Consider the following 70837-nt stretch of genomic DNA (forward strand, 5'->3'; position numbering starts at 1 on the left):
GGGAAGATCAGGAAAGGCTGCAGAAGCCTTTGGGACCTCCACCCTGCCCCAGCCTCCTACCACACACTCACTCACCTTCCCCAGCCACTGCTCGTAGGCCAGTCCTGGAAGAGGCCACACGTAGACTGCCTGCCACACAGTCTGTCACACTCCAAGACCCAAGCTTTCCAGCTGTTTCTCCAGTTGGCCTCTTCCTCTGGTCATCTTCCAAAGGCTCTGGGCCTGGCAGACAGCCAGGGCTTGGAGCCAGCCAGTGCTTCCCCACTTCAAAGCTGTAGGAAGTTAAGCCTCAGTTTGCTCATCTGCCAAATGGGGATAATTTCCACCTTAGGGATTGCCATGAAGATTACATTAGAAATGGTGCCTGTCACTTCCCTCTGGTGCCCTGTGTGTAGGTGACCACACAGTCTGGTTTATTCAGGTCAGTCCCAGTTGATGCCTGTTGTCCTAAATGTGTTTAGTGCCCCTTTTTACTCTCAGAAGTGCTCACTTTGGATGACAAATACATCTTCAGCCTACCTGCATGTCTTTCTATTTCCAGATCAGGCCCAGCCCATGTGAGCAGCACCACCCACCTCTACTCTCCCATGAGAGTACTCTCCAAGAGGCCATGTCTTGGGGTTTGTAGTTAGGACAACTTTTGCACCCATCTCTCTGAGCCTCGGCTTCTTTTTTTTTTTTTTTAATGTTTATTTATTTTTGAGAGAGACAGAGACAGGATGCGAGTGGGTTAGGAGCAGAGAGAGAGGGAGACACAGAATCCGAAGCAGGCTCCAGGCTCTGAGCTGTCAGCACAGAGCCCAACATGGGGCTTGAACTCACGAGCTGTGAGATCATGACCTGAGCCAAAGTCGGACGCCCAACCGACTGAGCCACCCAGGCATCCCTCGGCTTCTTTATTTTAATGGGATAACAATGCCTACGTTGAAGGATGGTTAGGAGGATTAAATGAGATAAGGTATACAAAGCACATGCCAGGTGCCAGAGAAGCAAGATTTCCCTTCCATGGTCTCTCCCTCGTTCCCATCATGCCAACTTTCCCACAAGAGTGGAGCTCCAGAGCTCAACTTCTCCCATCAAGAGAGTGATTGTTAGGGACACCTGGGGGCCTCAGTCGGTTGAGCCTTCAACTTCGGCTCAGGTCATGATCTCACGGTTCTGGGTTTGAGCCCCACATCGGGCTCTCTGCTTGTCAACTCAGAGCTCACTTCAGATCATCTGTTCCCCTCTCTCTCTCTGCCCCCTCCCACTTGCGTGCTCTCTCTCTCTCAAAAACAAATAAAACATTAAAAAGAGAGAGTGACTGGGACGCCTGGGTGGCTCAGTCGGTTGAGCGTCCGACTTCGACTCAGGTCATGATCTTGCAGTTCATGAGTTCGAGCCCCTCGTCAGGCTCTGTGCTGACAGCTCAGAGCCTGGAGCCTGCTTCAGATTCTGTGTCTCCCTTTCTCTCTCTCTGCTTCTTCCCCGCTAATGCTCTGTCTCTGTCTCTCAAAAATGAATAAACGTTTAAAAAAAAAAAAAAAGGAGAGAGAGAGTGTTCAAAGTTGATGAGGGAGCTTAAGGCAAGCTGACGTGCCCCTACAAACATACCCCGCCCCCCTCAGATGGGATAAGTGTGACATTCCTAAGTCTGTCCTGGCTGCCCAAGAACAAAGGAAAGGACAGAAAACAAATGGTTAAACTGATAGAGTCTCCACCAGTTTACAAATAAATATCTTAGTCATATTAGAAGAAAAAGGCAATCTTATCGATAGCCTAATCTCCAGGAACTCCCTACCTTCTTAATCCTCTGCTAGAGGAACAAACAACCTAAGCTTGACAATAGCTAGGCCTCCAGTAACCTGTGAGTCTTCTTTAGCATATGGAAATCCCTTTAAGAAACTTCCTCTGGACTTTACCTCCCCCACCTCCATAGTATATAACCAGTCACTCTTCACAACCCCAGGTCAGCTCTTTCTGCCCACAAGTCCTGTCCCGTGCTTTAATAAGATCACCTTTTTTGCACCAGAGACGTCTCAAGAATTCTTTCTTGGCTGTTGGCTCCGGACCCCACCATCACTCTGAAACCCCATCAAAGTGACATATGAGCTCCCAAGCTGTGCTCTTTCTTGAGAGCCAGAAATGATCTTCACCCCCACCCCCACCCACGCTCCACTGCAGACTCTGAGGGGCATCCCAGCTTCCCCTTCCTGCATGCATCCATGTGTTTCTACCCACGTCGGCTGCTTCCAAGCCCGCCGCTACAGCTGGAAACCCTCAGCCCTCACCCACCTGGCCCACATGGAGTGAAGGCACCTTTGAACTCTCTCTGCTCTTCCAGGAATCCAGAGGCCCAAAAGGGAATTTGTTGGGCCTCCAATCCCCATGGACCTGCTATCTGGGCCAACAGGCAAAGGGTAACCATGTACTTTCAGCAGATAAAGCCACCATGAGACCAGCCTGTTGCAGCAAGGAAATGACATACTCTCAGATCATAGCTGGATTAGCAGCATATCCTCCAAAGGCCCCGAAGCTCAAATCTCCCATGCCTCTTGCCCTCACACCCACCCACTCCTGACATTCCTTTGCTATTAGACAACTGACAGTTCCTCCAGCCTGATCCTTGCCTTGCTCCAGGTAGCACCAAACCTGCCTTGAACGTTGTAGAATATTCGGTTCCACCAGGAAGCTCTTGGTATAAACAACCTGTCAGTCACTGGGATCTGATTCCAGGCCTCTTTGTTCAGAGGCATTTGCGTGACATTTCAGATTTTTGTGCTGCCCTAGAAACCACAATGCATGTATGAAGGAAGCCATAGGAGGACAAAGCTAATGAGGCAGCTACTAAATTGAGGCTATGAAAAACAGGTATCTGGGGGTAGTAGTGGTGTGTGGTAGAAGGAGTGTTTCAAAGGACCCCAGCGAGGTAAATGCTAATGAGGGTGGAGCTCTGGTTCTGAGGCGACAGCCAGAGTGGAGGTGGCTGTAGGGCAGAAAGAGAAACTGGGTGGGGGACCCTCACTTCCCCATCTATAAGACGGAATTAAATATATTAGTTGACTCCATCCTGAAGCTGTTGTTGTGTTAGGAGGGTGAAATGAGATCAACACATAACACATATGCACAACCTGAATATAATCCAGGGCTCCAGGTGGCTCAGTCCTGCGCAGAGTCACATTCGGAGAAGCACACACTGGCAGAGGAATTTAAGAGGAACCCCAATCCTGGGGCGCCTGGGTGCTCAGTCAGTTAAGCTTCTGACTTCAGTTCGGGTCATGATCTCATGGTTCATGGGTTCGAGCCCCACATTGGGCTCACTGCTGTCAGCACAGACTACTTTGGATCTCTGTCCCCCTCTCTGCCCCTTCCCCCACTCACATTTTTCCCTCTCGTTCTCAAAAATAAACATTAAAAAAAGAAAAGGAACCCCAATCCTCAATCCTTACATGGGTCTCTTGAAGAACCTTTAAGTGTGCCCAATGCAGGAGCGTAAGGCAAGCTCACAGGCCGCAAACACCCCCTCCCCACCCCCAGGTGGGATTTGTGTGATATTCCTCGGGCACTCCTGGCTGCCCAAGAACAAAGGAAAGGGGAAAAACAAATGGCTAACTGATAGAGATCATAGTTCTGCAAGACTTGAGTCTCCATCTATTTACAAATATCTTAGTAAATTACAAGAAAAAGGCAATCTTATCAATAGCCTAATCTTCAGAAACTTATAGACTCCGGTTCCTGGAGTCCCAACATCACCCCTCCAGAGTGATGTGGGAAATAAAGGCAGAAGGAAATGGCAGACAGAACTAAATTTCCTTATAACCTGCATTGACAAATACTTGAGGCAGGCAGAGTAAAAGGTTTCCCCAGGAACTCCCTACAGTCCTAATGCTAATGCTTTGCTAGAGGGAAAACCACCTTAGCTTGACAATAGCTAGGCCTCCAGTATCCTGGGAGTGGGAGTCTTCTCCAGCATATGGAAACCTCACTGGAAACTTCCCCTGGACTTTACTTCCCCCAACCCCATAGTATAAAACCAGTCTCTCCTCATGGTCCCAGGGCAGCTCTTTCTGCCCATGGGTCCTGTCCCGGTGCTCTAATAAAATCACCTTTTTGCACCAAAGACATCTTCAAGAATTGTTTCTTGGTCCTTGGCTCCGGACCCCATGAACCCCAGTGTCACCCCAAAAAACCTCATCACTCAGCAACATCCCTCAAAAAATCCCTTTTTTCCCCACCTCCAGGTTCTTGTGCCCCCTAGCAGCTCAAAAACTATTAAGCTAACATACAAACTGTACCCCAACTCCCGGCCAGCCTGCATGGCCTTTCACGAGAGTCTCTCTCAGCTATTTTGGAGTTACTCAAGTCTCTGCTCCTGGCTTTAATTTCTGTCCCCATTTACCCAGTACCAGAATGTACCACACAAAGGAGACACAACCCCAAAAGTAAGACTCCCTCCCTTCCCTTTCTTCCCATCTCCCCAGTTCTCTAGCTCAGTCTGCTTTTTCCAGTTCTACACACAAAATGCCCAGGAACCATGAGGGCAGACTAAATTATCCCAAAAGAAAAAACAGTGGCAGGCAAAGCAAAATTCCTTTTAGTGGGTGGCACTGGGGACTGTTAATAAATCTTACAGTAACACACACACATAATTGCAATTAAGTAACCCCCGCAGCCTCGCCACAAGGACAGTGGTTCTTATACTTTCTAATCATGCTGACTTTTCTTCACATCATCACTCACTTTTGCACTCCATTTCCTTTCCAGAACCACAGGTCTGACCAAGGCCTTCAGCACAGCCTTGCTTCCCTGGCTTTGCATCTGGCTTCTTCCCTGACTCCAGGGTCTCAGTCCTCCATTCTGTCCCATGAATCACACAGCTGATCTTTGCCACACTCCCCATTCGTCCTGCTCCCCTGCTGAAGTTCCCGATGTCCCACCACACACAAAGCCTACGTGCCTATCCAGGTACCCCACATGAAGCATATGGCAGCATGTATTCACCCTTCACATCCACTTTTTTTTTTTTTAATATTTATTTTAGAACAAGCGAGCAAAAGAGAGCGCGCGTGCACGCACAAGCTGGGGAGGGGCAGAGAGAAAGGAAGACAGGATCAGAAGCGGGCTCTGCATTGACAGCAGAGAGCCTAATGTAGGGTTGAACTCACCAAACACGAGATCGTGACCTTAGCTGAAGTTGGACGCTTAACCGACTGAGCCACCCAGGTACCCCAGTTTCACACCCACTTTTAACTTCACTGGTCCTCCAGTACACATGGGCCTGAGTTCCCCGCCCTCCAAAAGGGCCTGCCCTAACTACTTCTTGATTCTGAACATCACACTTTGTACCACACAGTCAGGTGTTTGATTCTGTCATTTGATTGTTTTAAGGCCTTAGATCTTCTTCCCATAAGCTCCTTGAGATCAGGGGCCTCAAAGGCTTGTAAGTAGCACCCAGTATTCAAAAGTTGTTGTCTATTAGCTCACGACAAGAAAAACAGATCCGTTTCTACTCCAAACGCCTTGATGGAAATCTCCAGACGCCCCTGCCAAGTCTTTTGCATTAGCTCCCTGCCAAGTCATTTTTAGGAATTTCTGGCTAAAGGACAGAAGGAACCCTTTTAAAAATGTGTGTATTTACCACTGTCTTGGTAGATAATACATTCATCTGCCTCACAACTTAGAATGAAGTCAGCCTCCCACATTTCTCAACGACCCAGCTCTGCGGCCAACAGGCAAACAATTGGGCTGGTTTCCTGTTCATTTTTCAATAGGTGTTTGATGCATCTACAAGCCAATAGAAATATATCCTCCTTCTCGCCCTTCACTTTTTTTTTAAATACACAAGCTAGCGTGCAATGACACTGTTCTGTGTCTTGCATTTTCTGCTTAGCAGTGTATCTCAGACAGCATCCCCCATCCACGCCTAGAGAGCTCCCTCACACTTACCTTGTAGCTGTGTAGTGTCCAGTGTAGGAACAATTCTAATTTATGTAACCAAAGCTCCAGTTGTTGAGATAGCGAGGGTGTTCCCAGCCTTTTACTGCCACATACAACGCTGCAATGAATAGCCTTATTCAGACATAATGTATCTGTGGGACAAATCCCTGGGAGTAGAATTGCTGGGTCGAAGGGTAAAGTACATATGTAATTTTGATAGATATTTCCAGATTGTTCTCCAACAAGGTTGTACCAAATCTGCACTCCTACTAGCAATGCAGCAGGGTGCCAGTGCCCTTGCCCTCACTGATCTACTAGAACCTCCCTTGCAGTGCAGTCTCCATTTGGTTTGCACCCCTCTCCCATGCATGTGGTTGAGCTTCTTCTTTTTTTTAATGTTTATTTATTTTTGAGAGAGACAGAGAGACAGAGAGAGAGCAGGGGAGGGGCAGAGAGACAGGGAGACACAGGATCCAGAGCAGGTTCCGGGCTCTGAGCTGTCAGCACAGAGTTTGACATGACGCTTGAACTCACAAACCGTGAGATCATGACCTGAGTGAAATCAAGAGTCTGACCTTTAACCAACTGAGCCACCCAGGCAGCCCTATGAGTAGCATTTAATATTTAAGAGCCATGTGTCGCATACACACACACGCACACACGCATACACACGTGGACTCTATTTTTTATCCTCTGCTCACTTCTTTTATATTCTTGGTCTCTTGTATGTATGTATGTATGTATGTATTTAGAGTGGAGAGAGAATCCCAAGCAGACTCCACACTGTCAGCATAGAGCCCTACACAGGGCTCAATCCCACAAACCATGAGAACATGACCTGAGCCGAAATCAGGAGTCAGATGCTTAACCGACTGAGCTACCCAGGCACCCATTCTTGGTCTTTTTCTAATCAATGTATGACTTTTTATATACTAAGGGAATTAGTCCTTTGTTATATGACCTGCAGATAATTTCCCATTTGTTTGCCTTTTGACCTTGCCTATGGGCTATTGCTAGGCGGAATTGTTTATTTTTCTGTAGGCAAATTTATCAGCCTTTGCTTTTATGGCTCCTAGGTTGCATGTCTTTCTCAGAAAGGAACAGACTCCCCCTCCCTCCCCCCCCCCCCACACCTTTTTTTATTTTGTCAGTATATGAAGCTTGGAATGACTTACCAGGCTTTGTGAGGAATAGGACAACTCCTGCCCTCCAGATCCCAATTTCAGTGGATAATAATAGGGCCTGAATAAGGACCACTTAATCTAGCCTGAGTTGGCCAAGGATGACTTTCCAAAAGAGGTGGCACCCAGGTGTATCAGAGGCATGAATAGGAGTTAGCTGGGTAAAGAATGGCCTTCCAGTAAAAGTGGCAGCAAGTGCAAAGGTAAGAAGCTACAGGGCTCAGTCAAGGCTTCCAGTCTGGCTAGAAGACAGGGAGCCTTGCATGGTGGCATGTAATAGGGGTGAAGCTGGAAAGGTAGGCAGGGGCCAGATCATGGAGGGCCAAGCTGTGTACTTCCCAGGAGTCAGTGGGGGGTGGAGGGGGAGGCATCAGAAGAGCTAGAGACAGACCACTGTAGAGGCTGGACCCTGGCCTGGAAACTTCTGCCTCTCACCCGGCAGTAGCCACAGGAGCCTAGAGAGGCTCCAGGGTGCCAAACAAGAGTGTGACTTTTAGACCCAAGTATTTTGTTCTGTCAAGCTTCCAGAATTCTATAAAAATAATCAGAGAAACTAGCGCCGTCTCTGAAAAACACTTTGAACTTAAATGCTGACAACTTTAAGAGCTTTGACTCTTGGTGGGGAAAGCTGTGGCCACTACTCTCACCTCAGCACTCCTCTGCAGCTGGGGCCAGCTAAATGCAGTCTGGATGCTAACTGCCCTCTCCTCTTAACTCCAACCTTAGGGGCTCAGGGGACACCTGGGCTCTTCAGCTCTAGCCAAGGCCCATTCATCCAGACCCTCATTCAAAATGGGCAACAGGGATCAGGACTGCAGTGATGGAAGAAGTGGACCCCAGGACAGAACCTCTTGCTGGCTGGCCCATGTCCATGGGGACATCTCTTCCCTTCCAGCCAACAAGGCTCAGTCCTGCTCTGAGGAGTCACAGCCGTTTGCAGACATATTAGGCAGAGGCCTATCAACCTCTCTGCTCCTGTGGCCTTTTAAAACAGGCGTTGTGGGGGCACCTGGGTGGCTCAGTCTGTTGAGCGTCCGACTGCTTTTTGGGGCTCAGGTCATGATCTCAGGGTTTGGGGGATCGAGCACCATTTTCATGCTCTGCACTGATGGCATGGAGCCAGCTTGGGATTCTCTCTCTCCCTCTCTCTCTCTGCCCCTCCCCTGCTCATGCATATGTGTGTGTGTGTGTGTGTGTGTGTGTGTGTGTGTGTGTGCGCGCGCGCACATGTGCACTCTCGAAATAAACTTAAAATAAAAAATAAAACAGGCATTATGTAGCAGGTCTTCCTAAAATGCCCAGCACAAAGCCTTGCACACAATAAGCACTCAGTAAATGGTAGCAGTTTCTGTTAATATTGGAGAGCCTCACCACTCATTAGCACATTGCTGAGGAAAAGACAGGGCAATGTGGACATGAGGAGGGGAGTTGGAAACCATTTAAATGGAACTTTGGGATTGTCTCTGGATTTCAATTATCTAGGCCCTCCCCATACCTCAACCTTCAAACCTGTCAAGAGGTTGGTTTGTGGTGCTACCACTTTAGTTATATTTTCTTTATTGCCGTAAGGCAATTTCATCCCAAAGGGCCACTTTGATTAAGTCAAGCACTGTAGAGATAAAGGCTCTTGGAGGCTACTGGAGGTCTTGGTCCCAGCCAGCAGGCTTCCTGGTGCCCCTCAGAGGTACCTCCCACCATCAGTGGTCCAAGAGCATGCATGGAGTGCCGACTCACCCGTGGGCTGGAAAGCAGGAATCAGACCCAACCTCAGCTCCAAACAGGCAAACAAGCCCCTCCCCACTGCAGCCACCAAACAGCAATTAGGTCAAAGACAGGGTGGTGGGGTTTTCTAGGGCAGAACATGCTTCTCTCTGGAGTCTACCTCCCATAATCACAGGTTCCACTGGGTGGGGTTGGAGGGGAGGCAGAGACACCCAGGTTCCCAGTCCTAGGTGCAGCAAAGCTGATGAGGACGTCAGGAAGCAAGGGGCCTGGATTCCAAGGTGGGTTCCGACCCTGCTGTCTGTGCCTGTTATTTGCATAAAAGGCCATCTCGGCCTAGGGCTGGGGATTTATTTTTCCCAAAATGAGAGGGTCTATTTCAGTCAATGTTAGAAAAACTCATTGGCCTGAATGCATACCTACCTTTAACTTCCCTTTGACATTTACTATGTAAGGGGGGGGGGGGGGGGAGGGTATCTTGCACACATTATCTCATTTAATCCTCTCAAAAACTTCATGAGGGTAGGATAATACAGATGAGGAAAGTGAGGGTCAGAAGGGCTGAGCCTTGAGCCAAGGTCCACTGCTAGCACATGGCAGAGCTGGGATTTGAACTAGGGTCTGTCTGGCTTCAGAGCCCTCTGCCCTTAACCACCATATGATATTGGCCAGTCAGTCGTCAGCCAAGACCCTCCCCCAGCCACCCCAAGCAATGCCCCTGATCTCCGAGGCCACAGGTAAAGGAAGGACACAGTCTCCTAAAAGTCACTCTTCTTTATTCCCCAGTACCCCCGATCTCACAGCATGGTCTGTAGAGAAACTCGGCATCTTGCCAACTTACAGGCTTCCCTGACTCTCTGTATGGCAGCTGGGCACCCCACCAAGGAGCTGAAGCGGCTCCCCTGCACGATGCAGAATCAAGGTTTCTCAGTCCTCCCTCAGTCTCCTTCCCAGAGCACAGGGCCACACAGCAACAGCTTGCTATGCCTATCCCAGGAGAAGGTGGGGAGGGGCCCAGAATGCAGCCATCTCTTAGTTGGAAAGAAGTTGGGATCTGGGCCTTTGGTCTAATTTAACCTGAGGCAAGTGAGGCCCCTGGGGAGGCTCTGGAGCAGGCCCAGGCTACACCCCTACTCAGTAAACCCAGAAGTCTTCACCGTATTTTGCCGATGTCCATCTTCTTCATAGACTTGGCCTGAAAACACGCAGGGTACAGAAGGATACAAACAACAGAAATCCCAGGTTCAGCTCTGCTGAGAGCTGCCACGACAGAAGAGGACTTCTTTCACCTTGTCCACAATGGTGCCCACCTCAGCCATGGCCCCTAGACCTAGAGAGCAAAGTTCTGCTGTGGCCTGCAGACCGAGGCAGGGCCCATCCCCCACCCACCCTGCTCAATGCCCCCCCCGAGTGTTCCACCCAAAGCCCAAAGCCTTGAAGGCCAGAGCCACCTCTACATGAGCCAGACCCATCAAATCCCTTCCAAGGCACCCCCAGGACAGGACCCAGTAACAGTTACGGGAGCATCATGACTGTATATGGGCTGCGTGCCAGGGACAACGCAGGCCCTTTACAAACACTACCTCGTTTAATCTTACCAACTCTGAGAGGAACTAGGACTTCCATTTCCCAGATGAGAAAGCTGAGCTCACAGAATGGTTTTACCCAAGGTCACAACACACTGGGGTGTGACCCCAGAGCTGAGCCCTTCTGCGACCCTGGGCTGTGAGCCTGGCCAGATGCCCACCTTCATCTCCGCACACCAACTTCTTGGCCACACAAGGAATCTCCACATAGCCGAAGGCCTTGAGCAGGCCCACCTGCTGCGCGGTGACGGGATGCTCCCACATGACGGTGTTCATCGCCGGGCAGAAGAGCAGGGGCTTTCGGCAGTCCCAGGCCCGGATGACACAGGTCTGTGAAGAAGGGCCGGAGTGGGGCAGGTGGGTGCCTGCTGCTCTGGACTCCCAAATCCTACCCACCATCCTCAGGGTCGCAGCCAGCTTGGGATGACCGGGTGACACTTGTCTGTATCCCCCTACTTCGAATCTCCTCACCCTCTCCGCCTCTCCACAGGTGCTGGCACAGGGCCTGACACACAGGAGGTCCTCCAACACTCGCAATGGCCCAGCCACCCCCACGCAGACCTCCACTCCTATGCAGAAAGGTGCCTCTGAGCCAAACCACAAGGCTTCTCCACTGTGGGACACACACCACAGACAGAAAGCAGCCAGGTGAGCAGAAGTCAAGCTTCACAGTTACCTCGCAAAGTGAAGGCTCAGACCACTCATCAGGTGTGGCTCACCTACCCCAACACAGGCTCTACTTTGAGGCTGACTAGAGTTGGGCAATGAGAACACCTGCCACGTGACAAAAACTCTCTCATATGTATTATCCCAGGCACCCTCACCACAACCCTGCAAAGAAGGTGCTGTCCTGTTTCCCAGATGGGGAAGCTGCACTCCCCACAGTCCCACGGAGACAATGATCCGGGGCATGAAGGTTTGCACGCCACCCAGTGTGATCCTCCACCGAGGCCATCCCGCCACGTGCATGCCAGAGCAGCTGTGAGAGGGACCCACCGGCTCAGTGAGTTGCAGAATCACACAGACCTTGGTTCAAATCTTGGCTGTGCTATGTACGATTACTGCTAGCCGTGAGAACCTGGATGAATAACCTCAGGAGTCTTAGCTTCCTCTCTGCAAAAGCTCACTGGATGGTTGTGAGCACAGAAGGTGAACATGCTTAAGGCTCTTCACACAGGGCCTGGCCTCAAGTACTGGCTCCAGAAACAGTAGCTCCTGTGATTACTATAGGCACAGGCTCCCTGGACCAGGTGCTGCCTGGGAGAGAAATAAGCCTTGGGGCCCGCAAGAGCGTGCTCCCCTGGGCCCTCACTGCTCCAGCACCTCCTTTCCAGCTGTGGGCCCCTTGGGGAGACAGTGGTCAACACAGCCCTTCCCCAAAGCGCAACCCATCTGGTAAAAGATGGGGGAGTCCAGAAGACAATGCCGTGAACAGGCCAGAGCTGATGCCTACCCCTCTCAGTGCCCCTGCCCCCTCCTGGGGATAGGAAGGAAGTGGGACAGCACACAGCCTCAGGATCTGGCTGCCTGTGTAGTCCCAGACACCAGTGTCTGTTTCCCACCAAGTCCTCCCAATTTGGCAACTGGGCTGAGTGGACAGTTTCAGTCACACTTCCTCTTGGCCCCGTGCCACCTGCCGCTTCTGCAAAAGTCACGAACATACCTAGAAGAGCCCCCTGAGTGTCAAGTACAGTGGGGGCTGGGCTGGGGTTTCTGAGTGTCTTCAAAGCAAAGCACACCAACAGAGAAGAAACCAGTATGTCCGTGTCTCATGCCTCTCTAGCTTTCCCACCTCACCTCGAAGCTCAGTGCTTCCTGGACAAACCACAGCTCCTCTGAACCTTCTGGCAGCAGGAGGGATGAAAGGAGGTGTCAGTTCCTACAGTCACATCTGTTTGGCCAGTGCTGTGTTCAGTACCTCAGGCTCTGCCCCTGAGAACCCACCTGGGTGGAGAGAAGGCCTAGATTCTGATCAGGAGGCCAGCTCCCAGTTGACTGGTGACCCAGGGAAGTCACCTCCTGTTTCTAGATCTGCTTAGATATTTAAAAAAAAAAATTTTTTTTAAGTAATCCCTACACCCAACGTGGGGCTCAAACTCGACCCTAAGATCAAAAGTTGCATGCTCTGCAGACTGAGCCAGCTAGGTGCCCCTCTACTGGGCTATTTAGCACACAGAAGGGGCCGGGGCCCACGCAGGTGAGAAGGCGGATGGAGAGGCACAGCACCCAGGCCAAGGGCCTAGAGGCCTGGTGCACAGGTCACAGGTCACAGGTAGCATGCTGCTCTAAAGGCCCCACAAGTTCTGGGTCCTGGAAAAGGGACAAGGTCTGAAGGAAGGGGGCAGCAGGGTGATCTTTTCAGGGATAAAAGGACAAAATATCTTCTGAGTGAGGACAGAGCCACAGAGCAAGGATGATGACAATTTAAACTTTATGAGATTTCTAATTGCCTGAAATATTTGTGTGTTCAAGTGAAACCTTTTGAGGCAAAAAAAAAAAAAAAAAAAAATTCCTGGGGGAACATATTACATTGCTCAGCCAACTCGGGAGGAGGGAACCCCCAAGACTTCAGGGAGTAGGGGCAGCTCTGATGAAAAAAAAAAAAAGGAAGCAGCACTTTGGAGAGGAAGAAAGGAGCCCTCGGAGAGCCAGCCCAGCCCAGGGCATGACTCCCAGAGGCCAGTGTGTTTCATCCCACCAGCTAGTGCTGGCCAGCCAGTGGGAAGCCCAGAGGTCACACACAGCCCAGACCCACTGAGATGAAAGTGGCCAAGAGCCTCACCTGCTCCTACTGCCTGGTCAGCCATGCACCAGCCCCACTGGGAAGCCTTCCTGATAACACTGCCCCTAGGCTCGCCCCTCTCTCTACTCCCCTACCCCTGCTCCTTGCCACACAATCTGTGTGTTGCTCTTCTTCTGGTCATCCTGTGCTCTTATTCAAATGATGCTTCAGTCACTAGCAGATTCTTCGAGAAGTGCCTTATGCACCCATCAACAAGCATACAAGGAGACTAAGTTCCTGTCTGACCACCAAAAACTTTGGCCCAGCTTATCACATTAAACTCTGAAAAACTCTTTGCTCTTTGCCAAAGTAGAATAATTACCTCGTACATACAGTATTCACTGAACACTTACTATATGCCTAGAACTGTGCAAAGTGGTGACTCCACTGTCAAAGGACCGACTGGGGTCATTTAAGGCTGTACCACACACCAGAGCACATTCCCTTCTCACCTGTACGGGTAACCAAAAACCCTCTCCTTCCAGACTGAGAGCTCCAAGTGTCCTGTGGGTCCCTCAGCACGGGCCGGCTCATGATAGGGAAAAGCTCAGTGCACAAGGGAAGTGGGTAACAATGGAGAGGGAGGAGGGGAGAGAGATCACACACCTAGCTCCTCCCAGGATGATCACATAAACAAGGCCTTTAAGGACAACAGTTCCCTGGAGGTCCCTTAGGCCTAAGACAATCCCCACTTTGTGTAGCTGGACTTCTGTTCCTCTCCTCCACCATCCACCGGCTGGCACCTCTCACCCTTGCTCCTCTCTTCCTCTCTAAGTTTTCCAGAACATACAGGAAAACCGCATTTCTGCGGCCAATGCTACAGGAGAGATAAGTGTGCACAAGAGATCCATGAGGAAGTAAACACTCTTATCAGATTGCACATGTGGATGTCCAGATCCTGGGGAGAAGGCAGAGCTAAGGGGGACAGGCAATGGGGCCAGGCAGGGAGACCAACAGACGAGCATGTGGAGGGTAGCCCGTGAACGAAGGACAAAGTGTCAAGGGGCAGGTGAGAGGTGGATGCCCTCAGAGAATACATACAAGCTGAGTCCATCCATGTGCCCACTTGCCGGAACACAGGTGAGACCAGGTGGAGGGCAGGGGGTCCAGGGGGCAAACCAGCCCACCATAAAGAATTCCAAGGCAAGAATCCCATACAAAGGCAGTCCTGCAGCTCAGCAAACTGGGAGTGAGGCCCAGGGAGGAAGAAAGCAGAATCACTCACAAGCAAGTTGTCACATATACCACTGGCCACCTTCCCCAGGGTGTTGGCATCAAGAGGAGCCACCAGCATGAGATCCGCCCACCTCCGCAGGTCAATGTGGAGAACGGGGTCGGATCGGCACTTCCACATCTGGCAGAGGGAAGGAAATGGGGTCACTGAGCTAGCTACTCTCTCAGCATGGAGGGAGGATGCCGTGGGGGAGCAACGCAGGCCAGGTGCACTAAGTCAGAAACCGAGGAAGACCACCTGAGCACCCCGGCCCGAGTCCACTGCTGTTCCTCTCATAGCTAAGCTGGTGAGCACCGGCTGTGGAGCCAACCGCCTGAGAGAAACCAGGCCTGAGGAAACAAACGCCCCTTGTCTCTCCAAGCTATTCCCTTTATGGTTTGGTTTTCAAGAGAACTGACATCTGGCAGGGAACTCCTGGCCTGTCTGCTTGAGGCGGATGCTTGGGTTGTCCAAGCCAGTGGAAGGGCTCTGGGGCGGTGAGAATGGAGGGGGTGGGGTGGAGAAGACAGGCCAGCCAGAAATGTTCTAGGCTGAGAATGTTTAAAAATGCTTGGCAGGGCACCCCTGTGAGGCCCACACTCGACGTCTGGTGAATCGGCCGGTGCCCGCCCCTCTGCGGGAGAGGAGAAGCAGAGCCCAGTGGCCGTGGGAAGTGAGGCGCTTTCGACAGGCCTGACACTGGGAGCCACGTGGACAAGAGTGGTGGGAAACAGAGCTCCTCTGTGGTTTCATCAGCCCAGATAAGTACAAGGACACTCCACCTCAGGCACAGGGCCAAAGCTGAGCTCTGCCTGGGGTGGGAGGAGACTTCAGGCCTCCCGCAGGCCAGAAGCTAGACAGATGTTTTCCTCATCGCCTCTGCCCAGAGGGCCCTGACCACTGACTTGAGCCCAGCCTGTCTGCTCTGGCCACCAGGACTATGAACTGCAAGGAGGACACTCCTGTCCCGTTGGTGGAAACACGATGGAACTCAGCCCTGGGGCCCCCAACACTGACCTCCCATTCATCAGCGTCGCTGTAGAGAGTGACAGGAATGTCCTGGGGGCTGTAGAAATGTTTGGCTCTCTCGGTGGTGACCACTGCTACTTCCAGCTGTCACCAAGAAAAAAAATAGAGGCGGGGAGAGAGAGGGAAAGAAAACTGTTACCAGAGCCACAGGCCTGGATGCCACACGGGGCCAGGCCAGGCAAGTGCTTTCTTCAGGGCCTGGCTGTGGAGACTTCTCCCTCCTCGGCAGGGAGCCCCATGTTTGCATAGCTACTTCCGCTGTCACCCAAAGGTCAGGCCCCACCAGATGTGGCTGTTTCACTTCCCTATTTGAGGGGCTGCCGAGGAATGAGTCACCAACTGCCCAGTGCATATAAAGCTGCAGGCTCCTGCCACTCAGGCAGAAAGACAGAGGCAGCCGGGAAGGAATGCAGGGCAAGAAGGCCGCAGAAGGCAGGAGGGGCCACTTCAAAGAGGCTCACAGGTCCTGAGCTCTAATCCACACCGCAACCCTGCCCTCTGCAGGCCAAGGTACCAGGGAGCTGGGGCCTGGCTTGCAGTGGCTGCATCCAAGCCCCAGAGAGAAAATAGGCGGTCGGTCCCTTCTCTACTTCTAGGAACCAGGCCTCGTGGGCGCTGGTTGCAGACAGACTCCAGGAAAACCAAACCTGGAAGTGTGCCCTTCACTCATGGGGCAAAAATGAAGTTCACCTCCACACTACTCATTCACAAGTAATTAATAAAGCAAACAAGGGGGGGGTGGCTAAGGTGCTCAGAACAAACGGTTGTGAGAAACAGCACACGTAGTGTGGACAGCGCTAGACCAGTTGCCATCATTTGTAAAATGAGATGTTAAACTAAGACGGCACAGTAAAGGGGCTCAGAAGCGGCTGGGAGGCGAAGGAGATATCTCTGGGGGACATTTATCCAGGAGAGAGAAGAGTCAAGGGTGACAAGGGCAGGATCATCAGCTGACTAGAACAGGAATCACGTATGGCATGCAGGCCAGAACCAGCCTACAGACATGCTATTTGGCCTGCATGAGGTTATAAACATTTTTGAGCCAATATATACAAATCGGGAGATTTCACATAGAAAATCCAATTTCCTGGCTTCTCTTGAAAACTAAAAGCTCTGGCACGGCCCAGCCCACATTCCTACTTGATAATGGTGGTACTGCAGGTATCGTGTAACGGCCGCCTCTCGGAATGGGACGAGCCTGTGCCAACTCCGGTCCCCCAACCCTCCCTACCGTGTCACTGAGGCCCCCCTCATGCTTCCTGCCTACCAAGCGACAGCATTCTGCATAGCATGTAAGAGCAAAGCCGGCAGCAGGCAGCAGAAGTCTCAGAGAGACAGAGTGCACAACTTCAGAAGGTCTGCCGCTCCTAGCTCTGCTGGAGAGCTCTCAGGCGTGTCCGTTCTCTCTCACTCCCCTTAGAACCTAGCATCCCCAGAACCTGCACAAAACCTCGGTGACCTTTTTAAAGGTCATTTAAGCCAAACTCCCACTGAGCATTGGAGCCTTTTCGAGGACAGCTCTGAACAAGATGGCAGTGGGGCACCTGGGTGGCTGAGTCAGTTAAGCATCTGACTCTTGACCTCAGCTCGGGTCTTGATCTCGGGGTTGTGAGTTCAAGCCCCACGCTGGGCTCCACGCTGGGCATGAAGCCTACTTAAAAAAAAAAAAAAAAAAACAATGGCAGATGAACACGGCTGCCATCTGTCCACAGAGCTCAGCCCATGGGCCCAGCACAGATAGGGAGAGCAGAGGGAGGCAGAATGGTGCTGAGACTCTCAAGACACAAGACAGTGACAAGGTAAGTTATGGGAATGGTAAGTCAGAGGTAACCAGAAGAAGAATAGGCAACTTTCAAACCAGCAGAAGAAAGCTCAATCTATATGATAAAGGAGAGGAAAGAGAAAACAAGAAGCAGAGGGCACGTGACAAGTAGAAAGTATTAAATAAGATGGCAGAAGTTTAGCCCTAATAGAATAGTAATATATAATGAGCTAAGTTCTCTGATCAAAATGCAGACTCTCATATTGGAGTTTTAAAATTAATCAATCACATCAAAAAAGACACATTTAAAACAAAAGGATATATTGGGGTGCCTGGCTGGCTCAGTTGGCAAAGCATGCCGATTTGATTTCAGCTCAGGTCATGATCTCCCAGTTCTGGAGTTCGGGCCCCATGTCGGGTTCTGCACTGACAGCACAGAGCCTGCTTGGGATTCTGTCTCTCCCTCTGCCCCTCCCTACTCGTGCTCTCTCTCAAAATAAATAAATAAAACATTTTTAAAAATTAAAAAAAGAATAGGGGCTCCTGGGTGCTTCAGTCAGTTAAGCATCCGACTCTTGATTTTGGCTCAGGTCATGATCTCATGGTTCACGAGATTGAGCCCCACATCAGGCTCTGCACTGATAGTGTGGAGACTACTTAGGATTCTCTCTTTCTCTCTCAAAATAAGTAAATAAACATTTTTTAATTAAAAAATAAAAAATAAAATCTTAAAAAAGGATACATAAATGTTAAATAAAAGAATAAACTTTCAGTTAAATAATGTGGATTCAACTTTGCTCCCTCCCAAAAGCCCAACTAAATAAAAGTAAAGGGATTTTTTTAATGATATAAACCAAGAATGAAAAGAGGACCAAAAAATAAAAAAATGAAAATGAAAACAAACAAACAGAAAAAAAAAACCCAGAAACCAGCAGTTAAGACATGTCAACACTCTGGAAGATCAGATGAGATCAGATGCTAATGTTTTTTTATGAACATTCAGGGAACAACAACAAAAAAAAGCCTTGGAAATTAAAATTATAAACAGGAAAATAAAAAACTCAATATAAGTTTAGAAGAAATCTTCCAGAAAGCTGAACAGAAAAGATTAAAAAAAGATGGGTAATGTTAGAAAAATAGATGAGAAAGTCAGAGGATCAATTCAAGAGGTCCAAAATCTGAGTTCCAGAAAGAACAGAAAAATGGAGGTGAGAAAATTATGAAAGAAATTAAAGGAAACTTTCCAGAACTGAAGAACTCAGAGGTGGGAGACAGCTCTTCTGCCTGCCCGGTGTTTGGTGAGGCTCAGGCGACCTGGAGTAAAAGTCCCTGGCACCCACTGAGTGTCTGCCTATGGAGCCTGAACCCACATCAGCTCTTCTGGAAGCAACTTCCTCCTGCTGACATATACGGAGTTTGCAATCAGCAAACTCAAAAGAGTTCTTCTCACCCCTGTTGCTGCTAAACCACAAACCCCAGCCTATAAGTGCACAGCTACTTTTCTGGTCCGTCACGCTTCCCTGGTAAATCCCACTTTCCAGAGGAGGCCCACAGAGAGTTCCTAAGATCTCAGTCCTCTTAGCACCACCATCAGGAGCCCCGCTGAGACATGAATCCAAATCCTGAACATAAGGTCAAGAGAAAAGCTCTTCCACAAGGTCCACAAGGTGGGGGTGAGAGATGATGGGAAAGAATCAAAAACGGATCCTTTCTGGGGCAACTGGGTGGCTTATTCGGTTAAGTAACCAATGCTTGATTTCGGCTCAGGTCATGATCTCATGGTTTGTGGGCTCAAGCCCCACATCAGACTCTGCACTGTGACAGTACAGAGCCTGCTTGGGATTCTCTCTCTGCCCCTCCCCTCCCCTCTCTCTCAAAATAAATAAATAAACTTAAAAAAATGTTTAAAAAAAAAGGAATATTCCAGTTCATCCTCTATCCTGAAATACAGAAAGCAGCTTCCTGAAGATCTAGTTCCCCTACTTTCCCTAACTCCCAAACTGCCTGCCAGTTCTCAAGTGAGGACTGTGCCAAAGGCCAGCCTTCAGAAACGTTCCCAATTTGGTAATGGCCCTGTTCTGGGGCTCCCTCCTCCCTCTCAGCTACGCCTACATCCCCACTCACGGTTTGAGCCCTGCCTTCCCTGGCCCCTAGGGAGTTCTGACCAGGGGGCCAGGTAAGCCTCCCACTCTGGGCCCCAGCATGAATTATTCCTCTGAGCTCCTCCCCCAGTCTCTAAATCAATTCCTTCTCTGGCTACCCTCCCAGGTTACATAGTCATTGTTAGGGAGCGTCCCGGGGTCAATGTCTTTACCTCAAATGAAGAGAATGTGATGAGCCAACCTTCTCCTTGCCCGTCCCCTGACCCCACTGAAGCAGCTACCTCTCCTTGGCAGTGACCCTGACCCCCAGGCTGTCCAGCAGGCCCAGGCCAGTTTTTCTGGTTTTAGAAGGATGTCACTTGATCTGATTCATCAACCCCATGGGCTTTGTTCTTTCATTTTCATTTACTCTGCCAAATGTCCTAGGAGCCAAAGGCTAGGTCCTGGGTTTGCACACACTTTAAAAGAAAAAAAAAAAAAGGACATGTTGGGTTACCTTCTGAAATACTAAATAACTCAGACTATTCACTCATTCACCCTGACCTTTCTCCTAGCAAATGCCAAGGAGCCCTGGAGGGGCAGGAACCCTCTTTTCTCTTACACCCTCCCTGGGTCCTGGTAGAAGTAGGGCTGGGATGAAAACAATCTCCCCCACATTAGAGAGTTCCTGAAAGGCAGCTCTGTGCTTGGTCCCCTAGTGAGACCCCTGCCAAGAGTTTTTATATCTAATATTTAAAACCTGAACTTCTTTGTGTGATGCGATTGAGGTTTGGCCAGACTTTATTATATAAGCTGTCTGCATTTTGCCTGGCATTTACAGAGTTCCTTCCTGAAACCAGTTGGCAAGTCTAGTTTCCTATTCTCTGCTGAAGGTATGTTAGCAATCCCATCTGGGGTTCCTGGAGAGTCAGAGAGGGGAAATGGAAACAGATTTTGGGATGAAACCTCCACTTTGACTTTTAGGCCCTGAGTCTGGCCCAGGCTGCCTCTGGGGCAGACTACCAAAGGATCTTGGGAAGCAGCACTGTCACGGCCATAGGTTGAGACAAATTCCATGGCCTGACTTTTCCCCTCCAATCCCATCTTTGGCCTCTACCTATAACCAGGAGCCAGCAGCACCCCCTCCCCAAGTTCAGACAACCAAAGATGTTTCCAAACCTAGTCCAATGTCCCCTGGGAGGCCAAACTGCCCCAGTTGAGAATGACCACGCTGCAGGATTATTCAACAGAACTCTGCAGCGATAGAAACATGTCATACCTGTGCTGTCCCCTATGGCAGTCTCTGGCCACATGTGGCTACTGAACATTTGAGGTGTGGCTAGAGTGACTGAGGAACTGAAGTTTTGGTTTTATTTAATTTTAATAATTTAAATTTAAATTTGAATGTGGCTAGTGGTTACTGTATTAGATAGCACAGCTCTGGCATATAGAAGTAAAGGAGAGACCCAGTGGGAACCCCCAGCTGAGTGGCCCCAAAAGAGCAGGTGTTTCTAGTAGGGCGTGTGATGATGGCTCCACAGGAGGCTCTAAGGATTCTAAAGTGGAAGCACCTGCCATGATTTAACCTGCAAGATTTGGTGGCTCAGGCCTCTGGGCTGACACACACAGCAGAGACTCTGACACTCAGCTGACCGATGTTGACACTGGCAGTGCCCAGGGCCTGGAGAGCAGCCAAAAAGCTGACCCAAACCTGAGCATGGGGGCGGGGGTGGGAGGGTATACTCTAGGAAAAAGGACCCTTGGTGCCCAGAGCAGTTAGCACATAGGGTGGGGAGCTGTGGCAGTGGCGGCCTCATTAACAAATACCCCAGAGTGTTCTGGTTGGCTGAGTGGGTGTCCCAACTTATAATGTTCCAGCTCATAATGATGCCTTGACTTGTCAAACATTTACTGAGTCTACTATATACATGGGGGCCAGGTGGGGGGAGGTGGTCTTGGGCGAATCCCCTTCCTCTCTGGCCTCGGTTTCCCCTTCTGAGCCATGAGCCATTTAAACCACATGGCCTTCAGGGGCCCATCCAGCTCACTATGCTGTCCCAGCCCTCTTGTGGCCCTTGCCCTTTCCCACCAGGCTCTGGGGGCGGGGGGGGGGGGGGGGGAGCCATTCTCTCCTGGGCCTCCCTGTGGGCCTCCTGGGGGAGCTGGTGTTCTGGTCTCACCAGCCCTTCCTGCCATTCAAGTGAGACCAGGCTGCCAATCCCTCTGTGCCCTTCCCCAACTACAGAAAATTCTCAAGAACAGAAGTTGAGAGGCAGACTGCAGAGCTGACTCCCTGGAGGAGCGGGCCAAGGACGGAAGGGGCTGGCCAAACCAGCAGAAGCCCAGATAAGCGCCTCAGACCACTGCTATTGAACACACCCCTTTCCACAACACTACCACAGAGCAGGCAGGTGGGCCCTGCCCAGAAAGAAAGGAAAACCTCAAACCAGGTCCTGTTTCTCCTGCTTCCTTTCCTCAGCGAGCATTTAAAGAAAAAAAAAAAAAAAAAAAAAAAGCATACAGTTACAAAGAATGTTCCATAATATTCCCACTAAGAGTCCCACTGACTTTAAAAATATACACAGAAGTTAGAAAATTAAGATTGAACACAATGATACCAAATGTGAGTCTCCTTTCCTGCCCCCTTTTCTGCACAAAGATAACTACCTCCAGAGGAAAATCTGTAGGCAGTAACTCAGATATGTGAACATATAAAAGGAACCAGACAATACGCCAGCGGTCAGCAAACTTTTTTCTATAAAGGGCCAGATACTATTTTCGGTTTTGCCACAACTACTCAACTCTGTAGTAGCAAGACTGCAGTCACGGGCAATACTTAAACAAATGTGTGGCTGTGTTCCAATAAAACGTTATGGACACAGAAATTTGAATTTCACGTAATTTTGTGCTCTCAAAATATTCTTTAAAAAATTTTTTAACCACTGGAAAATATAAAAACCATTCCCGGCTCACAAACCATACAAAAGCAGGTAATGAGTCCAGATTTGGCCTGTGGCCCATGGTTTGCTAACTCCTGTACCAAACTCATTTCATTTCCATCTTGAGGACAGTCCCACATCAACACAGAGATCCAGCCATTGTTCTGAAGGGCGCCTGTTATCCAGTGTGAGGCTGCACCAAAGCTCTCTCTCTCCCCTTGTATGTTTTGTTTCCACTTTTATTTTTATTTTAAAATTATAAACAATGCTACAATGAACATCCTCCTACATATGGTGAATTTTGGCACACTATAGGATTCAATCCTACAGGTGAATCAAGAGCTATGAACTCTTTTGACCTCTCCAGACACTGTCAAATGGTCCTCCAGAGAAGCAGAATTCACTTCATCCTGCACGTGAGTGGGAACTTCTTCCCCTCACCCTTGACAGCCCTGAATGTCCTGACAGGCATTCTAGAAACGTAACCTTCTCTAAGCCCAAGGCCTGCCAACTCCCCAAATGGCAGACTCTCTCCACCTTTAGAAATCCCCTGCCAGAGGTGCCTGGTGGCTCAGTCAATTGAGTGTCTGACTCTCTCAGGTCATGATCTCATGGTTCGTGAGTTCGAGCCCCGTGTTGGGCCCTGCACTGATGGTGTGGAGCCTGCTTGGGATTCTCTCTCTCCCTCTCTCTGCCCCTTCCCTGCTTGCATGTGGTCTTTCAAAATAAATAAACTTAAAAAAATACAAAAAAAAAAAATTTAGAAATCCCCTTCCGGCTCCAGCCCTGCTGACTTCTGCCCTGGCAAAAGCTAAAGAGGTGTCTGTCTTCTCCGAAGTGAGAAGAGTGCGCAGACAGAACTGCAGCCCAATTAACATGACAATTATGGAACTGCAAAAGCGCCCTGAAGCACCTGAATCCCAGGACCTTCTCCCAGGTTGCCTTCAGGTCCTATTCCTTTCTGCCCTCACATCTAGAACCTTCCACCACTAGTGCCAGAAGAGGCCTTGGAGACAGATCATTTTAGTACTCCCCCCCCAACCCCTTCATTGCAGGGCTGAGAAAAATAGGGACATATGAAGACCTAAGTTGCCCAGAATCCTTTTGCTCAGCTGCCTCTCTTGAGGTACAGCTGACCCCCACTATCCAACTTCCCCGATCATATAAAGGCTCCAAGGCTTCTTTGCAAGGACCATTCTTCCTGAATGCTGGTATATGGGTCATGAGGCCAAATCCACCCCTCTCCAGCACCCCCTCACAATCTCCCTGGTCTGGCTCTAGCCATGCCTGGGCACACTGGTGAATCAGGAGTAGAGGCATACCTTGGGATATGGTGGGTCTGGTTCCAGACCACTGCAATAAAGCAAATATCACAGTAAAACTTTCTTCGGTTTCCCAGGACATATAAAAGTCAGGTTTACACTGTAGTCTCTTACATGTGTAAGAGCATTATGTCTGAAAAAGCAACGTGCATATCTGCAGGATTGTGCTGTAGGAGTGCTGACAACACCGACTCCATATTGGACTCTCCATCTTGTTCATCCTGTGCAATGACCTCCCCGCAGATGCGTGTATGTATGCCCTGACCAGAAGGCAGGAAGGTTTGTTTGGACAGAGGGAACCACTTGAGGTAACATACATATGACAGGCACACAGAGGGCATCACTTTAAAGCTTTTTTTTTTAGTTTATTTAGAGAGAGAGAGGCAGGGAGGGGCAGAGACAGAGGGAGAAAAAGAGAATCCCAAGCAGGCTCTGCACTGTCAGCACATAGCCCAATGCGGAGCTTGAACCCACGAGCCACAAGACCATGACCTAAGCCAAAACCAAAAGTTGGACGCTTAACCCACTGAGCCACCCAGGCGCCCCAGAGGGCATCACTTTAGAAAACCACCACAGAAGATCTGCGCACAGAGGGCACCACATTAGAAAACTACTCTGACCTCACCACAATGACCTGCACTCTATAGAGGCTGTGGATTAAGGTCCAGACTTTGCAGAGAATAGCTGCATAGCCCCTCGGTCATCATCTGCCCAACCTGCCTGCCCTCCCATTCATCAGTAAGTTACCCTGAATAAATCTCTATAAACGGTATGGAGTAGCTCAAAGTGCCTTCTCAGTCTGGAGGATACTTTATTCTCTCTCACCCACTTCTAACAATACCTTAATTAAAAGTACCCTATTGCTGGGGCACCTGGGTGGCTTGGTCAGTTAAGTGTCCAACTTCGGCTCAGGTCATGATCTCACAGCTCGTGAGTCTGAGCCCCGCATCAGGCCCTGTGCTGACAGCTGAGCCTGGAACCTGCTTTGGATTCTCTGTCTCCCTCTCTCTGCCCCTCCCCCAGTCTCTCTCTCTCTCTCAAAAGTAAATTTTTAAAAAGCATCTTATTGCTAAAAAAGGCTAACTCATCTGAACCTTCAGCAAGTTGTAATCACTGATCACAGATCACCATAACAAATAATGGAAAAGTTTGAAATATTATAAGAATTACCAAAATGTGACATAAAGTGAGCAAATGCTGTTGGAAAAATGGCACCAGTAGACTTGCTCAATGCAGGGTTGGCACAAATTTTCAATTTGTAAGAAAACTCAGTTATGTACAAAGCACAATTAAATTAAGTATACCTATAATTATGAGCCATGTCTGCAGACTCACTCAGCTCCCTGCACCCCACACTTCAGCTACTTGTTTGCTGGTCAAACTCTAGCGATGCCCAGGGAGCTCAGAAAAGACCCAAGCATATGAATTCACGATGTAGGCAAAGGGCTGAGAAGGACCTTTCCAAGTGACAAAGACTGCTCCTGGGGGTGACCCAGAAAGACGGCAAAGGGGAGATCAGTACCATCAGGGAGTAAGGGGAGTGCGGGGGGTAGGACGAGGGGGAAAGCCACTGCATCGAGGCCAACACGAGGCAAGCAAGGATCCCCCTTTGGTTACCAAAACCTCACAAGGACTCCACCAAGCAAACCCAGGCTCTCTGGAGAGCTGTTCTATCTGCAGGAAGAGGTGAGAAGGTGGCAGGCCCCTCCACAGGAGCAGATGGACTGTGGCTCCCACGGCTCTTCCCACATGGGCTGTCTCTCACCAACCCAACAACCCCACCACGTGCCTGGCCCAAAGGACATGACAGCAAGGGGAAAGAAAAGGGTGAAGGAGAGGAAACACACACTGGTAAGTGCGTCCATGTGCCAGGAGCTGCACCCAGTGATTGGCACAAGATGAGAAACTTTTATTTCTATCCCTTCTTGAAGCCTTTACAAAAGCCTGAGGGGATGGGTGGCAGTAATCAGCTTTATTTTTTATTTAAAGTTTATTTTTTGAGAGAGAGAGCGAGCACCAGCAGGGGAGGGGCAGAGAGAGAGGGAGAGAAAGAATCCCGGGCAGGTTCTGCACAGTGTGGAGCTCAAACCCATGAACTTCGAGATCAAGAACTGAGCTGAAATCAAGAGTCAGATGTTTAAGAGTCAGATGCGTAACCCTTAACCAACTGAGCCACCCAGGTGCCCCACTAATCAGCTTTATTTTAATTTAATATTTATTTTTGAGAGAGAGAGAGAGAGTGCGAGCGGGGAAGGGGCAGAGAGGCAGACACAGAATCCGAAGCAGGCTCCAGACTCTAAGCAGTCAGCACAGAGCCCGATGTGGGGCTCGAACTCATGAACCACAAGATCATGACCTCAGCTGAAGTTGGGCACTTAACCGACTGAGCCACCCAGGTACCCCAATCAGCTTTATTTTAAATGAGAAAGGCAGGGGCCACCTGGGTGGCTCAATTAAGCGTCCAACTTCAGCTCAGGTCATGACCTCGAGGTCCATGAGTTCGAGCTGCACGTCGGGCTCTATGCTGACAGCTCAGAGCCTGGAGCCTGCTTCGGATTCTGCGTCTCCCTCTCTCTCTGCCCCTCCCTCACTCACACTCTGTCTCTCAAAAAGGAATAAATGTTAAAAAAAAAAACAAAACATAAATGAGAAAGGCAGGCTCCAAGAGGCCAAGTCATGGAGTCCTCTCTCCTAGGTCAGTGCCCTTCTTGCTGCCTGACTTTCAGCTTCAACTCCAGCCAGAGAGGGAGAGCAAAGTTCCTGCTCCACACAAGGCTTGTCCCCACAGTGGGCCAGGCCAGAAGGCCTGGGGTGGACTGGAGAGCCTCCCCACTTCAGGCAACCCTTTCCTCACACCCCTGTAAATGCTGGCTGTGTGGGATGACAGGAAGCTGTGGAGTTGCCATTTCCCTCCGCTCTGAGGCTGCCCATCTGTTTCCTGGGATAGGACGCCCTGCCCCCACTCACCCCCAGTCCGGAAATTCACTTGCTCTGGGGCTATGGGAAAAGGGAACTGTATGGCTCCCTCCCTCCGGAGGGGGCAGAGGCTGTCACCGCTGCAACAACCCTTTCCAGGCCCCAGGCCTCCCCCCCATTCCGGGTGTAGCTAGTCAGCTGTACCAAAGGTGCTGGGCATGTGTCTGGGTGGGGGAGGCCACAGGTGGTGCTCTGGGCAGTACCAGCACCTGGCCTCAGAGCATCCATGAGACTTACCTCCCTTCCCCCTTCTGACCTGGCTGGCATCCCTGGCTGCCTTTCACTGCTTGTTCCGCATGAGGGGTGGAGTGAGGGGGTGACTTTCTGGGTAGAAGTTTGTGGAAAGTAAGAAGAAAAAAAATGAAAGATTTCTCACCCCTGCCTTCCATGCTGACATGGTCATCTGCAGGTGAGCACTGCCCCCTGCTGGACACACTGGGTACATGCACCTGTGTCACACGTTAAGCTATGGGGCAGATACAAGGAAAAAGCACAGCCTGGGCCCCAGCAGTGTACACACAAAAGCAATGGGCAACAACATGAACAATATCAAAGGCAACCAATGATCCCATATCTTGGTCAAATATGGTCAAACTCTAGTCAGGCTCCTATGTGTCCCTTTTTTGACTAGGGCCATCCTGGGGCCTGGTCCTTAAGAGCAAGATTCCCATTAAGTGGGTTTAGCCAGAATCCCCCACCCTCAATGTCTAACCAGCCTGGACAGCTCATCAGGCTCTTCATCCCTCCCCCCCCCTCCCCCCGGTGATTCATCACCCTGGCTTGCCTGCACCAAGAATCCTGTCAGGGCAGTGTAGCCAGAACCCTCCTTATTCCTGATGTTTCCTCTTAGTAATTTCCCATCCACTGCCCTCCACCTGGCTCCTTGCCTATAAATCCCCACTCTTCCTTGTATTTGTAATCAAAACCTAGTTCTATGCTGAGGCCTCTTTTCCCGTATTGTGATAGGTTTTCTGAACAAAATCTGTTTTTACCACTCTAACTACTGCCCATCTCTGGGTTTTTAAAAAAAAATTTTTTTTTTAATGCTTATTTATTCTTGAGAGAGAGAGAAACAGAGCATGAGTGGAGGAGGGACAGAGAGAGAGGGAGACACAGAATCTGAAGCAGGCTCCAGGCTCCGAGCTGTCAGCACAGAGCCCGACGCAGGGCTCATGAGCCAAGCCAAAGTCGAACCCTTAACTGACTGAGTGACCCAGGCGCTCCATGGTTTGTTTTTTTAAGTAGGCATCACGGCTAGCATGGAGCCCAATGTGGGGCTTGAACTCACAACCCTGAGATCAAGACCTGAGCTGAGACCAAGAGTTGGATAGATGTTTAACGGATGGAGTCACCCTGGTTTTTCTTTAATGCATCAAATGAGTTTGTTTGTTTGTTTGTTTATTTTGAGAGGGAGAGAGAGCATGCAACCCAGGAAGGGGCAGAGAGAGGCAGAGACAGAATCTCAAGCAGGCTCCACACTGTCAGCATAGAGCCCAACACAGGGCTCGAACTCACGAACCATGAAATCATGACCTGAGCCAAGACCAAGAGTCGGATGCTTAACCGAGCCACCCAGGTACCCCCAGTATTTTATGTATTTTTAAGTAATTCTATGCCCAACCTGGGGCTTGAACTCACAACCTGGAGATCAAGAGTTGTGTGCTCTATCAACTGGCCATCCAGGCACCCCTCATCAAATGAGTCTGAAAAGGAACAGACCAAAGCCACATGGGTTGAGGCAGGCCAGGAAAGCTTTCTTGTGAAGTATTTGTGCAGAATTTAGAGAGGCAGAGGAGCAGGAGGGCAGCACAGCCTGGCAGGGCCAGGCCAAAGCAAAGGCCATCAGGGTGGAGTATAGGCAGTGGGCATTCAACAGACAAATGTAGGACCTTAGATACTAGACAAGGAAATGAGGTTATTACCTGCTGGCTTTCACACGGTCTAAAGCCTTGAACTTTCCCCACAGAAGAATCTGCCCCAGAAGCCCAATATATATAAAAACATAAAACTAATCAAAATTGAGGTACCCCTCCCCAGTACACTGTGGTGGCCCCTAGGCATCTCTGAACACATGAAGGAACAGTTTAAAACCAGAGCCACAGGCAATGGGGTACCCCTAAGGCTCCAGTGCATTTGGACTGACAGGACAGCCATGGTGTCTAACAAAGAGGGAGAACAGAGCTGCAGTGTTCGAGACGGAGTGGAAGCAGGGGTGGGGAGTCCAATGCAGCAAGGGGACCCGATGAATGTGCTACATTTCTGCAGCCAGCCTCCTCCCCCGCCAGAACCTCAGGGAACCAGGGTCAACATATGGGAACACAAACCCTCCACTAGCAAAGCATTCCTCCCCTCACGCTCTGTCCACACCTGCTAATCTAGCTCCGGGTTATACTGGACTGTCTCAGGGACCCCCTACACACCAATGCACACAGAGGGCTTCCACAAACACCATTAACAAAAACCCCAAGCACTGCATAAAATGGGCTGGCTCCAGGAGCAGCAGCTCTCCAAGGCCAGAGGCTGCCATGCCCGTCTAATAAGGATACTCACGCCAGGAATGTCCAAAAGCCTAGACACCAGAAGAGGCAACTTCAGGGCTGCAACACTCCCAGTGACACCCACGAGGACACGAAACTGTCTCTTCGCCAAGGGTGCAGCATCTGCTGGACATGACGCACTTGATTCCATGTGGGGTCTAATAGCTTCGAATCCTGGGAAACTGCCAGGACTGGCCTCCAGAGGGCTCTATCAGGATTTAAAATCTAAAAGCAGAACAAGGGGTACCCACTTCATTCATATATTCGACCAAAATGTACAGAGTACCTAGGGCCAGATGCTGGGGTTGCAGAGGGGTCAGCAGTCCCGGCTGCTGGGAGAACACAAGTTAACGAGGTCAGATACCCTCACCAGACACAAGTCAGTCACCATGTAACACAGCCCAGTGCTGTGAAGAACATCTATACCGGGGAGTGCCTGTCCAGGAGTAACGGTCTGAGAAAGTCAGAGACAAAAAAAATGACATTCAGGTTCAGTCCTGAAGGACGAGTACGTTTTCCAGAGACAGAAGAAAATAACTTTGCAAGAAGGAACCATCTCACAAAGGTGAAGAGGCCTAAGGAAGGCGGCAGGTTTGGGGAACAAGGAGAAGCTTAGTAATGAGGCTGAAGTGCGATGGGAGGTTGGGAGTAGCAGGAGGTAAGGTTGCAATTAGGTCAAGGGCAGTGAGGGCCAGGGTGAGTTTTCATTTTAGAAAAACAGTGCTGGCGCCGACTGTGGAGGGGGCCCAGGACGCGGAGATTGGAGGAGGCTGGGCTGACTGAAGGGAGTAGCGGGATGGGACAGGTGCAGGGATGCTTGAGAGGTGGTAAAACCCTAGGCAACAAGGGGACTTGGGTGCTCCCGGCAGTTGAGAGATTGGCCTCTCTGTCACTATCCCGGTATCTCAAACCCTACAAATCCAAGTCCAGGAAGAAACAAGCATAAAAGGGATGTTGGCCACCCCCATGAGACCAGCTGCTTAGTCTCTTCCTCTGGCCCTCAGATGTTGCCAGAAACCAGTGCCCACGATAATATGACTGATGGACACACCAAAACCTATACTCTACACGCTGGGCCAGCAAAACATACCCGCTCCATCAGGACAATCACTGAGGGACAGTGAAATCTAGCACTGGGCAAAGGAATTGTGGAAAACATGCCACTGCCTTCAGGGAAGTGAGTTGAGAAGACAGGTGTCATACCTGCAATCATCTGAGATGGGCCCTATTCTGGGAGGCACCTTTCTGGTGATCAGTGATTCAATTTGTTCATCTGTTTCCTTGCCTCTTCCTCTATACTTCTCCACCACCACTGCTGCCACCAGCAAGCTCCCTGCACCGTGACCAGGTCTAATTGTCAACCACCAGGCACCTGCTGGATGAATAATAAACTGCACCTTCTAAAGCAAGGTGGGGCACAGAAGTCTGGCTGATGAAGCAGGAGCCCTAAGCCCTGTCCATGGTTGGGCTCCCGAGCTGGTGTGTGACCTCAGTTCTGGGTACTTCCCTCTGTGGACCTGTCTCTTCATCTGAAAAATATGGAGGTAGGACCAGGTGATCTCCTTCCAGCTGAAACTTGAGTCAATGTATAAAAGACAGCAGTGAGGACTCTCTGTAGCAGAGTCCTGGCAGATGCACTCAAAATGGGCAGAATCAGCAGCAAGAGGGGACACCAAGGCCAACTCCAAGAAGAAGCATCTGTGAGTCACGCAGTGGCTACCTCAGTGACTGCACACCCAAAGGGTCTTCCTCTTCACTCCACCGACCCCTTGGCTCCCTAGGGTCTCTTTGCCCAGTATTTGCCTTCGAGACTCAAGCACACACCCACATGAGCTGAGGATCATATTTGGGTCTATTATCCCACTCCTACTGGAAAGGTCTCCCAGAGGCCCAGACCCAGGGGTTAATCAGCAGGAGGTTAAGCACAGGCCAGTTCCCGAGAGCAAGACTCCTCCAAAGTTCCATTTGCCAGTAATTTCAATCTCTGCTCTACATCAGGGCCTCAGCCAGGGCCATGCTTGCCCAGAGCAGAACTGAGTCTACTCCAGGGCTTGGGGAGCCCTGTTAGCAACTGGCAAGGTCTAGAGGGCTTATCTGCAAGCTCCTTCCCAGGTCTAATCAGCACGCTGATTAGCACCCTCAGTAGGTGATGGAAACACATTTCTTGACTCTCCAGGGAAACCTACCTTCCAGATCTCAAACCCTGACACTGTCCCGCCCCAGCCAACTGGTGCCAAACCAGAGACTGAACTTCGTTTTGGCAGACCCTTAACCTCCTCTACATCAAGCTGATGATCATTCCCAAGGAACATGTTACTGAAAGTAATCAGCTAAACTTAGGGCACAAATGCATGTTGGTGACTTCAACTACTTCCTCACAGTTAGGTGGTATAGCCCGAGATTTACTACTTAGCCTGCTGAGCAAGTTTTGCTAAGAGCCAAAGCCTACCTACCTTTCTAGAATAGTGTGTGCGTGTTGCAGGTGGGGGGGGGGGGGGGGCAGGAGTACTTGAGGAATAGAAAGTGGATAATTTAACCGTTTGAAGGCGAGGTCAAATTGGTTCAACCCAACAGTTATGTGAAGGGTGATAGCTGGCAGTTCTTTATATTTACGCTCAAAAAAGATCAAATCCCAAACCAGTAGGCCCATTACTCTAGTTAGTTCCTGCTGGAACCACCTATTTACACAGCCAAGGTAGCTGTTGACAGTGCTTGATTCTTCTGAGCTTTGCTGGACTCATAGGAACTGTTGAGCAGCAGGAAGAGTTGGCAGGCAGAGAGGTTGTAGGGCTGAAGCCTATGATTACTGAGCCTCAAGCTCCCAGGACATCAGTCATGCAGGTAAGCCACAGCCAGAAAAATGGCAGGTTCTCTATCTACCCTTTAGAAAGACAGGGCCAGAATAAAGAGCCTCAGCTTGTGGCAAGCTTGTGATGTGTAAGCCTCCTCTGTTGAGTGTAATTAGGGCAAAGTAAAGGTTTCAGGAATACCTGCCAGTCACAATAGGGGCATGTGTGGAGCCACACAGAACCAGGGCTAAAAAAAGGGCCAGAGAGTAAGAACCCTGCTCAACACAGGAACAGTGAGGGGCTGGAGCCTAGGACAAAGCAGAACCAAACATGGGGGGTTGGGGGAAAGGGAGCCAGGATGCCCTCACTGCTGGCTTCTGCTCTGGCCTTCTCCCCCACCAGTCAACACACTCTACTCTCTGTCCCCATAATAACGAACAACTTCTAGCTCCCCCAAATGTCACCCTGCTCCCAAACCCAAAGACATCAAAAGGCCACAGGGCACTTTAAATCCCTGGCTCCAACGTAAGGCAAGGAACTCAAGAGAGAGCTCAAGGGGCTGGCATTCTGCTAAGACTGCTCTTCTCGCTCACTAGAGGCAGGGATGCTTGATTCCGCAGCTTCTGAAATCCCATTTAGGCACTCCTGAAGCCCAAGTGTTGGGGATATATACATATATTATATGCTACATTGTACATATTTTATATATATTTGTATTACATTAAACCATATGTAACATATTCACACACACACACGCTAGGAGCAAGGTGGTTACAGCCACTACGAGATGTGTGGGAAAAACCCTGCTCCCCAGACATTCACCACTTCCCCTACTTAGGAATGTCTCCTACTTATCCTCTGGTACAGGCTTCTAAACACTTCTAAAGACAGTAGGAAGTTTTCTTCTGGCAAAATTTAGCCTCACTCTAATTTTTAAATACCATTCAGCAATTTTAGGAGGATCTAGGGGATATAATTCCAACATGCCAAGGCTCTGCATTTTCTATTTTACTAACTTTTAAAATAAAGGGAACTGAGAGGCGCCTGGGTGGTTCAGTCGGTTGAGCACCCAAGTTCAGCTCAGGACATGATTTCACATCTCGTGAGGTCATGATTTCACAGCTGGTAAGTTCAAGCCCCCCAACGGGCTCTGTGCTGACAGCTCGGAGCCTGGGGCCTGCTTCGGATTCTGTGTCTCCCTCTCTCTCTGCCCCTAACCCACTCACATTGTCTCCCTCTCTCTCAAAACTAATAAATAAACACTAAAAATAAAAATAAATAAAATAAAATAAAATAAAATAAAATAAAATAAAATAAAATAAGGGGAACCGATAGGGCACTAAATACATTTAGTTAAAAGGCACTAAACAATCGCAGTGCAGCAAAAAGCAGGGGTGGGAACGCACAGATACAAATCCCCCCACTCCGGACTCGAGCCAGAAAGAAGTCCCTAATGCTCCGGCCCCAGGGGCAGATAGGTAAATTCAGCCCCAAAGGTTCAACAGTCCCTACGCAGACATAGCGGCTAATCCACAGTGGCGAGCAGAGCTTCACCGGCATAGATAGGAAACTGAGGTCACACACACACACCTGCAGACCCACATCCTTCACACTCACACGCACGCGCGCAGGGACAGTAAGGTCACACACAAACAGTCGCAGATACACAATCAAGCGAAGCTCCTCGAACCTCCCTACCACCCGGCCAAGAGGACACAACCTCCAAGTACCCTGAGATTCCTCTCCAGCACCAGGCGCGTCTCGGGCAGCCCCAAATATCGCGAGATCTCAGCCGCCACTCCCGCCGTTTCCGCTTAGCAGGTAGTTTCACGAGAGCACCCGGCTGTCTACGTGCTCGCGCCGCCTTCTGGGAGTAGTAGTCTACTTCTCTGCCTTCTGGTAGTTGTAGTCCATTCGAAGGAATCCTTTCGCGGACGTCCGCTAGCTGTTTTTGATACTGCTGGTGCTAGCTGTTTTTGATACTGCTGGTGCTCTGCCCTGGGCCAAGCCTAATTGTCTGACCTCACCCCACACCCTCATACCACACATACGCACTGTTCATCCTTGTGGCACTTAATACTGAACATTTGCCGAGACTTTCCTGTGCTAGGTGTACAGGATACAAGGCTAAATCAGACCTGTCCCTGCTCCAGACAAGCAGGGACACAGGGAATTACAGAATAAGATCCTCCATGGGGAAGCATAGGGGCTAAACAACCAGAGGCAGGGAAGCCCTCTGAGGAGGTACTCTAGGTGAATCTTGAAGGATGACCAGAAGCTTCAAGTGCCAGCACAGCAACCCAAATGGAGGGCACAGCCTTGGCAAAGGGGAAGCAACATGAGAAAGCATATTGGGTACACTTCACTGCCTTCTTCATTCTCTGGCACCCAGACCCCCATAAGCCCTGTTTGTTGAGGCTGCTCAATCAGCTGCCAGTCTCCCATCAGTGAGACTTGAGGTGACCCCCTGTGTTCTATCCTTGCCCTTGTCTTGCAGCAACCATCTGGACCAAACCACCCCTCACCCGTTAATCCAGGCTTCTACTTCCTCCTCAGGCAACTCAGAACTCCTCCTTCTAACAGGCAGGAGGCCTCTGTGGTAATTTCAAGGCCTACTCAAGGCTGCCTCAGAGAAAGAACCACAAACAGATGTGTGACTTTTGGGCCCTGGGAAAGACAGGCCACAGACCCACTTGACCCACCCTACCTCCATGTCCCACAGCCCACAGTGAGGCTCCACACAGGCCCACATGAAGACACATGACACAGCAGGACACACAGGGCCAAATGTTCCCCTTTATTATGGTTCACTCAGTTACCACAGACAGACATTAGCTCAGGCAGGTCAACTGCCAGTTGGACAATGGTCTGTGTCCCCCAGAAACAAGGAGGAGCAACGGGCACCAGCAAAATGCAAAAGCAGGTCACTGGCTGGCCAGACCTGAGGATTCCCAGAACTGACCTGGGCCTTCCTCCAGCACTCCCCCAAGACAGACCATCCAGCAGAGATAAATTCGTGCCCAGCCCCCACTTCTCATACCGGTTCCCACCCTAGGAAAGTGCATAGTTGCCTGGAGACGCAGCATCCCAGGGCCTGGACAAGCTGGGCCACAACCAGGTAGCAGGCCTTCCGAAGAGCAGAGCCAGGGCATAGCCATATAGGTCTGAGCCAGGAAAGAAGAGGGGCAGGTAGGACAACAAATCGACCACAGGTGGCATCCAACAGGAATGGGAACCACCACAGCCCTCCTGGAGCTACCAGAGACCAAGAGAAAGGGAGCCAGAGGTCTAGGATAGGGGAGAGGAAAAGTGAAGAAAACCTAGACCTAGGGTCTCTTTTTAGGTACTAGAGGCTTGTGACTAGAAGGCTCTGCCTTCCAGAGAGAAAATGGTAGAGCAGAGAGCCAATCATACTCTGGCCCAAGCCTAAAGGACCATTAGGAAGAGAACTTTCCAGAGCCCTTGGCTCCCCTTACAGAAAATGAAGTACCTGGAGCTCAAAGCTCAGATGGTACCTGGAAGCCCAAGTGCTGGGTTCCAGCCCAGAGTGACCAAGCTGGGTTTGGGTTTTCAGGCTAAACAGCCCAGGCAGAAGGGAGGATGGAAAACAGGTGGCTCCTCCTTTGCGGAGAATCCACTCCCCTCCAGGCCTCAGAAAGAGCCAGGGCCTCCACCAGCAACATTTTCACGATGCTTAGAACAGAACAGCCCCACAAGACTTAAATCACCACCCTGCAAGGGAAAAGGAGTTCTGACAGGGTGAGGAAGGGCCAAAAACCAAGTCTAGTAGGCAGAAAGGAGCAAGTAATCTTGATTTGAAAAAAAAAAAAAAAAAGCCAGAGGGCTTTCCCTCCCACCCGGTCTACCCTGAAATCCCATTCCAGCCATTCATTGTGCTTGTGGATAGGACTGAGCATGTGCTTCTTCCTGGGCCCTGACTTCAAGAGCCCAGAAGTGCTCTGTGACCAAAAGCAAGCTGGGGTGGGAAGAGACACCCTCTCCTCTCACTGGGCCCTGCCTGCCTTCTCCTCCAATTTTCCGTCCAGGCTCAGCCCTCTGAGCCTGCCCCTCTACCAGACCCAAACAACAGCTATAGCTCCCAGAAAACCAATGGTCTTTCAGAGACACCTGGCACCTGCCCAATGGGCTTGGGCCAGCCAGATCTCCCTCAAAGACCAATTATTATTTGCATACCCTCTGCTCCAGCTGCACCTTTATACCCCCAAATCACCTGGACACCACCCAGCTCTTCAGAGAAGACAGTGGAATCTGCCTTCATGGGTAGCAGATGCCACCTAGCATGGGACGAGGAGAGTGACATAGGCAGAGGGGCTCAAGGGGACTCTGGAAAGAGAAGGAGGAGAAGCAGGACAGAGAAGAGAGGAGCCTTCCCCTGTAGGCCACACTCTGAGAATCAAGGAGATGACCCTGCACTTCCACTCCCTGGGAGTCAGGTTCCCAGGTGAGCTCTGCATCTCCAGCTGCGTGCCCTCCCACGTCACCACTAAAGCTCAGCTCCTGTCTACTTCCTTGATCTGGGAATGGGCTCAGTCTCAGGAGCAGACACAACTGGCACACTCAGCCTTGGGGAAGACAAAGAAAAGCCACATGGGAAAGACAGAGACCCTGGGCAAGAAAAGAAGCCACAGGGAATCTGACACCAGGAAAAGAGGAGAGGAGAAGTGGGAGGTGGAGGAGACCAGATCAGAAGGAGCAAAGGAAGATCCCTGGCCTGTCCCCACCCTCCTACCTACCACCCCCATGAGCGCTAAATACTGTTGCTTCCCAGTAAGACCAAAAGTGGAGACAGTTTCAGCTCATGACGCTGGGGAGGGGCCAGGCTTTCTGCTATGCCTCCCTGGCCCATAAGGGATCCCTGGGCCAAGGTCAGATCCCTGGTGGAGGGTGGGGGCTGGTTGAGTTCTAAACATACATCTAGCACCACAACAACAGAGACCTCCACTGTGTACTATTTCACAAGGGGACATGGACATAGCTACCACTGCACGGGACAGCTCCACGTGCAGCCCACAGCTCTCAGAGTTCTGAGAGCAAAATCCAGAGGGGTGGGGAAAGGGGGGAGACATATACATATATATATATGTATATATATATATATAACTCTGATTCTTTGTACAAAGTGGGGGAGGAGAAAAGGGAGGGGGGGGAACCCTGCTTGGTCACCACAACTGATGATGTGGCTTGAGTCCCCATCCCACTGACCCCCAGCCCTGCCCTCCTGGTAGGCGTGGCTGGCTCACATCTCATTGGAGTATGTGTAGTTGGGGGTGGCGGAATACTGAGTCTGCGGCTGATTCATGGCACCCTGGGCCGCCCCCATGGCTGCATTCTGGGCCGCCTGCTGCACGTGTGGGTTCTTCCATGCCCCCGTGGTCCACTCCTCCTGAGCTTTGCTGAAACTCCCCCCACTGCCCCGGTAGAATTTATGAACCTGTAGGAGGAGGAGCACAAGGAAGGGTTAATCAAAGGGAAGGGGCAGACCTTCCAGGAAAGACCTGGAAACCAGAGACAAGTCCCTGTAAAAACCAATCCTCCCTCCCACACCTGCCCTGTGTACTAGGAGCAAAATCCACCAAGCCGTTCTAGAGTGAGTCCCTTGGAAGACCTCTGGGTCCTCCTGTAACTTGGAGGAGGGTCGTTACAGATCGCAGCCCCTTCCCAAAGCCACCCTCTCAACCTTGAGGTGACCACATACCATGCTGAGAGCGATGAAGGAAAACACAGCCACAACCGTGAACATGATGGTGGGAATGAGCATCACCACTGCTGAGCCAACGTTTGTTCCGAAGAAGGAGATGGTGGCGATCCAGCCGCTGTAGAAAGAGGCCAGCTGTGGGGCTGCCGGCATGATGACGGGTAGCCAGGAGCCACCCCACCACAGCCAGGAGCCATCTCAATGTCACAAGGAGGGGCCATATCATTGGATGCAAAGAGACCATCCAAAGAGACCTGTGTCAGTGGTTCAGAAGAATCCTTCCCCATGGCTCAGGACACAAGCTCCTCAGGCATAAGACTTCTTTCCCTTGGGTTCTCCCATGATGCCTGACACACCTTAGCACCCCCATAAGCCACTGCGAGGTTCTCCTTCCCCCCTGATGCCATGGGTATGTCACTATGACAACTATACTACTCTGATTCCTCTCACAGGCTAGGCAGCTAACACAGAGAGGTAAACAATGGACACACCCGAAGTGCCACCCATACCAGCCCTGGGTCAATCCCAGACACCCCGGTCTCTTACCAGACTCCCCAGCCTGGGATGCCCACAGCCTGGATGATGCTGATGACCAGCTGGGCCATGAAGGTAAAGAAGAATGCCATGAAGCTGAAGGAGCTGTCAGTCCTGCACCAAAGGAGATGACTCCCATCACCTGGGAAGAGGGCCAGGGCTTCCCTGCCTTCAGGACCCCCAAGCCCTTCCAAGTTTAAATGAGTATGCAACGGACAGAAGAGACCCAAAGTCCTTAATTGAGAGGCAAAAATGGGACAGTGTTTACGAGGATCTTTGCAAGTTTCCGTGTGTAAGTTTCCGTGTGTTAATCTTGTGAGTGCAACATTACATAGGGAGAGATCTCCTCATAAATGGACCCTCACAGTACATGGATGGTTGGCCCTATTGGCATAGAAATAGATGGGTCGATTATGGTAGGAATAAGTAACCCCATCGTCAAGGGGATGGACAGCCTTACTGGCACCAAGATATCTAGCTCCACTGGCACATGGATGGACATTCCTATAAGCTCAGAGACAGAAAGTCTCGTTGGTACAAGAATGGAACCCTACTGGCACCAAATAGTAGCCTAATCGGTATACAGTCGGATGATCTGATTGGCAAAGACATCTGAGGCCCCATTAGCACTGAGATTGATACTCCACTGGCACCAAGACAGATAGCCTTGTTGGTACATAGATGAATAGTCCCATTAGCACCAAGACAGAAAGTCTGTTTTACACAAGGTAGACACCCATTGGTACCAAGAGAGTTAGCCCCACTTGTACATGAATGGGTGTTCCCTTTAGCACATTTAGCATCCAATGAGTTGGATGACATCATTAGCACATAGTGTCAGTAGTACCTGGATGACTGGTTCCATTAGCACATGGCAGATAGTCCACCGGGTGCCAAATCAGCTAGCCCCACAGGCACAAAGACGGGCAGCTTCACCAAGACAGGTGGTCCCTTTGGCAAAACTTAACATACAGCTGCCTGGGGAAGGCAAAACTAAAATAGGCTTGATATCTATGTGGTGCCCACCCAAGGAAGTGAGAAAGTAAGTAAGGGGTGGGAAAGGAAGGAACTAAGACTCTTGACTCCCAGCACTGAGCTCTCAGGAAGCCCAAGTCCTACCTGGCAGTCTGAGCTGAGGGTGCAGAAGTGAAAGTGAGTCTAGGGGGTGGTCAAAAAAAAAAGTGAGAAAATATGTAGGGAAGAGACAGGGTAGATGGGCAAAGAGACAGGGCTAGGAGCTGGGGTCAGCACCAACAACTTACTTGAAGGCCTTGTAAATGGGCCGAAACCAGCAGACGTAGGAGCAGGGTGTGAAGAGGATGAGCCAGAGAAAGGCCAGGCCAAAGTTGGTGGCTCCCCCGCCTCCGATCAGCCACGCGAGACAGCCCACCAGGTTCACGGCCAGCGTGACGCTGTTCACTGCAGACCCAGGAGTACATGCACACACAGAGACAAACACCAGACATGCACACAGACACCCAGGCCCATGCAGAGATATGTGAGCACCCAGACATGGACACACACACACATAACTCAACAGACCCACAATCGAACACATGGAAACAGCATATACACAGAGAGGTAGATACACACAAACATGCATGAAAACCACATTTACAGAGATTCACACCCACAACGCACATCAGTGAATACACACAGATACACGAGACACACATGCATACACACACAGAGGGAGTACAGACTGTAAGAAAGAAAACTGGAAGCTTAGACCAATTCCATTCCCCTCCCCACACCCACTCCTAGAGATCTGAGAAATCCGGAGAACAAAGAGTCTCCAGAGCAGGAACCCAGAGCCTCAGCCCAACAAGCCCCATTAAAGGGCCCCCAAAGCCTCCAGGTGGTAGAAATGCTCTTCTTATAAGAATGGCTTCAGCTGCTGGCCCTCCCATATTCACAGCAATCACCAAGCCCAAGGCACAGGAAACCCTTACATCTTCTTTTGCAAGGGGTCCAAAAAGTGGAAAGTGAAAGGCCTTGTGGAAACATCTCTTCAAGCCATTGTACCATCTACCCTGCTCTTAAAATGGGGCATGCATTGGGGCGCCTGGGTGGCTCAGTCGGTTAAGCCTCCGATTTCAGCTCAGGTCATGATCTCACAGTTTGTGGGTTCGAGCCCCGCATTGGGCTCTCTGCTGACAGCTCAGAGCCTGGAGCCTGCATTGGATTCTGTCTCCCTCTCTCTCTGCCCCTCCCCTGCTCATGCTCGCTCGCTCTCTCTCTCTATCTCTCTCAAATAAATAAACATTAAAAATTAAAAAAAAATAGGGCATGCAGCAGTGGCTGGGATCTCAATCTCTATCTAATTCATTTCTTAGATAACTATTATGCCACTTCCTCCAAGAAGCCTTCCTTTACTACTCCAACTTTATTCATGTCCCATCCCTCTGACCTCTTTCAGACCTGGGCTGCTCTCATGCATGGTTTCCCAAGTACAAATCCCAGCCCATCAACCACACTAGCTCTGCAAGAGCAGAATCCAGGCTCCCTCTCCTCTGTGTCCATATACTCTAGATGAACTCAGAATCACAGCATCACTGAGTCACAGCCAGCAGAAACCTCACACACAGGGCTTCTGACCTCAGGGTGCTCCCTTCCTCAAACGTTAAGTTGAGTCCCTTCAAGGCTCCACAAAGATCTGCTGAATAAACAAAAGCAGGCGGGCTCACTTGTGGCCTCAAACACGAGACATCTGGTCTTGGTTTCTGAATAGAACCCTTAAGCATCTCAAGGGTTATATACATTTCCTTGGGAGCATAGCATCTGGCAGGTGCCTGGTGAGGACTTAGGAAGATATTTATAGCCCTTAAATCCAGCCCCTGGATTTTCTCAGGGGCAGAGTTCCCAGAGCTCAGGGTCAGGTGGGGTGCTCCCCAAGTCTGCTCTGACAATGCTGTCACCTGGGCACGAAAACCCATCTCAGGGCCCCTCCTAACACCCTGGAGCATTTCTTCCTGTCCACTTCAGTTGTATTTCCTCCATCTCTGTGTATTGCCCCCCAATTCCCCACAACTTTGGTGTTCTTACTGATTTTATTTGCTCTTTACATAGAACAGATATTAACTTGTTTTTATATTGGTTTATATCTCTCTTCCCAGATCCCATCTTTCTCCAGCTCCCTGGATCTAGTGCCTCTGTTGCAATTATTCCACTACCTCTTTGGAACAGACATCCATTGACTTGGCTACTCTCTCTCCAACCATCAGCTTTTTGCTATCTCCACTTCTCTCTCTGTCAAGCTTGGATTCCATAATCCATCACACTTTTTCTAATTCCCTCCCCTGCCTGGTCTTCTGATCACAGTCACCCTTGATGAACACAATGCCCACCTGCATCTGAGCTGAATGTTGCTAGAAAAGAAGGAGCCTACGGAGAAGCCTGGTAGGACTATGAATTCACAGCGGCCAACCCCAAACAGACCCTGAGCATGGCCCAGAAGTCTTCAGGGTCATGTGTCTTTGGATAGTGTCCTCACCCTCTGCCCACAAATGCTATCATTCTAATCCCACTTTCCTCAAAACTCCCATCCTCACTTCTACATCACATTTGATGAGAAGAAATAAAAGCCATCAGAGGCAACCTCCTCATTCTCTTCCCAACATCTACAGACCTTCTCACACCTGCCCCATCTCTTCCTCCTCTCATGTTACACAGGGAAAGATTCCTTCTCTGCCCAAAGGCTAAGCCAGGGCTTGAAACTGAGTCTGTCTGTCCCCACACTCTTTCTATCACTCCATGAAGGACCTGCTGCAAAGACAGCATTCTTTACCACCTTCCTGGCACAAGCAATCACCTCCCCAAGTCAGCAGCTAAGTGCAGGCCTGACTCAAGGCAACATCACACCTGACACACCCTGCTGTGGTCACACTGCAGGTCTAAGGTACCTTGAGGCCAGTACCCAGCACAGGAAAACCAGCCTGCCCTGCGTGTACCTGCCTAAGAGGTACCTTTGACCAGCCTGGGCAGAGCAAAGTCCCATCCCCCTAAGATGACACTTTTCCACCAACCTGCCACAGCCCACCAGCAACTGGAGTCTTTAAACTCTGGATCTCGACATTGTAGAACATCAGAACTCTAGATTCTTAGAGAAGTACAGACCGCACAACACAGAACTCCTTGGAACCACGGTGATCACTGAGCCAACACCCTCTTTCTATAAGTGAGGAACCTGTGGCTTAGGAAATAGGGCAATCAGCCCCATTTGATCTTGTATCTCCCAACTTCTAGTCAGTGCTCTTTTCTCTGAGCAGTTTTCCAAAGAAAGCAAGACAAATGTGGCTTTGAGACAAGGATTCCTCTCCGAATCCAGAATCCGGAGGTCCTGGCAGCCACCTGGAGAACCACTCCAGTGGGAAGGGGAAGGGAGAGCAAAAAAAGAAATGATGCTACAGACAGAGCCCCTCGCCTAGATGCTCTGTGAATGGGAAGTGTAGGGAGAGAAGGGAGGAGAGGCCTAGATGGGGGGCAGGGAGGATGAGGGAAACCAGGGCCCAGATGGGTAGTCAACCCATGAGCAGAACCTGCTGGGAGGTGGCCCATGCAGATGCTGCAAGGGTGGACAGCCAAGCCTGCAGGCACCCCACCTTGATGTCTGGCACGCACCAGCCGTCCTCCCTCCCCCACCCCGCCCCCGTGGCCCACCCCCATCCTACAGCACTCACACATCCAGAGGTAGTAGAGGCGCTTGGTCATGCTGAGATGCTGGGGAGGAATGTCTGCCTCAAAGTCTTGGTAGAAACATGGCTTCAAGGGGATGAATTTGGGCAATGGTGGGAAGTTGTTCACTTTCTCTGTGGGTGAAGCATATCACATAGCATCACCTTGAACGTCCCCCTCCCCGATGACCCAGTGTGATCACTCTTGCCCTGGTTTCAGCTGTCCCCCGGCCCCTGTGGTCACAGGCTACTTTGCTATCCCCACACAGCCATCCCTGCTTCCTCAAGTCTGCTACAAGGTTCCCAAAATAACCAAAGGCCCTGAGGCAGTGTTGCTGTCTCTCAGAAGAGAAACAATAAATACTGTCCATCAGGGGCACAGCTGCCTCCATGGTGGGGGAGCCAGTTCCAGGCAGATGAAGCAGGATGGGTAAGCCTGGAGACAGGAGTTCCCGTGTCCACTCCAATATTCATGTTCAGGAGCAAGTTACCACCCCTCCCAGGACCTCCATTTATCCAGTCGGGTAGGGCTTGAGCTAGATAGTCTCTAAAGGTCCCTCCAGCTCTGGCACTGTGTTTGAGCCTTTGGAAACCAAACAACTCAGAAATCAGAAGGAAAGGGTCTCAGAGTATTAAAGAGCAATAGTGACAGAGGGGACAGGGACTGAGCCACCCTTGCTGCTTATCACTCAGATGGCCAGCAGGACCAAGGCATCAGGGTGCTCAATCTCTGGTCCCCAGGGTCAGAGATCTGACAGAGAGCTCAACAATGTCATGTTGAGGGTCTCAAATAGATAGTCTCAGGGGGAGACCAGGGAAAGCCTGGGGAGAACAGAAAGGAGGACAGAAACAACTTGACCTCCAAAAACTAAAAGGGATAAGGAAACTAGGAAGGGGGCCACCCACCCTGTGCTCACCTGCATATCCTATCCACATGACCCTGTCCTTACCTGCCATGATGGCACGGGTGGCACCAGCTGGCCCAGAGGCCTGCCCACGCCTCTTTGTCTTGACCTGGAAGGAAAGAAAAGCCAGAGAAGGATGAAGATCAGGCCTGGCCCAACCCAGTCCCTCTCTCAGCCCTGGTAGGGCTAGAAGCTCCTTAGGGAAGAACTGGGCTGTAACCCCCACAGTGGGATGAACCCAATGGAGACAGCTCCCACACTGAGCCACCAGCCCTCCTTCCAAGCACTCCTGCCCTTTGTTTGAAGGCATAAAGTCTATCTTCAGAAACAAACCCGGGAGGGGATTCCATGAGGGAAGGCAAATGACAGAGAAGGCCTGAGGAGACTAGAGACCTCTGAAAAAGAAAATTCTATTCCTTGACCCTGAACATGGCAGACCCGGCATCAGTCACAGGCTGGCCTCCCCACTCTCCTGCCTTTGCCTTCCATCAGTTGTTCACTTACTGGGGATTTGTAATATGTTAGGCACCAGGAGACAGCACGATGTGGTTCCTGCCCTCTGCATGAAACAGTCAATAACCTGTGGAGTACCTATGCTAAAAGGGAAGGGTGGCCACCATGAAAATATGCACAATATAGAGCAAGGTGATCTAACCCAGTGTGGGAAGTCAGGGAAATTCAATGTAAGCAGTGAGCAAAGACCTGAAGAATACAGAGGAGTTGCCCAGAGCAAGGCAGCCTTCCAGGCACAGCAGAAGGCAAGCACAGACTCTGATGCAGGAAGAAGTCTCACACTTTTATGGGAAAGAGGGCGACCTTGGCCAAAGCAAAGAGTACAAATGGGAAGCAGCAGGAGTGAGACTGGAGGGGAGGTGAAGGAAGCAGGGAATGATTCTTGAGGCCCTTAGGAGGCAAGTTTGAAGGGGCTCAGAGGTGGCTCTGGGGAGTGGGGGGAGTGACACCATCAAGAAGACTTCCTGCCAGCTTAAACCACTGATTGCATGATGGTGGGGCTATTAACTGAGATCTCCATCATGGGCAGAAACCAAAAGAACAGGCACAGGGTCCCAAGAAATACAAGAAGCTGCTGCCTTACAGACATGCTAAGTCCAGGGCTGCCTTGTGGGCACTGGGAATATTCAAAATCAGAAAATGGTCTATGACCAAGCACCAAGGTGATGCAACACTTAAAAGTTGGGTAGAGAGTTCTATAAAGCTTAAAAATAGGCAAAACAAGGGGAGGCTGGGTGTTTCAGGTGGTTGAATGTTGGACTCTTAATTTCAGCTCAGGTCATGATCTCATGGTTCATGGGATCAAGCCCCATGGAGGGCTCTGTGCTGGCAGCACGGAGCCTGCTTGGGATTCTCTCTCCCCCCGCCCTCTCTCTCTGCCCTTCCCCTGCTCTCATTCTCCTGCTCTCATGCACTCTCTCTCTCTCAAAATATATAAACAATTTTATATATATATATATGTGTGTGTGTGTGTGTGTGTGTGTGTGTGTATGTATGTGTGTGTGTATATATATATATATATATATATATATATATATATATATATAGGCAAAACGAATCTATGGTGTTAAAAGTCAAGAGGCAGGGAAACAAAAAATAAATAAATAAATAAAGTCAAGATAGTGTTACCATTGAGGGAGCAGGGAGCATAAGCTGAAGTATTGGTAATGGTCTGCTACTGGGTCTGGGAGCCGGTTACATAGTGTTGACTTTGTGCAAATTCATCAAGTATGAGATTACAATTTGTGCACTTTCCTATGTGTTAGGAAATTAAAAGTTTGCATAAAAAACAAGAACAAAAACAAAAAACAAAACCCTCGTAGAGCTCCAGTCAAATTCCTCTGGATCCAACTAAAGGTTTGGGCAGTTATAATCTTTTTTTTTTCTTAAATGTTTTTATTTATTATTTTTGAGAGACAGAGAAAGAGCATGGGGGGGCGGGGGGAGTGGAGGCAGAGAGAGAGGGAGACACAGAATCCTAAGCAGGCTCCAGGCTCTGAGCTGTCAGCACAAAGCCCAATGCGGGGCTCCAACTCACCAGTGGTGAGATCATGACCTGAGCTGCAGTCAGACGCTTAACCAACTGTGCACCTAGGCGCCCCATAATCTTTTATTTAATGCTTTTTTTTTTTTTTTTTTTTTTTTTTTTTAAGAGAGAGACAGAGTGCGAGTAGGGTAGGGGCAGAGAGGGAGACACAAAATCTGAAGCAGGCTCCAGGCTGTCAACAGAGGCTGATGCAGGGCTCAAACCCATGAACTGTAAGTTCATGACCTGAGCTAAAGTCAGAAGCTCAACCGACTGAGCCACCCAGGCGCCCCAGGCAGTTATAATCTTTAATGGCCCCTTTGTGATATTAAATCAAATACCTATATAGAAACCCAACAACACCTACTATAAAAGGGAAAAAGATAGACATGATAGAGGGCCACAAGAAATGACACCCTTATACAGATGCATTCATTGTAGCATTGTTTGTAACACCAAAAGATTGGAAACAATCTACACATCAATAGAGGACTGATTAAATAAATGGTACAGTCATACAATGGACTGTTCTGCAGTCCTCTGCAGCTATTTTTTTTTTTTTATTTTTTTTTTAATGTTCATTTATTTTGGGGAGAGAGAGATAGAGTACGAGCTGGGGAGGAGCAGAGGCGGGGCGGGGCGGGGCGGGGGTGGGGGAGCTCAGGCTCCAGGGTCTGAGCTGTTAGCACAGAGCCCAACGCAGGGCTTGAACTCAGGAGCTACGAGATCATGACCTGAGCCGAAGTCAGACACCTAACCGACTGAGCCACCCACGTGCCCCTAATGTTTATTTTTGAGAGAGAGAGAGCGTGAGTGGGGGAAGGACAGAAAGAGAGGGAGAGAGAGGATCTGAAGCGGGCTCTGCGCTGACTGCAGAGAGCCCGATGCAGGGCTCGAACTCACAAACTGAGATCATGATGTGAGCTGAAGTCAGATGCTCAGCAGACTGACCCACCCAGGCAACCCCTCTCTGCAGCTATTAAAAAAAAAATAGTGATGTAGGGGTGTCTGGGTGGTTCAGTCAGTTAAGCATCCAACTCTTGATCTCAGCTCAGGTCTTGATGTCAAGCTAGTGAGTTTAAGCTCCGCACTGGGCTCCACACCTATTTAAAAAAACAAAACAAAACATGAAGATCTTCATGATTACTAGTCATTGAAAAAATGACAGACATAAAACAGTCTAGACAATAGACAACAAAAGATATAGACATAGTCAAAACAATATGCTACCTTTCATAGTAGAAAAAAAAAGGAGGGGAGAGGAGAATAAAAATGTTTTTTCCTTTTTACCCAATAATCCTACTCTGGTTATTTACCCACAAATAAGAAACAATAAATACATATGTCATTCAATGTGACACTATTTTGCAATAGCAAAATGTTGGAAGTAACCTAAATGCAACTGTTTGAATAAACTATGGTATATCATTCAATGGAGTACTACATAGATGTAAAAAGAATGGAGATGATCTCTATTAATTGCTGTGGAATGACTTCCAGGATATACTGTTAAATGAAAAAAGCAAAATACAAACAGGTATAAATACTATGCTATCTTTTGTGCAAAAAGGGGGGGAAGGGGAAAGAATATACATACAAATTTGCTTATTTTTGCAAAAGAAGCACAGGAAAAGTAAACCAGACACTAAGGAAAAAAAAAAATGGCCACCAAAAAAATGTGATAGAAGAGCTAGGATGAGTAGTGAGACTTCCCTGGGCAAAAATTTATACATACTTTGTACATATAATATCTTACATATTCAAAAATGTACACCAGAAAGAAAAGCAATTCTAAAAGTGAAATAAAATCAAATGAAGCTAACTGTACAGGAAATTGATAACAACCACATAGAAAAAAGAACTGGCCAAGTAACTTTATCAGAGCACTCTGTGTTCTCTTAAAAGGATACATCTCAAGGACAAAAATAACTGGAAAGAAACCTAAAGTATAAGCAACTTTACTGTTACTGTTGGTATAGTGTAGCAATGCTGAAACCTTGTCACGTGTACCCTAAGAGAGGACATATGATGTCCGGGGTTGATGTCGTTGGAACCTGGGTTCTCACTGTTAAGAGTTTGGAGAGAGAATATGCAATGTGGGAAAGTAAGAGCCCAGGAAAAACAAGTTTTTTATACATGTTTCGGTATCATTACATCTTAGTATTATTATGGAAATAGTTTTTTTTAAGTTTTATTTATTTATTTTGAGAGAGAGAGAGAGAGTGTGCGAGTGCAAGCAGGGGAGGGCAGGGAGAAAGAATCCCAAAGCAGGCTCCAGGCCGTCAGCACAGAGCCCGACGTGGGGCTCGAACTCACAAATTGTGTGATCATGATCTGAGCCAAAATCAAGAGTCAGACGCTTAACCCACTGAGCCACCCAAGTGACCCCGGGACATCTTTCTGAATTAAAAATCACGTAAATGTATCATCTGTTCAAAAATATAAATGGAAAAAACAAAAAAAGGCAGAAGAGGATGAGCTGGCAAAGAATGAGAAGGAGCAGCCACTGAGGCAGGAGGAAAACCAGGAGAGCATGGGGTCTCCAAAGCCAAGAGTCTGGCATGAAAAGAGCTGAACACTGAGGTGCATATAACACTCAAAAACATCAAGTCATCTGTGATCCTGCAAGAATTGTTTTGACGGCCATGGAGATGTGTGGGGTGGGCAGTAGAAGCCAAATTACAGCTAGCTGAACAAACTAGCAAACTGAGAGTAGACACAGACAGCTCTTTGAAGAAGCCTGCCTAGGAAGAGAATAGAGATAGGTGAGATATGGGATCCAGAGAGGGCTGCAGCTGATGATTGTTCAAGATGGAAATAAGCTAGGGATGTGAAAGATCAAGGGAAAGGTTGCATTTACAACAGACACAGAGGTTAACCGGAAAAACAAGCCCCTAAAAAGGGGAGAAGCATGGGGTCAAGGAGGTAGGACAAGCCCCAAAGCTAGCAGATGGGAAGGAGAACATGATGCAAGCACATACAGGCTTGAGACCCTGGAGAGGACAGTAAGAGTCCCCTCCTTGTATCTGCCTCAATTTTGTTTATTGTATAGGAGACAGGATGGGGTTGAGAAGGAAGAGGTAAGGGTGGAGAACCCAGCTAAGTCAATGGACAATTACAACACAGCCTGAGAGATGCCCTGGAAGAACAAGTACAAAAAGCTGTGGGAACAGAGGAGCACCTCCCTGGTTTGTCCTGGAGGAGCCACAGAGGGCTTCAAAGAAGAAGCAATATCAGAGCTGAATCCTGAAGGATGAATAGGAGTCGGCCAGGAGAGGATAAGAAAGCAGGTGAAGGTCAGGAGAGCAACAGCATGCATATTCAAGGGATTGAAAGGGTAGAGCAAGAATGAAGCTCAAAGTGAAGGGAGAGAAGGAAAGGCAAAAATAGTGCTGAAAGGTAGGAGGGGCCAGGTCATCCTGGCCTTGAAGGCCACCGGCAGAATTTGGGCTTTATCCTCAAGAGCCTTGTGAGCCACTGAAATATTACATTCCTCTTCTTTTAAAATATATAGCCTTGGGGCACCTTGGTGGTTCAGTCGGTTAAGTGTCCAACTTTGGCTCATGATTCGTGAATTTGAATCCCACACTGGGCGTTCTCAGCACTGAGTCCACTTCAGATCCTCTGTCCCCCTCTCTCTCTGCCCTCCCCCACTCATGTTCTCTCTCTCTCTCTCTCTCTCTCTCTCTCTCAAAAATAATAAATAGGTTCAGTCAGTTGAGTGTCCGAATTCGGCTCAGGTTGCAATCTCATGGCTCATGAGTTTGAGCCCCGCTTCAGGTGAGCTCAGGTGCCACTTCAGGCTCTACGTGGATAGTGTGGAGCCTACATGGAATTCTCTCTCTCTCTCCCTGTGTCTCTGCCTCTCACTCACTGGAGCTCTCTCTCTCTCAAAAATAAATTAACTTAAAAAATATATAGTAAAAAATATATATGTATATAGCCTGATGGGGCACCTGGCTGGCTCAGTCAGTACAGCATGTGACTCCTAATCTCAGGGTTGTGAGTTCAAGCCCCACATTGGGCATAAAACTCACTTGAAAGAAAGAAAGAAAGAAAGAAAGAAAGAAAGAAAGAAAGAAAGAGAGAGAAAGAAAGGAAGGAAGGAAGGAAGGAAGGAAGGAAGGAAGGAAGGAAGGAAGGAAGAAAGAGAGAAAAAAACAGGGGTGGGGGTCACCTGGCTGGCTCAGTCAGCAGAGCATGCAACTCTTGATCTCACAGTTGTCCGTTCCAGCCCCATGTTGGGTGCAGTGATTACTTAAAAACAAAATCTTAGTGTCAGAGAACTAGAGACAGAGAGAGAGAGAGAGAAAGTCTCATTGTTAACTAATTGCAATTTAAATAAAAAGTAAAAATATATTTGTATAGCCTCACTGTTTTGGTTTTTTTTTTTTTATAAAATGAAAATATGTTGCTTTTTAGCTATGTATAAAAATATTTGCAAGTTATAAAAAACAAAGTGCACTCGGCGCCAGGGCGGCTCAATCAGTTGAGCATCTGGCTCTTGACTCTGGCTCAGGTCATGATGTGGGATTGAGCCCCATGCTGGGCTCTGCACTGAGCATGGAGCCTGCTCAAGATTCTCTCTCTTTCCCTCTACCCCTCTCCCCTGCTCGTGCTCTCTCACTCTCTCTCTCTTTCTCTCTCTCTCTCTCTAAAAGAAATGTTTTTAGTCTTAAAAAAACAAAGTGCATAAAGTTGAAAATAAAAGTTCTTCTAAACCCACCTTCTCAGAGGCCACCCCTTTAACAGTTTGACCTTTAGGGTTTTGTTTTTAATGTATATATTAGCATACATGACCAAAACGAGATCATTTTATACATGCTGTTTTATAACCTGTTTTTTTCCACTCAACAATATCTCTTGAAAATGTTTCATATCAATGAATACAGGTTATCTCAATATTTTTAATGACTGATCAACTGGGTTGACGCTATCACGGCCACGAAGCAGGTGTGACATGGGCTGATTTGGCAATTCAGAGGCCGCAGTTTCAGGAAGTGGTGGGTGGGGTAGAGGCCAGCTGCCAAGAAATGAAAACAGGAGGAAGAGAAAGGAACAAGTCTAGCAGACTAGTTTTTCCAAACTTTTAGCTGAAATTTAGAAAAAAAAATATTTTTATTTATTTTTGAGAGAGAGAGAGAGAGAGAGTGAGTGAGTGCTGGGAGGGGCAGAGAGAGAGGGAGACACAGAATCCGAAGCAGGCTCCAGGCTCTGAGTGGTCAGCAGAGAGCCCGACGCAGGGCTTGAACTCACGAACTGTGAGATCATGACCTGAGCCGAAGTCAGACACTTAACCAACTGAGCCACCCAGGCACCCTTGGCTGAAATTTTAAATACACACACACACACACACACACAGAATATCAGTGACAACACTGAAACACCATAAAGCAAAGAACGAACAGCCGTCATCTCTGGGTAGTGAAATTGAAGTTGTTGGTTTTCTTTCTTTTTATCTTTATTTTCTAAAATTTCCACAATGGTCTCATATCACTTTTGTAGAGGACAAAGCAACAGGTTTACAACAGCAGCAGCTGGAGGAGGACATAGGGTTAGAAAGGTTTATCCAGATAGAATACTTGAGCATATATATTTAGAAGCGGGAGGAAGGCATTATGGAAAACAGTGGAGAGGCTGAAGATACAAGAGAAGGGAAAACAGCTGATGGCCAGTGGGACCTCAGAAGACAGAAAGGGCCAGCATCCATAGCGCAGAGTAGGAGCATTAGACTAGGAGCCCTCCTTCCCCTAGGATTTGAGAAATCCAATTCAAGAAATGGGGAAACATGGTTGCGGCTTCACCTCCCACATACCTAACCAACCACCCTCTCTGTGAGTAGAGTTTTAGGAGAGTAGTCCAGTTTGGAAAACTCCTCCCATGAAATGGAATGGGGAGCTGATGGGAAGAGGGGAAGGGTTTCTACAAGTAATGGAGGGACAGCTGAGGCTGTAGACCATGCTCTGAAGTAGAACCAGACTGCTCTGGTATGTGACAGCCCCCAGAAACTTCCACATTCTGAGTGTAGAATCCAGATTTGAGGGGTCTGCTGTTAGAGTGGGACATACTAGCAAAGTTGTATGGCTGTTGAGAGCGCAGGCCAGTGGGCCATGGGGTCTTGGAAGGACATGGAAGGTGTGGGACAGAGAAAATGGAGATGTTAGAAAACTTGAGGTCTCCTTGAGGTCACAAAGCAGATAAAATAGAAGTTAAACTGTGCTTCAAGAAGACTGAAGCTTAAGATTTCAGAGGTAGTCACATGCCAATGATGACCAGACTCAAATGTGGCTGGTAGAAAGAGTAGTAGAAGGAGGCAATGGAGTGAATGACGGTGGTCCAGCACTAAAGTCCTCCACGAAAACAAAGAAGAGAGGTGTGTGTGCATAGGGGGCAGGTAATAACTCAGATTGTGGGAGACTCAAAGGAGGAGACTCTAACCCTGCTCCAGCCTGACTCCCATCCTGCTCCCAGGCTGTCACCCAAAGGTGTGCCCATGGTTACAGAGAAGTCAGTGTAGCAGATTATGGATGACTCAGTGCAGGAGAAGCCAGAGGACAGAGCAAGGCTGTTTCCTTTGTTAATCCAGAGAATTTAGGATTGGGAGGGCTGTGGAAGGTTAGGGTCACAGTAATGGAGCGCTCTAAGCTACTCTGCCCTTATTTCAGGGCTAGCCTCTGTGTGTGTGTGTGTGTGTGAGAGAGAGAGAGAGAGAGAGAGAGAGAGAGAGAGAGAGAAAGCCTGCAGTCACTGGTCTCTGCAAACCAAAATTCTTAGACTGCAAAATGGGAGAAGGAACAATCTGTTGTTCAACTGAGGGTTTCATAATATTGGATAGAGAGCTAGAGGGGTGCTACATACCTCCTAAAAATGTAGGTCTAAGGAAGCACCTCCTTAGTTATTAAGATAGCAAACACTACCTGAATTTTGTTCCAAAGAACCCAGACTGTCATTTATTCCATTTCTTACTATGAAGCTGGGAGGACAGAAAATCTTGAAGTGGAGAGAGTGAGGTCCATGGCAGAGAGAAGGGAGTCAAGCCTGGCCTCAGATCAGGCTAGAGACCTGGGGCTAGTTCGAGGGCTTCCTGCTTACCAGCCTTCCCTCCTCTCTAGCATGAGTCTCTCATCCTTGGCTTAGTAATGGTCATTTTCTTCCCGTCTGTCCAGAGCCTATCTGCTAAGATGGAAGTTCCCCCCTCTTGCTCTACCTCTGGTCCCCTTATCCCACCCCAGACCCCACATCCCCAGCCCTGAAGTCCCAGAACTATGAATCATCCTCAGAAAACAGCACTCATCTGGCATTGCTATCACTGTCGTGTGATTACTCTTCAGTACCCGTGCTGATCCCGAGCCTGACATTCAAGGCCTCGTGTCAATCAGCTACAAACTTCCCAAACCACCACCTCTGCCTCTCCACCATAGGCTGACCTGCCTCTGAACAACCTAGTTTCACGCAGAAGATCATGTCCAGCCACCTCCTTGGCCTCCAGTGCCCCGTACCCTGTCACCTCCTCTAAGTCCTACTATTTCTTCACATCCCACCTCTTCTGGGAAGACTTTCCAGACATCCCTGCTGCACATCCCACTGCTTAAATTCTGAATCTGTTATTGGGCAGCAAGTGCTCACTCATTCTCATCCAATGTCTTCCTCACTCCCTCATGGATGAGTATTCCAGGAGGGATGCAGCACAGCACAGCACAGCACAGGGATGCAGCACAGGGCAGGGCACAGAGCACAGTCAATCCCTGTTCTTGCTTAAGATTTGAGTACCCTCCCAAGGGGTGAGAGTGGAGTGCCTGCTGCCCTCCCCCCAGTCAGGCTAAGCCCACAACCTCTGTCAACCCTGCTCTACCACACTTCCTCCTGGAAACTTTCAGAGATTCCAGGCTGTCAGCAGGGAACAAAGTGGAGTCAGTAGAGGAAATGCTGTGGGGAGGGGGAAGAGGTGGGGGGAGGCAGCAGGAAAGGAAAAGTTAGAAGAACTGGGAGGGACACTCTAAACTAGAACAAGTCCCTTCCTCAAGGGAGGACAGTACTTAGTCCTGTTACTTCTTCCCCAGAGAAAAGTGCTGGCAAAGAGCTACCCAAGAGGGGAACCAACTTGTTCAGAGGTAGCCAATTAGCCAGGGAAAAAGTGAAAGAAACAGCTACAGAGCCCAAGGCCCCTATCCAGAGCTCTCCTCCCAGGATCCCACTAACTCTCCACAGGTTTGCTACACCAAAAACTTTTTCTGTGACCTATTACCAGAGACATCCTTTCTCAGCTCTAGGGACTTTGCCTTCAGGCTCTCCAAGTGAGCCCAGGTTAAATTTAAACTAACAAGATTTGTATAGCCCCAAACAAAATCTGTCAGTCATGCTCCTACAAGAATCATTTCTCTTTCAGAGCCCTGCCCCTGTGCAGGTAGAACAGGTAGGGCACAGGCTGCAAAATTCTCCAGACTTCCGCCACCCCGTGGGCACCTTCACATGGCTGGGGTCCCAGGGGAGCCTCCCCAACAGCTGTGCTTAGTTCTTACCGCTTTGCCCATACCACTCCCAAGGAATGCTCTTTCTTCACTCTCCCCCATCCAAATCTCCCCTCCCCCGAGAAGTCTATTCACTGGCTCTCGCCTCCCTTTCTCCTTATGTCCCTGGGAAAGTCTGCCAGGCCCTAGCTGATTTCCCCATCCCGGAGCTGGGGCATTACCGGTTTGAACCGCCAGAGATTGTGATGAATTCTCAGTAGAAATCTCTACTTGGTTTCCCCAACCCCCAGAGCAGGAGCTCCCTGAGGTAGGGGCTGGGATGGGTTCCCAAACGCCTCACCCCCACCCTCATAGCCAACTCCTGCCAATATTGGAATGAGCTACGTCCTGCGTCCCCAACTCACTACCCCAAAACCCTGGTGGAGCCCAGGCTCAATCAAGCCAGTGTACCCATCCCCCATAACCCTTAGGCGGTTCGGACCCGCCGACTAAAGGTCGGGAGAGGGACAGGGGACACAGCCTGGGTCCATCTGCAGGGACCTCTTGTGAGAAAGGACCCGAAGGAGGCCACTGTCACCCCGTCTCCAGTCGCCCCCATCCTTGGCCATGTGCAACATCTCCCCCACCCCCCGACAGGGGGAAGAGGCCGGTTTCCAGGGAACACCAGGTGGGGCTGGGGGAAAGGAGGGCCCAAGGCCCAGGCTCCAGAATCCAGGGGTCTGACGTCACCCAAGACCCAGGTTCCCTCTGCGGGAGCTGGGAATGGGGATGGTGGGGGTTAGAGGGACCTGGAAGCACCTGGGGCGCTCTTCTCCTGCCCCAATCAGGGAAGGTCACCTCGACTCCCCACCTCTCTAGCAGCTCGGCCTGCCTGCCCCTGCATGCAAAGGTGAAGCGTAGGGGGTACAAAGCTGGATAGTGGGTGACCGCATCTCGCCCTGCGCCCAGCTTCCCTGGAAATCCCTTCTCCCGGCCTTCAGGCCCAGGACTCACCCGCCGCTGCCGTTCGGCTGCCGAAAGGCCGTCGCCCTGCTCTGCGCTTCACCCAGCGATGCGGCGCGGAGCCTGCCGCGAGCCGCTCCGGGGCTGGGGGCGGGGAGCGCGCGCGCGCTCCTCCTGCCGGCTCCTCACGCGCCCGCGCCACCCTCGCCCGAAGCAGCAGCCGCTCTCGCGAGACTCCCGCGGCACCTCTAGGGCCGCTCCTCCCGCGCTCGCGAGAAGGAAGGCCTGGCCACCCCCGCACCTTACAGGAACTGTCCGAGGTGCTAAGTTCCCAGGCACGGCCGATCAGGTGGTTGGTGGGTACAAAGAGAACAAGAATACATGGAGAACTAGAACGTAGAGAAAAAGAACCAAAGATGGGAGCCTGGTACCAGCAGCCAGAGCCTCAGCTTACAAGTCTGTAAATTGGGAAGAATAACCTCCCATGCTGACCCCAGGGGCTGCTGGGAAGTACCAGAAAAGAGGAGAGAGAAAGAGCTTTGCGAGCAGGATAACTGATCACGGTCCTTCAGATCCGCAGGCCCGAAGTGACAGAGAGAAGACAGAGGATGGAAAATCTTAGATGAGACATGAAGAGACAGAGACAAGACATAAGGAGAATGAACACATAGATCCATGGAAAGATGGACATAGACGAGGAGAGTCACGAGCATAAAGACATAGAAACACGGAGAGACAGAGACATGGAAAGATAGGAGAAAGAGAGAACACGAAGTGAGAAAGAAATGAGAAAGAAATAGGGACAGGCAAGCTACACAAGGGAATAGAAAGACAGAACTTTAGAAAGAGAGACACAGAATAAAGAATCAAAGAGACTGTGATAGGCAGAGATGAACACCTAAAGAGAGTAAAGACCAGGGTTAATATTTAACAACCCAGAACTAGTGACAGTTGAGAGACCCACTTGGAGAGACGGGGTGGGGCTGGGAGTGAAAGATAAGCTTTTATTGTAAATGGTGTTTACATTGTAAACCTCCTGTGGGATCTCTACTGCCAGAGCCACCCTCTGTCCTGCCAGAAAATGGCTCCTGCCCTCCACAGTGCCCTCCACTAACACTATCCTAGGCCTGGAAGGGGGCCTCAGTGGGTGGGAGACACTGCGGGGATTCTTTGCCCAGAATAAGGGCCCATTGTCTGGCTCTAGCCTGCTGGGAGTGGGGCCTCACTCCCACAGCTGGGATGGAAAGGGGGTAGGAGTGAAGAAAAGCACACAAGAAATAGTGAGGGAGAGGGAAGAGAAGGGAGGGAGACTCAGGGGCTATGCAGGGTTGAGCAGGAACCATAATCTAGCCACCAGGCCAATAAGGAGGAAAAAGTCATATGCTACAGGGCAGGACCCTGGGTTCTGCTGTTAGTCCTGTGCCTGGTTCACTCACATGGTCACTGCTCTCTGTCCCTGCTTAATGCAAGCTTTAACTGACTGACGGAGCTGTGGGGAGGACCCAATAAGATGATGAATGGAAACCTGAGGAGGTTGTCAAACCTCCTACGGGAGAGATTCTGGGAGTCCACGTGAGCCTCAGGGAAGATATAGGGATTCCCATGAGCCTTTAGGAGAGAGGTCTGAGGTCCACATTGGAGCTCACAGAGTACATGTCTGGGACGCATATGGAATTTACAGGAGATATTTGTGGTTCATGTGGGTCCTACAGGAGAAATGTTTGGGTTCCCATCTGATGACCACAGATGAATTTTTCCCAGTCAGGAGAATCAGAAGGGCATTTAATTTCTCCAACAACTAAGGAAAGAAAAGTATCCATGTCTAAAGTCATAAGCGCATTTTTGTCCCAATAGATTGCACCTTTAGAATGTGGGTAAATGGAAGGGAATAATGCTGTCAGTAATGACAATCATTTAAACAAACTTTTATTCAACAATTATTTGTTGATCACCTACTATGAGAAACAGCATAGTGCAGTGGTTCAGAATATGGACGTAGAAAGCAGACTACTTGGCTTTTCCCAGCTGTATTAGTTTGATCAAGGTACTCATTCTTACTGAAACTTAGTTCAGTGATATTATCAGGTGATAATAGGACCTGTATCTTAGGTTTCCTGTGATGATGAAATGAATTAACACCTGTAGACACATGTAACACACGGACAGTGCCTGTTACAGTGTTTGTTTATACTGTGTACACTGGGAATATGTCTTTCTGATGGTTGAGGGCAGGAATGAGAAAGCCTGGGCCAAATCATGCAATAATATATACAAAGCTTCTTCTCAAATATGGTGAATGCCACATGCCACTCACCAAACCTTGTCATATGGCTAATGCGTGATAGACAGAAAGACATGCTCTCTCTAAAGGATGCAAGGCATGAAAAACAGTGAGGATGTCTAATTCTATTGCAGGGAGGGAGAAAGTAACTGGGAGCAATAATCAATCTCTCACAGCATCAGCTCCAGGCTGCTTGTCTTTTCTTGCCCATCTATGGCTGCTGAGGCATGTCCAACAAAGGGTCTCTGGGATAATATAGGATAATATATACGTTACAGGCCAGTAAACAACTGAAAATCAAGAGGACTTCTCTAGAATTTACTAAATAAATGCATTTTACTAAATAAATAGCATTTAATATGTCCAAATGAGATGCTAAGCCTCATGACTATTCCATAAAGTTGTGCTATTATCCCCAATCTGTATATGAGGAAAGTGAGGTTCAGAAAGGTAAAGTGATACGCCCAAGGAAACAAAATGGATGTATCTAAGAAACGAAAGAACCGGTATTTAAAAAATACCTGGTTTAAAAATACCTAAGGTTGAGTTTCCCCAGAAGCGGGCACCGTGATAAGGATGTGAGTACAAATAGTCTATTTGAGAGCTGATCCTGGGAAGCACTAGTAGAGGAGTGGAAGAAGTTGAAACAAAGAAATGAATAATAATAACAACAACAACAACAATAATAATAAAAGCAAAGTGCAATAATGAGCAGGTTACCACTATGGGCAATGGGGGGCAGGGGTCCATCCTACTGGGGACCTCTGGAACACAGTGCAGAGTACAACACAGTTGTCCCACCAGACAAATGAGGTTTGTTTGAGCTAAAGGTTGAGGGCTTCTGGCATTTCTAGATTTTCCTGTGTGCCTTCTGAGCAAAGAAAGCCCTCATGCAGAAAATTCCAGGGACCTTCAGTAAGAAGCCATCAGATGGTTAAGGAAGTATGAAGACAGCACTATGTAGTAGCATCTACTACAACCAAGATGTAAACCCAAGTCCGCCTGGCTCTCAAGCCACATCATGCTTCCTCCAAGGTAGGCCATTAGTCCTGTGGAGGTTTGCAATATGGAGTCTCCTTAGTTAAGAAACAACTCCCTGCTCCCCGCATCCCACTCCATGCTCCTGGTCTTGTGAGACGCCAAATCCCTACACTTAGCATATGTTTCTAATCGCACAGCACTGCATTTACAATGATACATATTCTTGCCTCCAGAACCATGGCAATGTCCGAGTAGCTCATCAAGCTCACTTACTACAAAGGTGGGCAACCCTGAAACTCAGAGAATTCACCTTAGGTCTCCCCATACAGTGCCTCTCCCCTCCACACCTCCTCCTTACCACCCTGCTCCTTGTGTTTGTCTTCTCTCCCCAACAAGACTAGAAACTCCCCAAGGCAACCCACAGAATAGGAAAAAATACTGACAAATCACATATCTGATAGAAGATTTGCATGTAGAATATATGAAGAATTCACAGGGGCACCTGAATGGCTCAGCCAGTTAAATGTCCAACTTGTGATTTCAGCTCAGGTCATGATCTCATAGTTTGTGGGATTGAACCCTGAGTCAGGGATTGGGATCCACTCTCTCTCTCTCTCTCCCTCTCTGCCTCCTCCCTACTCAAACTCTCTTTCTCTCTCTCTCTTTCTCTCTCTCTCAAAATAAAGAAATAAACATTTTAGGGGCACCTGGGTGTCTGAGTAGGTTAGGCATCTGACTTCAGCTCAGGTCATGCTCTCACAGTTAGTGAGTTTGAGCCCTGCATTGGACTCTGTGCTGTCAGCTCAGAGCCTGGAACCTGCTTTGGATTCTGTGTCTCCTTCTCTCTACCCCTCGCCCATTCATACTCTGTCTCTGTCTCTGTATTTCTCTGAAAAGTAAATAAGCATTAAAAATTTTTGAAAAAGAAATAAACATGAAAGAAAGGAAGAAAGAAAGAAAGAAAGAAAGAAAGAAAGAAAGAAAGAAAGAGAAAGAAAGATCTCCAAAGAAGATATACACATGGTCAATAAGCATATGAAAACATGCTCACCATCATTAGTCATCAGAGAAATGCAAACCAAAACCACAATGAAACACCATTTCACATCCACTGGAATGGTTATAATCAAAAAGACAGATAATAAGTATTAATGGAGATGTGGAGAAATCAGAACCCTCATACACTGTGGGTAGGATTGTAAAATAGTTTAGCCAATTTGGAAAATAGTCTGGCAGTTCTGCAAAAGTTAAACATAGAGTTACAGTTTGACCTAGCAAAGTATAAACCCAAGAGAAATAAAAACATAGGTTCACAAAAGACTTGGAAATTTATTGCAACTTTATTCATAGTAGCTAAAAACTGGAAATAGCCATCAATAAGAGAATGGATAAACAAATTATTGTATATTCATACAACGTAATATGACTCAAGGATAAAAATGAATAAGTAACTGATACGTGCAAACAATATGGATGAATCTAAAATACATTATACGAAGCAAAATAAGTGCCCCCCCTCAAAAAAACAGCACTCTATGATTCCCACTTATCTGAAGTTTAACAACGGGAAAATTAATGTGATCCAAATAGAATAGTGGTTGCTGATTGGGAGATAGACTGACTAGAAAGTGACAGAAGAAAACTTTCTAGGGTGATGGAAATATTCCTGATCTTGTTTTGGGTGGTAGATACAAGTTATATAAAATTGTCAAAAATTATTACACTGAAAACTTGACATCTGTGTACTCTATTGTATGTAAATTATAACTCAGTAAAGTATTGTTAGCTTAAAAAGATGGGGATCCTGGGAGCAGCTTGTATCTAAGAAACAAGGATGATTCCCAGCCCCCAACCTCTGGCTGTGTAACAAGCCCAAGTCAACAGCCACTCCTCAGTGCTTCCCTTCTACAATCAGTGCCTCCAATAGACCACTTGGGGGCACCCACGCCTGCAGTGACTAAAACTTGCAAGAGCTAATTTTCCACCGCTAGGTTGCTCTGCTGGCAGCTGTAAGTACTGGGTGCTGAGTACCCCCTTGGCCTACACACAGTTCATCTTCTCACCACCACCTCTGATAACCTAGCCAGCAGCTCTGAACATGCAACACCCACTGCTTACTTGTCAATTTAGAACAGAAGTGCCCTTTCAGGGGCGCCTGGGTGTCTCAGTCAGTTAAGCATCTGATTTGGGCTTAGGTCGTGATTTCACAGTTCCTGAGTTCGAGCATCGGGCTCTAAGCTGACAGTGTAGAGCCTGCTTGGGATCCTTTCACTCCCTCTTTCTCTGCCCCTTTCCCAGCTTATGCGTGCTCTCTTTCCCAAAATAAATAAATAAACATTTTGGGACACCTGGGTGGCTAGGTTGGTTAAGCAGCTGGCTCTTGGTTTTTGGCCCTGGTCATGATCTTGTCGTTTATAAAAACAAAAAACAAAACAAAACAAAACAGAATTACCCATCCAAAATCGCTCCTACCAACTGCCAAAAGAAAAAAAAATGCCTTTCACAAATCCCAGCCTGATCCTGGCCTCGGCAGTAGTGACCTTGGGTTCTGGCTGAGCCCCTAGATGCCAAATCCATAGGACCTGTTCCAGTCCTCACCTGCTTGACCACTAAGATATATTGCAAAGCCAGTCTTGCTTTTACCCCCACGGTCTACCCTCCCCCTCCTCAGCCTGACCCTTCTGCTCTGGCAATCTCACCCCTTCCCAAGTCCTCAGCCACATCTGTGGTGCCTGATACTCCTAGAGTTTTGTCTCCGGTCTGAATTCTTCTCTGCACTCCAGCTCTATCCCAAACTGGAACCCCAGATCTTTCCCTATATTTGTTCTTCCTCCGGTGATCCTGTCCCCAAGAATGGTCCTATCATTAGTAATGAGACATATTGGCATCATGTACCTCCTGATATGATTGACTTCTGTGATATTCTTGCCAAAAAATGCACTTTAGTCTAACCACAGGAAAATCAGAAAAAACAAACTGAGGGACATTCTACAAAATAACTGACCAGTAGTGTTCAAAAATGATTGCAGGGCACCTGCCAGGGTGTCTCAGTCATTTAAATGTCTCTTGATTTCAGCCCCCAGTTCATGAGATCAAGCCCCACTTCGGGCTCTGCTCTGACAGTGCAGAGCCTGCACGGGATTCCCGTTCTCTTCCTCGCTTTCTGCCCCTCCCTACTCATATGTGCTCTCTCTCTCTCTCTCTCTCTGAAAAATAAACTTAAAAAAAAATGATTCTGCCAATCTTCTGTCCTCTAAGCCAGACCCCTGGAAGTTAAGTCCTATCAATTCTGCTTCCCCATACCTTCAGAATCAATTCTCTTTTTTACATCCTCACACCCACTCCCCAATTCCATCATCTCTGTGTTAGTGTCCCCAAAATTATCACCTCCTCCAGTCTTTCTCCACCTGATACCCTCTCAAGCCATTCTCCTGCAAGCAGCCACAGGGATCTTAATCGTGCCACTCACTCTCCTATGTAGGACCCTCCTGAGGTTTCCCACTGCTCTTGTGGATACATACCCTCTCCCCAGGCTTGGCTCACAGCCCTCCTTACCTCACCCTTGGCCACTTCTTCAGCCTCACCTTTTGCACACCCTCCCTACAGACACTCCAGCCACCCAGTACTGCTTACAGTTCTAAGCACACGCACACCGTCCTCTCTTCCCCTCATCCGACTCCCATCCTTGTTCCTTTGCTCAGAAATTCTTACTCTTCCAGAAGAGTAAGAGCTTTTACTGTCAAGTAAAAGCTGGTCTTTCCCCACCTTCGCATGGCCTGCAGGTTTCTATCCTACCTGAAGGCATACCACACCCTGGGTCCCTCAACTTCCCATCCTCTGTCCCTATTGTTTCTATCAACAGCTGGGCATTGCTCATGTTGGTCCTTTGGCTAGCTGATTCCTACTCATCCCTTGAGTGCCCACATGAGTCTCAGATTCTCTGAACACCTCCCTGGACTAAATACCTCAGCATCTTCCTTCCCCGCCACCCAGTGCTGTGTTGTTACCTAGGTTTCTGACTCCCCATCAGACGGAGTTCAGGGCCAGGGCTGAAGGAGCAGGCCCACATCTGTGTTGCACACCACAACCCACTGCCAGTCTCAGGGACTGGGGACCTCAGCTGAGCGTGTGTTTGGTAAATGTTTAACAACCAGCTCTTCAGGGAAAAAATGTACATATATATTTATTGTAACTTTTACTGATATAAAGGATGTATAACGTAACAAGCATAATAAAATATACAATAAAATCTTATTGTAAATTCCATATAGCCAATTGAGTCTCACAGAATACTTTCATTGGCTTGTCCTTTATCCATAGCAGCCTACAGTTATAACTGATGAATGAGCAGAGATAATTAACAACGACAACAAAAAACAATAAATCAAGCTCTGTATTTTTTTCAATGTTTATTTATTTAAGAGAGAGAAGGGGGGAGGGACAGAGAAAAAGGGAGAGAGAGAATCCCAAGGAGGCTCCACGTTCAGCAAGGAGCCTGACACAGGGCTTGACATGGGGCTGGATCTCACAACCCTGAGATCATGACCCTGAGATCATGACCTAAGCCAAAATCAAGAGTCAGACAATTAACCCAGCCACCCAGGGGCCCCCAAGCTCTGTATTTGTAGTGTTTGTCGATTTCTGTGATGGAAGTACTTCTCCCATGGCTGATTTCAAGCTGCCAATATGATGTTACTAAATGCTGTGTTGGGCAAAGATACACCATAATGCACCCTCCTATAGTATTTCCATCACACAAATATGAGAAGCATAAATTAATTCAAGAGCACGAATAGTAAAATGTCATAAAGTTATTAGAAAGTGATGAGTTCTGAATGAGTTGAATATTACTTTTCTTTTAATCCATTACACTTAATTGTAAGCTAATACAATTAAATTTGTTAATATATTTTTTTTTAATTTATTTTTGAGAGACAGAGAGGGAGAACGCAAGTGGGGGTGGGACAGAGCGAGGGAGACACAGGATCTGAAGTGGGCTTTGTGCTGACAGCCCAACACGGGCTCGAACTCAGACCACGAGATCATGACCTGAGCTGATGTCAGATGCTTAACCAACTGAGCCACCCAGGAGCCCCCAATATAATTAAAATTTTAATAATGGCTGTATTGAAAATTAAAAATCGAAAATTTAACAATTGGCTATTATGAGCCAGTATGAACTGCTTCTAGCACTAGTGTTAAGCTTTTCACTTTTGATTTCAAGGATCTGGCTGCTTCATTCTTTTGTTTTTATATGCAACTTACTGTGAAAAGAACAACATGGTTATGCATACTCCTCCAGAAAAATTAAATCTTTTTGAAGCAATTAAAGTTTTTATTTATTTATTTTGAGAGAGAGAGAGAGAGAGAGAGAGAGAGAGAGAGAGAGAGAGAATGCACATGTGCAGGCACAAGTGGGGATGAGAGAACCCAAGCAGATCAGTGCAGAGCCCAATGCGGGGCTCGAACCTATGAACCGTGAGATCATCACCTGAACCGAAATCAAGAGTCAGATGCTTAACCAACCGAGCCACTCAGGCATCCCATCTTTTTGGACCAATCAAAACAGTTAATATCATACATGACTGTCCCTAGATAACAATTTTGGTTATCATCAAATTCAGAGACTTGTTGCTCTGGCCTTGTTCCTCCAACGGTGCTTGGGCCACTTGATGCTGGGCTCCTTTGCACACTTCAACTCTTCCCTGGGTTCTGGCCCCCAGCCTCTTCCCAACCCTCATCTCTTTTTGGAACTGCTGGTGATCAGCTCCCAAATCCCCAATTCTGTAGCATGAAGAATAGTTTAGCCTCTACTTTCTATTCTCTTAAACATTTTAGTCTGAGAGCTATTTCACATTTTTATTTTATTATTTTTTAAATGTTTATTTATTTTTGAGACACACACGCACACAGAGTGTGAGTGGGGGAGGGGCAGAGAGAGGGAGACACAGAATTCAAAGCAGGCTCTGAGCTGTCAGCACAGAGCTCTGCGTGGGGCTGGAACTCACCAGCTGTGAGATCATGACCTAAGTCGAAGTCGGATGCTTAACCAACTGAGCTACCCAGATGCCCCTGTTTTACATTTTTAAAAATTATTCCTAACACCATAGCACTTTGTCAGCATGATTTACCGAGATTTGCTGTATTATAAATTAAAATTGGGAATCTAAAAAATGTTTCTTCATAAAGTCATTTAAAATAACAATAAACTCATCACATGATAACATAAAAAAATATATTTATTTAAAAGAATTCTATTTTCCAAAACAAACACACAAAAAAAGTAGTGAGAAGTGTGGCACTGTCTTACAATTTTGCAGATCTCTTTAATGTCTGCATGAATACGAAACAGTTGAAGTCCCATATCTGCTTCTGCATTTAATCTGTTACAATAGGGGCATTTGGGTGCCTCGGTTGGTTAAGCGACCAACTCTTGGTCTCAGCTCAGGCTATGATCTCACAGTTTGTGAGATTGGAGTTCTGACTCAGCCTCTGTGAGACAGCAGAGCCTACTTGGGATTCTCTCTCTGACTCTCTCTCTGTCCCTCCCCCACACACGCATACATGTGTGCACGCTCTCTCAAAATAAACAAATAAACTTAATAAAAAAGAGGCGCCTGAGTGGCTCACTCGGTTAAGCGTCCAACTTTGGCTCAGATCATGATCTCAGCTTGTTGAGTTTGAGCCCTACGTGAGGCTCTCTGCTGTTGGCACGGAGCTCACTTTAGAGCCTCTGTCCTCCTCTCTCCCTGCCCCTACCTCGCTCATTCTCTCTCTCTCAAAAATTAATACACATTAAAAAATGCTATTTTTAAAAAAAGAACAGCTAAAAAAAATCTGTTGCAGTATCACACATCATGCAACCTTTGGAAAATTCCACTGTACACTCATGAAATAATAAGAATGAAAAAGGCAAATAATGTCTTAGCATTGTTATAAAAATAGTTTTGACTTCATGGTCTCCCCCCACCAAGAAAAAGTCCTCGGGCTTCCCCTGGATCACACTTTAAGAACCACTCATTGCTCTAGACCATGTCCTGGGGGTGGAATGCTGACTCTTCACATCCAGAGAAGCCCATCACTCATTCATTCAACAACTACTGTGCACTGAGTATCAGACACTGTTCTTGAGTGCCAGAGACGCAGCTGGGGACCGAAGAAAGTCCCTGCCCTCGTGGAGCCTACATTCTAGTGGGAAAAGAAGGCAATAAACAATAAACAAATATAGTTATGTCATATGATAACAAATGCCATGACAAAAATAAATAAATAAAACCAGAGAACAGAGATTTAAGGAGGAGGAATGTTATTTTAGGGTGGTCAGGGAGGCCTCTTGGAGAGGGTGATATTTGAGCAGAGCCTGAAGGATATGAGGGAGAGAGTCAGGGAGTGAACCTTCCAGGCAGAAGCGGCAACAACTGCAACAGCCCTGATGCAGAAGTATGTTCATTGTGTTTGAGGAAAAGCAAAGAAGCTGGTGATGTTTGAGTGGAATGAGTGAGGGGGGAGTAGGAGAGGAGGTCAGAGGAGGGATGAGTGTTCAGATTCTGGGTATATTTCAAAAGGGTAATGAGAGTTTCACTATCATTTGTGTTCCTTTTTGAGGCCACAGCAGTTTACATTCTCCAAAAACGCCCACAGAAATATTTCTAGCCCCACATACTCTCCCAGAACATTGCCGTTCCCAATCAGGAAATAAAGTCTACTTCCTTTCCCCTTGAACTTAGGCAGGCCTTAGTGACTTCCTTGATAAACAGAATGTGGCAGAAGTGACACTGTGTGACACCCAGGGCTAGGTCGTAAAACACAGTATGGTTTATGCCTGGTTGTCTCTCTGTCATTGCATGCTCACCCTGGAATCTGATCACCATGCTGTGAGGAAGCCCAAACTAATCCAAGCAGAAAGACCACATGGAGAGACCCACGGAGATCTGAGGCTTTCAGCTGACAGCCAGCAAGAACCAATAGACAAGCCAGTGAACAAACTTTCAGATTATTTCAGTCCCCAGCCTTCAAGTCCTCCAGCTGAAGCCCCAGACATCGTGGAAAAGACAGGGCATCCTCACTATGCCCTGTCTAAATTCCTAAGCGTAACAAATGATTGTTTTACACAACTGAATTTTGGATAATTGTTATTCAGCAACTGAGAACTAGAACAGAGGGCTCTTGGCATTCTGTGTGACCTTTCCAAATTACTAATATAATCAGTATAGGCCTGATTAAAATCCTGCAATGATTGGGGCGCCTGGATGGCTCAGTCGGTTGAGTGTCTCAATTCAGCTGAGGTCATGACCTCACAGTTCCTGAGTCTGAGCCCCACATTGGTCTCTGTGCTGACAGCACAGAGCCTGGAGCCTGCTTCAGATTCTGTCTCCCTCTCTCTCTGACCCTCCCCTACTCACATTCTCTCTCGTGCACGTGCAAAAATAAATAAACATTAAAAAAATTTTTTTTCAATCCTGCAATGATTTAGCAGGCTAAAGTCAAAGGTGGTGAGCCCACTAAGGTATTAGAAAAGATGTCAGCAATCACTTGGCCTTCTTCCCACCAGGTTATGACTGGGCAGCTCTGGGATTCAGGCTAATAAATGGAAGCAGTCCCAAAGCAGGGTAATAAGAAGTAGTAATTGTCTGGCATGGGCAGTGCCTAGTTCCTGACATTCTTCTCCTCCAACGAACACAGGCCACATAAACACAAGAGAAAACTAAGAGTCTCCTTCCCAGGCTATTCTCACCCCTTCTTCTAACCATTAAAAAGCTCTTGGTTGGGGCGCTTAGGTGGCTCAGTCGGTTGAGCGTCCGACTTCGGCTCAGGTCAAGATCTCACAGGTCGTGAGTTCGAGCCCCACATTGGGCTCTGTGCTGACAGCTCAGAGCCTGGAGCCTGCTTCTGCGTCTCCCTCTCTCTCTGCCCCTAACCCACTCGCATTCTGTCTCTGTCTCTGTCAAAAATAAATAAACATTTAAAAAAAAAATTAAAAAAAAAAAAAAAGCTCTTGGTCATGGGGAGCCTGGGTGGCTCAGTCGGTTCAGTGTCCGACTTTGACTCAGGTCATGATCTCACGGTTTGAGCCCCCCCTTGGGCTCTGTGCTGACAGCTCAGAGCCTGGAGCCTGCTTTGGATTCTGTCTCTCTCTCTCTCTCTCTGCCCCTCCCCCACTCACACTCTGTCTCTCTCTCTGTCTCAAAAATAAATAAACATTAAAAAATTTTTTAAAAATTAAAAAAAAAAAAAAAAAAAAGCTCTTGGTCATGAAGAACTTCCAGGTGAATTCCTTAAAAGTTTCAAGTAGAAATTGCAACTGTGGGCCACACAGACCTGCATGAGGTCTTGTTTTAAAGCATGAGTTAGTTGATGTGGTAGACTGTCCATAGAATGGCTGCCATCTCCCTGCCTGTACTACAGGTCAGGCCTTCCACTGAGAGGTGCAGTTTATTTCCCTACTGCTAGAATCCAGGCTGGACATTTATCTTGGTTTGACTAACAGAATGCAGGGAAAGTAATACTGTGTGACTTTGAGGCCGAGGCCAGGGAGGCATTGCAGCCCCCATTTTCATCTTTTGGGGATCAAGCCACTAAAGAAATACACTTGGGACAATATGGAGAGAAGTTCAGCCAGCACCCCAGCCATTCCAACCAGTCCAGCTTAGGCACCAGACATGTGAGGGAAGCCACACTGAGTATTTTAGCCCCAGTCAAGTTCCCTGTTGAACACAAAGGAGTGAATGACCCCAGGATGTGGTACAGAAGAAATGCTCAGCAGAGTCCAGCCAAACTACAGAAGCATTAAAAATAATGGAGCACCTGGGTGGCTCAGTTGGTTGAGCTTCTCTTTTTTTTTTTTTTTTTATGTCTATTTATTTTGAGAGAGAGAGAGCGAAAGAGAGCAGGAAAGTGTGTGCATGAGCAGAGGAGGGGGAGAGAGAGAGGGAGAGAGACAATCTCAAGCAGGCTCCGTGATTTTAGCATAGAGCTCGACGTGGGGCTCGATCTCATGAACCGTAAGAACCATGAGATCAAGAGTCGGACACTCAACATTAAATACTCAGGCAACAACAGATGTTGGTGAGGATGCAGAGAAAGAGGATCTCTTTTGCACTGCTGGTGGGAATGCAAACTGGTGCAGCCACTCTGGAAAACAGTATGGAGGTTCCTCAAATAATTAAAACAAGAACTACCCTACAACCCAGCAATTGCACTACTAGGTATTTATCCAAGGGATACAGGTGTGTGTGCTGTTTCGAAGACGCAATGTTTACAGCAGCACTATCAACAATGGCCAAAGTATGAAAGGGCTCAAATGTCCATCGATAGATGAATGGATAAAGAAGATGTAGCATATATATACAATGGAGTATTACTCGGCAATCAAAAAGAATGAAATCTTGCCATTTGCAACTGCATGGATGGAACTGGAGTGTATTATGCTAAGCGAAATTAGTCAGAGAAAGACTAATGTCATATGACTTCACTCATACGAGCACTTTAAGACACAGAACAGATGAACATAAGAGAAGGGAAGCAAAAATAATATAAAAACAGGGAGGGGGACAAAAACATAAGAGACTCTTAAATATGGAGAACAAACAGAGGGTTACTGGAGGGGTTGTGGGAGGGGGAATGGGTTAAATGGGGAAGGGGCATTAAGGAATCTACTCCTGAAATCACTGTTGCACTATATGGTAACTAACTTGGATGTAAATTAAAAAAAAAAAAAAAAATTATAAAATTAAAAAAAAAATCTCTCTCACTGCAGTTTAAACCATTCATACATAAGATGAAAAACTATGTCTTTTTCATCTTATGTATCCTTAGCATCAAAAGGGCACAATAAAACCATTTAAACTGTTAAAAAATAAATTATCTCAAATGAAAAAAAAGAGATAGTCGGACACTCAACTGACTGAGCCACTCGGGAGCCCCAAGCATGGGACTCTTGGTTTCAGCTAGGGTCATGATCCCAAGGACGGACCCTCCTGTGTTGGGCTCTGCCCTGAGCATGGAGCCTGCTTAAGATTTGTTCTCTCTAGGGGTGCCTGGGTGGCTCAGTTGGTTGGGCGTCTGACTTTGGCTCAGGTCCGTGAGTTTGAGCCCCACATCGGGCTCTGTGCTGGCAGCCTGGAGCCTGGAGCCTGGAGCCTGCTTCGGATTCTGTGTCTCTCTCTCTGCCCCTCTCCCACTCACACTCTGTCTGCCTCTCTCAAAAATAAATAAACATTAAAATAAATTAAAAAAAAAAGATTTGTTCTCTCTCTCCCTCTCTAAAAAAAAAAAAATAATAATAATTAAAGCAAATTAAAAGAAATAATAAATTATTATTTTTAGCCATGAAGTTTTAAGGTGATTTGTTACCCAGAAATAGGGAGCTGAAACAGGTTGATAACATTTTGGGACATGAAACTGTAACACAAAAACATGAAATTTTTTACCTTGTTTTTTTATTTTTTTATGTTTATTTTTGAGAGAGAGAGAGACACAGAGTGGGAGTGGGGGAGGGTCAGACACGCAGCTTGAACTCACGAACTGGTGAGATCAGACCTAAGCCAAAGTCAAACGCTTAACCGCGTGAGCCACCCAGGTGCCCCTTAACTTGTTTTTTTGAAAACACTTGGACTTCAGGGCAGAAAGTGTGCACCCCCAACCCACAGTGAAGATATGTGGGCACAAAAGACAAGTAATTCAGGGGCACCTGTGTGGCTCAGTCACTTAAGCATCCAAGACTTTGGTTCAGGTCATGATCTCACGGTCCATGAGTTTGAGCCCCACGTTGGGCTCTGTGCTGACAGCTCAGAGTCTGAAGCCTACTTCAGATTCTGTGTCTCCCTCTATCCTTCCCCAGCATGTGCTCTGTCTCTCTCTCAAAAATAAATAAACATTTAAAAAATTAAAAAAAAAAGACAAGTACTTCAGAGATCTGCCTGTCCTCATGACTTCTCCTGGAGGGCAGAAATGACAGGGGCTAGTGACATCCACTCCTAACTCTATTACCTGTTCTGAGGCAGGTTCACCAGGAAGGTCATTAATCAGCAAATACACATTATTTCTAGGCAGAGAGAGTTCTTCCAGAAATTCTGCAAACAAAATATGCTCTTTCCCTTGTTGAAATATATACAATTAATCTTCCGGGACAGTATGTACAGGGCACCTTGTGACTTACTTCAGAACAATAGACAGCAGGCACACTTGGTTAACTTCATCTTCTGCTCAAGAGAAGGAAAGACAAAATTAATTACCTGGTGAGAACAGGGAACCCTCACGGCCATCAAGGGACTTGACCAGGTAGCTCCCTGAACTGGAAGGAGCCCCAATTCATCCAGCTTGATTTGGGGGCTCTGTTCTAGGCTGGTAGGACAGGGGGGTGGGGTGACAGGGTGTCATGTAGAAAGAGCTGTTTCTATTCTCACCACCACGGAGAGGAAGGAGGCAATTGCCAGGAAGAGAGGTGACCCAGGGAAGAGAGTACT

General features: G+C 48.4%; 2 protein-coding genes across 9 annotated transcripts; both read right to left on the reverse strand.

Annotated features, from left to right (window-relative positions):
* Positions 1 to 9578: 9578 nt before the first annotated feature.
* Positions 9579 to 33797, reverse strand: PPCDC (phosphopantothenoylcysteine decarboxylase). Of its 8 annotated transcripts, none has more exons than XM_015077274.3 (6): positions 33566 to 33711; positions 29060 to 29271; positions 15418 to 15513; positions 14413 to 14541; positions 10567 to 10735; positions 9579 to 10149 (listed from the first exon to the last, which is right to left on the reverse strand). In XM_015077274.3, exons 2-6 carry the CDS (start codon positions 29195 to 29197, stop codon positions 10064 to 10066), a joined length of 618 nt encoding a protein of 205 aa, XP_014932760.1. In that variant the 5' UTR covers positions 29198 to 29271; positions 33566 to 33711; the 3' UTR covers positions 9579 to 10063. The 8 variants fall into 8 exon arrangements, with proteins under 8 accessions (XP_014932760.1, XP_014932761.1, XP_026923600.1 ...); XM_015077275.3 differs by having other exon boundaries at positions 33556 to 33680; XM_027067799.2 differs by lacking the exon at positions 29060 to 29271 and having other exon boundaries at positions 33556 to 33797.
* An 814-nt stretch (positions 33798 to 34611) lies between these two features.
* On the reverse strand, positions 34612 to 55328 carry SCAMP5 (secretory carrier membrane protein 5). The gene is made up of 7 exons (XM_027067796.2): positions 55163 to 55328; positions 43709 to 43772; positions 42765 to 42893; positions 39348 to 39504; positions 38098 to 38199; positions 37552 to 37669; positions 34612 to 37287 (listed from the first exon to the last, which is right to left on the reverse strand). The coding sequence occupies exons 2-7, from the start codon at positions 43713 to 43715 to the stop codon at positions 37093 to 37095; spliced, it is 708 nt and encodes a 235-aa protein (XP_026923597.1). The 5' UTR covers positions 43716 to 43772; positions 55163 to 55328; the 3' UTR covers positions 34612 to 37092.
* Positions 55329 to 70837: the final 15509 nt, after the last annotated feature.

Source organism: Acinonyx jubatus, chromosome B3 (genome assembly GCF_027475565.1).
Source record: "Acinonyx jubatus isolate Ajub_Pintada_27869175 chromosome B3, VMU_Ajub_asm_v1.0, whole genome shotgun sequence".
NCBI classification, from domain to species: domain Eukaryota; kingdom Metazoa; phylum Chordata; class Mammalia; order Carnivora; family Felidae; genus Acinonyx; species Acinonyx jubatus.

Coding starts and splice junctions, on each gene's coding strand:
- PPCDC (XM_015077274.3), bottom strand. CDS start 29,197: ATGGAATCAAGTGCGTCATGTCCAGCAGATGCTGCACCCTTGGCGAAG. Junction 14,542..15,417: donor GCGACGCTGATGAATGGGAG/GTCAGTGTTGGG, acceptor TCCCTCTGCCAG/ATGTGGAAGTGCCGATCCGA. Junction 10,150..10,566: donor GTTGGTGTGCGGAGATGAAG/GTGGGCATCTGG, acceptor TTTGCTCTCTAG/GTCTAGGGGCCATGGCTGAG.
- SCAMP5 (XM_027067796.2), bottom strand. Junction 39,505..42,764: donor CCTCTACTACCTCTGGATGT/GTGAGTGCTGTA, acceptor CTGGGTCTGCAG/TGAACAGCGTCACGCTGGCC. Junction 37,670..38,097: donor ATCCCAGGCTGGGGAGTCTG/GTAAGAGACCGG, acceptor CTCTTTCTACAG/CGGCTGGATCGCCACCATCT.